We start from the raw sequence: 60,628 nt of genomic DNA, 5'->3' as shown, positions 1-60,628 counted from the left end.
TTTCCTGGTGTATCACCGTGGGGACAGAGAACTTGAACCTATCCTGAAACCGGTCACCACCCAGAGTGGGGACATCCCCAGGGCCTGGGGTCCTGTAGAAGGGCCGGCCCGGAAGGGGAGCCGGCAGGGCCTGGGGACTCAGCAGCTGTGGCGTCTGACCTGACCGGGAGCTCAGAAAACAGCATCTGTTCTGAGGGTTCCTGGGGGGCAGCCTTGGGGGCCCACAGGCACCTCACCTTTAGGGAACCCAAACCTCCCCGCCAGGCCCCTCTCACCGCAGCATCCCCTCCTGGTACCACATTGTCCCTGCCCTCCCTCTTCCCCTTGCCGGCACCCCCCCCCCCCCCCCGTCACCTCAGGCCAGGCCACCCGTCCTCAGCGGATGGCTCAAGGCGCCCCGTTTCCAAGACACACATGGCAGCTGATGAAGCCTCGTGCCCTGCAGATGCCTTTCAAGGACCACCCTTGTTCTCAGGACAAAGTCCAACCTCCCCTCTGGAGCCTGCCCCTGACTGCCGTGACCCCTACACCCCGCCCTGGCCATGTCAGCACGCTCCTGGCCATCCCAGCCCCGCACTTTCTCCCTGGGGGGGTCCCTCTGTCTAGCAGGCACCCCTCCGCCTGGCACCCTGCAGCCCCAGCTGAGTTTCTTAAGTTGGGTGCAGCCCCGGCCATGCAAGTCCTGGCCACCGCCCTCACCGCTGTCTGCGTCTGCCCCGCTCCTCCCTCCCTCCCGCCTGCCTCCAGGCCTCCGCCCCGCACACCTGTCCCCCTCCCCTCCCCTCACCTGGGCCACTCCCACTGGACACAGGTCCCAGGTCCAAAGCTGCTTCTTCCCAGAAGCCCCCTTGCCAGCTGCTGCCGTTGACACTTGGTTACCTGGTCAGCGGCTGTCCTGGCCCATGGCGGCCCTCTGGGGGTTGGGCAGCGGCCACAGCTCTCTTGTTCCCGGAGTGAGCGCTCAGCTGAGGTGGCAGCACTGCCAGGAATCAGAGCCGGCACGTGGACCCCATCTCTGCACGCTCCCAGCACCCCTCCTCCGTGCACGCGCGGAGAACCCCCTCGTGCACACGGTGCGCACACTCTGACCCCTCCCCGCCACACCGCTCACCAGGGCCCTCGCTCCCCGCACACCGGGCACACAGGTGGGCTCGCTCACGCCAGCCCGCCGAGGTCCTCCCGCAGGCCCCGCCTCTGCCTGCCGTGTGTTTGCCAAGTGGTTTCCATGGCGACACATCTTGGCTCAGATAGGAGCAGACAGTGCAGGGGAGACGGTCTCCACGGAGGGGACTTGAGGTCTCCAGGCAGGCGGGGAGTAGGGAGGTCCCTCCCCGCCCTGATCTAGGCTGGCTCCCTGAGAAGGCAGCTCTGGGCTGTTCCTCAGGCCCCAGGCTGCAGGAGCTCCCTTAGGTCACTCAGTCACTCAACAAACCTGTGCTGGCTGCAAGGCAGCTGACACATGGGCCTGGCTCACGGGGGGCTCGGGGTTGCGTCCTGAGTCCTTGCCACCCCACTGAGGGCCCATCCCAGGAGACTAGGGGCTCCCTGAGCACTCTGAGGAGGTTGGCTCTGCAGGATGGATGCTGGGCTCCCCCTCTGTGCTGGACCGCGTTCCTCGCCCTTCCTGAACCACCTGTGCCTGCTCACCGTTCCATCGGGCTCGCTTTGGCCCGTAAAGGGGAAGAGGTGACACTCTCCAGTTCTGAGCTTGGGCCTCGGGGGACACACATGCTCCCGCCGCTCAGACTCTGCAACAGGGGCCAGCAAGCCTGGGCCACCGCTCGGTTGTCCTGGCCGAGCCCTCCTAGACCAGCTAGCCCCACGCTGACTCCGGGTGCACGGAGAGCGCCCCGAACAGCAGCCTGGCCCAGACCCTTTCAAGTCACTGGAACCTCAACGGTTCCTTGTTCCACAGCTGTAGCGACGGGCGTTTCCAAGGGCCCTGGCCAGCTGCCACCCAGCCTCACGCAGGCAGCACAGGCGAGTGCCCGAGGCCCTGTGTGCTGAGGGCGCAGACCGGCGGGTACAGGGCCCTCCTCCGCCTTGGGGGAGCCTCGGTGCTCAGGTGGGAGAGGGGCCACCTGCCCGAGGCCCAGGACGAGCTGGGACGGGGGTGTGGTCAGCGTCTGGCCGCCTCACGGACACTGGTGTGGAAACATTTCACTTCCCGGGTGACCACGCATTAGGTCAGAACGTGAGTAATGTGGTCCCTGGTCCCAGGACCGTGGCTCAGGGTTGCTGCCCCTGCCTCTAAGCTGAGCCGGCCCCACCGGGCCCCTCCGGGAGGGGTTGGGACCTGAGTGCCCTTTTCCCCCATCTTGTCACATCGTGTTCCCAGACTGAGGCTTCCGGGGACGCCACCCAGCGTGTCCCACTGCTTGCGGTGAGATGCTTGGCCAGGTAATTCATCCAGCCTGCTTTCACCGGGAAACCTGCCTAGCAACCGTGCTGTTCAGCGGCTGCAATTCTGATTGGCTGGTGCCCTTTAGCCCAGCACCTGGTCAGTGAGGGGACAGTGGGGGTACCCAGCTTAAATGACACCCAAAGGGCTGTTTGTAGGGTGGGAGTGGGTCCAAATTAACCCTCCTTCTGTTCCAGACCCAGGGAGCACGGGAAGGGCTGACTTGGTGAGAACCAGTTCCTGAGATGTGGGAGCGAGTCCTTCCCAGGCACTGACTCGAGACCCCGGGGTGTGTGCCCTGCATGGGGCAGTGCGTCTGGGCCCCGGGTCCGCGCTGAGCTCCTCCCCAGGAGAGGCCCCTCGCCCTAGGCCTCCAAGAACCCCATTTTTCGGAGGCAGTGAGCAGCACACACTTAGAGGTGACCAAGAAGGACCCTGAGGAAGACACCACAAGCGGCCTGTTGGGAAGCACAGGCGACAGGGCGGGTGGTGTTCCTCCTCCGCAGCGTTCTGCCTGCTTCGCCACTGGGCGTGCCACACGCCGTCTGGACCAGGGCTGCGGAGGACGCGCGACTTCTGAGCCTTGCCCGTAAAACCCCCATTTGATTCTCCTAGTCCTTCTTCCTCTGGTGACCGGAGGTTGAACCAGCCTTGCCTGCCTGAGCTAAACCCCACTTGGTCGTGCAGAGGATTCTGTTCATACGTCACTGGATTCGTTACTTTGTTGAGGGTTTTTACATCTACGTTCATGAGAGATAAAGGTCTCGTTTTCTTAGAATGTCTGCCTGGATTTGGTGTTAGGGTGACTGATGCTGGCCTTGGCAAGCAACTCAGGGTACAGTCCCTCCCCCGGTCCCCCCCCAGAAGCAACTGTGAATGGGTATAACTGCATCCTTAAATACTTGCTAGAGTTCACCAGGGAACCCATCTGGGCCAAGTGCTTTCTCTTTGGGAAGGTTATTAATTACTAACCCCATTTCTTTAATAGCAACAGGTCTATTCAAATTATCTACTTCTTGAATGGGTTTTGGCAGATGTCTTTCGAGGAGCTGATCACTTCTTCTAGGTGGTCAAAGCTGTGGGGCGTAGCCCTGGCCGGTTTGGCTCAGCGGTTAGAGCGTTGGCCTGCGGTCCGGAGAGACCCGGGTTCGGTTCCCGCTAAGGGCACGTATCTTGGTTGCAGTTTGTCCCCGGCCCTGGTTGGGTTGTGTGGGTGGCAGCCACTCGATGTGTCCCTTTCACGTCGATGTTTCTCTCTCTCTTTCTCTCTCTCTCTCTCTCTCCCACTCTATCTGAACAAAATATCGAAAAATGTCCTCAGGTGAGGATTTAAAAAAAAGCAAAAAAAAAAAAGCTGTGGGCGTAGACCTGTCCTTAGCGTTCCCTCGTTACCCCTCCAGTGTCCACGGCGACCCCCCTTCCATTTCCGCCCCCTCTATTTCAGCGTGGCTAGAGGCTTATTAATTTATTGATCTACTGGTCAAAGAGCCAAGCTTGTGGTTCAGACGGTTCTATTGATTTCGGGTTTTGAAGTCGATTTCTGCTCTAATCTTAATTTCTTTTCTGCTGCCGACTTTGGATTTAACTCGGTCTTCACGTCCCGTTTTCTCGAGGTGGAAGCTCACCGACTTCAGGGGCTTCTTTTCGGATGTGAGCACTCGCTGCTGTCATTTCCCTCGGCCCTGCTCCTGCCCGTCCCACCGCTGGTGCCGTGTTTCCATTTAGTTCAAGTATCTTTACGTTTCTCCTGCTGTTTGTCTGCTCCGGGTGCTTCCGAACACGAGGACATGCCTGGCGCTGCGGCTCAGAGGTTAGCGCGTCGGCCCAGGGACCAGAGTCCCGAGTTCGATTCTGGCCAAGGGCACGCACCTTGGTTGCGGTTCGTCGTCAGCCCTGGTCAGCGTCATGCGGGAGGCAACCAGTCAATGTGTCCCTCTCACACCGATGTCTCTCTCTCTCTCTCTCTCTCCCTCCCCTCTTTCTGAAAATAAATGGAAAAATATCCTTGGGTGAGTATTTAAAAAAAATTTTTTTTAAATCGAGGATGTTACCTTTGGGAGGAAATGGCAAAAATCCCTGTTTGCAGACAGGAAAACAAGCTCTGAGAGAGAGTGACTCAACCCAGGGCCACCCTGCCGGGAAGGCAGGGCCAGGCTGGTGCACCTGTGTGGTCATCTGGGGACCGACCTGGATCTCAGCAGTATCACCACCAGCGACTCTACCTGCCTGGTCGAGGCAGTGAGCTTTGAATCGCTACAAACTCGGGGTGATTCTGGGGATTCAGAGGCTGGAAACCTGGCTCGGTCACTATCATGAGAGACCAGGGTCCAAAGCCAGACACTGTCCCGTCTGAGCTATTTGCTTTCTGACCCATGGTCATCCCCGAGGCAAAGTGCGGCCCAAGAGGGGACCTACCACCCAGGAGCAGGGGCCTGTCCTACAGGGGGTCCCACCAGGCCCGGCGTCTTAGAACACGACACTGACTCAGTGGCCCTGTCACAGGCCGTTTATTTCAGTAGAAAACAAGCCACTTTAATAACACATCAAAATGTGTGACTGACCTTGCTGGTCTGCCCGGCCCCGGCTCCCGAGGGTCCCTTGAGCAGCCAGGCCCGGGACCGCGAAGGGAGCAGCCCAGCGGCGGGCGGGGGCTGCCGGGCCGCCTCAGTAGCAGTCAGCCTCGTTGTCCCCCAGGACGCTCACAGTGGCCAGCACGTCCTGCAGAAGCGACCGGGGGCTCTTCTCCATGTGGTCGCTACTCTCAGCCAGTGTCCCCCGGAGGCCCTCCAGGTCCAAGGACCTCAGCACGGCCACCGCGGCCTCAGGCTCCAGGGGCCCCAGGGGCTGGCCCTGCTCACCTGCCCGCCACCTCTGCAGGGCGGCCTCCACGGAGGCCACGTCGGGGCTGCCCCCTGCCTCCTGCGAGCTGTCATAGGGAGCGGCCTTGTCCCGCAGGAAGAGGAGGAGGTCACAGGACTTCTGGGCCACGGGTCGGTCACAGTCAAACAAGGCTCGAAAGGCGAACTCGAAGAGCTGCACTCGGCAGAACGCCCGCAGGGCCTGGGCCAGCCGGCCAGGGGGGATCTCCTCCGCGGGGGCCACAGCGTAGGGGCAGTGGGAGCCGGGCTGGCCCAGGGTCTGAGCCAGGAACACCAGCGCCAGCTCGAGGCCCTGGGCCCGGACCTCCCAGTCCAGGTCCCGGCTCGCCACCTGGAGCACCCTCGCCACAAAGCGCTCCGTGTCCTCGGCCACTTCTGCATGGCCGTCCCTCAGCCACTCGGTGAAGACCTGCATGACGGCCCTCCGGGGGAAACCCTCCGAGTCCGTGGAGAGGACGTGCAGAAGGTCCAGGAGCAGGCTTTTCTGGAAGACAAGGAGGAGGGTGGGAGGGGACGGTGGGCAGAGCACCCACTGACGGCACAACAGGGAGGGCCCGGAACCCCCATGCAGGTCTCGGGCTGCGCAACGCGCCGCTCGCCCTGTATGTGCTCATCCGTCAACTGGGGGTGACTGTATCCACGTGAAGGGTGCTGGGCGGCTGAGCGGGAGACTCGGGGACATGCCCGACAGAGCCCCGGTCCCAGATCGCCCATGCTGGGCGTCAAACACTGTCAGGAGTGGACTGCACGGCCAGGACCCAGCGCCTACCTGCGGGCCTTCCGGGAGCCCAGGGCCGGCGGGGGTGGCGTGCAGCCCCCAGCTGGAGAGCTGCCCCACGGCGGTCACCGCGCTGGCTCGCACGTAACTCTCAGGGTCCCGCAGGAGCTGCTCCGTGAGCTCGGGCACCTCGGAGGCCAGCAGCGCACGTCTGAAGCCGGCCTGTCCTGGGGGCCGACCACCAGTCCGCTGTCACCAAGGCTGAGCCCACAGCTCCCTCCCGAGGGCAGCGGTCCAGGCTTCCGAAGCCAACCCGAGGTGACCAGCGTCGTCACAGCTCGCACTCACCTGCCCAGCGCCTGGCCACCTGGGCCAGGAACTCGAGGCCCGAGTCCCGCACCTCCCAGCAGGGGCTGCACAGGCGTTTCTGCAGCACAGGGAGAAGCTCTGGGGCGGGAGGGTGGTTCAGAGTGGCCCGGCCTCGCCGCCCACCTCCTCCTTCCCCGCTGCCCCACCCCGCGGCTCCTCGGTGCACCCCTGGGCAGGGCTGGGTTACCTCTGAGGAACAGCTGGGTGTGGGGGTCCAGGTCGCAGCCGCCGGGGGGCTTGGGCGAGCTCAGCAGCCACCTGAGCGTGGCCTGGAAGGCTTTCTTCAGAACCTGGGCGGGCAGAGTGCGGCTGCAGGGCGGGGAGGGAGCCGCCCTGCCCCATCCGCCCACCGCCCACCGCGCTCCTGCCCTTGCCCTGGGCACCATGGGGCGGCCGTGGGACAGGGAGCACGGGCTTCTCCGCGAGGCCGAAGCTTCAGGAAGCAGACTGGCTCCCAGACGACAGAGGAGGGCGGGAGGCAGCCGTCTGGAACTCGCTCCGGGGAAATGCCATTTCCGCCCCGAGACAGAGACTCCAGGCACCTCTGCCTCAAAGCCCCGGAACGGGAGGCCCCTGCCCACCGCTCCCCACGCTCAGGGGCGTGTGTGCATTCGCTGCGCACCCACCAGGCTGACTCGCCCGTGGGCCGGAGAGCGGGCGCGCTCACGGAACAGCTCGGCCCCAGGTCACCTCGCCCCCCGAGAAGCCTGCACCTGCCTTGCCTTCCCGGCCCAGCGTGCCCCAGCACTGAGCTTCACTGTGCCAGGGCCTGGGCAGAACCCATGCAGTCGTCCTGCCCCTGGGAAGCCACTGCAGGGGTCCCCGCCTGCGCCCCCCAGGCCTGTACCGTGGGGCTGGAGTCGGGGCTCTCCAGGTGGTCCAGGAGCACAGCAAACACCTGCGGCACCAGCTCCGGGGGGCCTGGGACAGACGTGCTGGGTGAAACCCCGCCACCCTGCCCGGGCCTCCCCGGCACAGGAGGGCACGTCCACGGGGGCAGGACCATCTCGGAGCAGCGGGCAGTGGCTGGGGGCTCGCTCGGAACCTGAGCCGAGCGAGGAGGCTCACCTGTCCCCGCAGACAGAGTCCCCAGGAAGTCCAGGGCCGCTCGCTGGACCCGGACGCAGCCGGCCAGGATCGCGCAGAGGCGGCCCCCCACGTCAGAGGCAGGGATGGCTGAGCCATTGCAGAACCGCAGGACGGTCACCGCGGCCCCCAGCAGGGGTGCCTGGGGCCAGGGCGAGGGGCGCTGGGGCTGCGGGGAGGGGGGAAAGGGCGGGTCAGTGCAGCCGAGGGCCTGCTGCCGCAGGGACGCAGGCGAGGCCACACCTACCAGCGGCTGCAGCAGCTCCAGGTGGGCCAGGGTCTGGCACAGGAGACCCACGCAGGCGGCCCGGGAGGACAGGAGCGCGTCCACCACCGCCGCGTCGCCCTCGGGCCCGGCCAGCAAGCCTGCAGCTGGGCCAGAAACAGCTCCTGGTTAGGCTGCCCTGTGGGCCGTCACACGCCTCACTGTGGACACCACCTCCGCGGCCGCTGCGTCAGACTAGGACCAGAGGTTCCAAGCAGGTGGTGTCCCCAGGTGACATTCAGCCGACCAGCGCTGGGGTCGGAGCCTGACCACAGGACTCCAGAAGTCGACCCCTGCTGCCCACAGCCCACTCCTGGGCAGCAGGCTCGTCTCTGATCCTTGACCCGTCACGTGGCAGAAGCAACAAGTCACAAACCCAGGTGTGTCTGGGCAGACAAGTGCCAGGCCCGTGCTCTGGTCTGGCTCAGGGACCAGACCCTGCCAAGGCCGGAGCAGGGCAAGAAAGGCCCGCTGCTCAGGGGCCGCCACGGGCCTGGCGATGCCCCGACTCGGGAAGGACGGAAGGCACGAGCCGCAGCAGAGCCGGCGCACTGGCCCGCGTCCTGTCTCCTGCGCGCCGAGTCGGGCGGTGAGTGCCCGCTGCCCACCAGCCTGCCCGACCCAGAGCCCCTCCAGTGCCAGCACCCTCCCGAGTGGCCTACCTGGAGACCCAGGGTCCTGAGCAGCCGCTTTCCAGACACAGGCCAGGGGCTGGAGGAGGACATCGAAGGCCTGTCCCCTCAGTGTCTGTGGACTGACGACAGAGGACACAGTGGGCCCCACTCCCTGACCCAGGCAGGCTGGCTGCCCTCCAAACAGCCCAGCAAGCCCAGGGCAGAGGGCTGGGGCCAGCACCCCGACACCCCGAGAACCAGCTTCACAGCAGGCGGGACCAGAACCCTGACCACGGGCTGGGACTACGGGGCTGCGAGGAGACGCCCCAGACAGCCTGGCCACACCCGCCCCAACGGACGGTCCTGCCCAAGTGCTTGGCCCGAGATGGGGTGCAAGGCTATGAGGGCAGAGCTCCCTCCAGGCCGGCTGCCCGCGCACCCTGCACACCCCCCCTCGGAGCACCCAGACCCTGGGCCAGAGCCGGGCTCGCAGGTCCCTCCGCCCCTCTGGGAAGCAGGTCCTGAGGCCGCCTTCACCCGGCCTGGTCTGACCCGCCAGTTCTCCTCTGCCCAGAACCCTGGACTGCCTTCCTCATCCTCCCTGCCCCTCGGACGCCATGCCCGTGCCCGGGCAGGGCGCACAGCCCGCTCCTGCCAGGAAGCTGTCCAGCCGACCCTGCCTGCTGTGTGCTCTCCACTGCCCCACGAACCCCAGTTCCCACTCAGGGGTGTGCACACGCCAGGGGCCCAGGACCCACAGGCTGAGGCCACCAGGAGGGGCAGAGGCCAGCAGAGGGAGTGGTCTTGGGTGCAAACCCAGCCTCACTCTGGGCACAGAAGCCACGAGTCTGTTGATCTCTGCAGAGCCCACAAAGTTCTGTCGGAGAAAGTGACTCTGTCTCTGAAGAGATGGCGGAGGCTGTGGCCTGCACCAATGCCTCATCAATAACCCACACACCACCCGCCACGCACTGCCTGCCACGCACCACCCGGCCACATACTGCCTGCCACACACCACCCGCCACGCACCACCCGGCCACACACTGTCTGCCACACACCACCCACCACGCACCGCCCGGCCACACACTGCCTGCCACACACCACCCGCCACACACCACCCACCACGCACTGCCTGCCACACACCACCCGGCCACACACTGCCTGCCACACACCACCCGCCACGCACCACCCGGCCACCCACTGCCTGCCACACACCACCCGCCACGCACCACCCGGCCACCCACTGCCTGCCACACACCACCCGCCACGCACCGCCCGGCCACCCACTGCCTGCCACACACCACCCGCCACACACTGCCCGGCCACACACCACCCGCCACGCACCACCCGGCCACACACTGCCTGCCACACACCACCCGCCACACACTGCCTGCCACACACCACCCGCTATGCACCGCCCGGCCACACACTGCCTGCCACACACCACCCGCTATGCACCGCCCGGCCACACACCACCCGCCACACACTGCCTGCCACACACCACCCGCCATGCACTGCCCGGCCACACACTGCCTGCCACACACCGCCTGGCCACACACTGCCTGCCACGCACTGCCCGGCCACACACCACCCGCCATGCACTGCCTGCCACACACCGCCCGGCCATGCAAACCTGGCAGGCCCCAGATGGCGGCCTCTGACTGTCTTCTAACTTGTGGAGCTCCCTGCATCTCCTGACCACGAGGGCCATGCTCAATACCTGCCAGCCCCAAAACCATGAACCCCATGCTCACCAGTCCTGCAGCTTCAGGACCCCCAGAGCCAAAGGCCCTGCTTGTGCGGGGCTCAGACGGCCCAGAGTCTGCGCCAACATCTCCCACAGGTCACAGTCGGAGCTCAGCGCAGGAGAGCTGCAGAGAAAGACCCAGAAGAGAACGTTATTCTGTCCTGCCACCAAAGCCCACACAGCGCCCCAGGGGACTGCCACACCCCACAACTGGGTGTGCCCAGCGGAGACGGAAGGGCCTCCCAGGTACGTGGGCTGTGGACCCCAGGTCTCCTCCACCCGAGGCAGCGCTCTGGGGAGCCAATGAGACGCACCCCAGGTGTAACAGCTGCCCGAAGGCTTCCCAGGTAAAGCAAGTGTCCCACGCCGGCCTCCCACCCCCCACCCCCGGCTGCACCCCAGGGGACCTGACCGGGCCACACTGAGGAGGAGATCCACCAGCGAGTGTGCGGCTGGGACGGGGTCTTTCTCCAGCAGACAGGCCACATGGGGACTCAGCTGCGCCCAGAGGACGTGTGTTCGAGGGCTGTGGCAGTACCCGAACGTGGTGGTCAGGACGTTCAGGGCCTGTGTGACCTGAGGGGTGGCAGAAGAGCGCAGGGACTCTTCAATGTGGCTCACAATCCTCTGGGCACAGGCCGGCCAGTCGCAAGCCTGTGGGCTGCGGTGCCCCTCGGCTTGGTCTCGCATAGACAGACCCAGGACGTGCCCCAGGAGCTGCCCGGCCGCCGAGGCCACGAACAGGCTGGGGTCTCCCTGCAGGGAGAAGACGGTGTCCAGGGCACCTGGGGAGGGGAGAGGAAAGGGGTTCAGCAGGGAGGGGTGCCCACAGACCGCAGACGCCACAGCACCAAGTGGCCTCCCTCAGCAGAGTCCAGAACCTCGGGGTGGGGGGGCTGACACCGCCAACTGCCGAGGGACCACCAGAGGCCAGCTGTCCTCTGCTCAGAAGCCAAAGCATCTGAGCTGGAGCTTCATGGGGTGATCAGCACCACTCTTCCTCGTTAGCTCCACAGCCGCCCAGCTGCTGGGTCTCACTGACGAGCTGAAGGATGCTCTCACTCTAAAGGGGCCTCTAGCTCCCCAGTCACCCCAAGCTAGTCTCACAACACCCCTGATACCACAGCCACTTTCAGAGAAGAGGCCAGCAAGGTGCAGAGGCCTCCCCGGGGCCACACGGCAAGGCCGCAGGGGGCGGGCACTCACCGCAGTCAGCCAGGAAGTGCAGGGCACTGGGGTGCTGTGCCAGAGAGCGCAGGCCCCGGATCCAGCCGCTGCGCACTGTAGGCGCCGTCCAGGCCGCCCCACCGAGGGGGCCCGCCTCCCCAAAGAGCCCGGGCAGCAGCTCCCCCTGCTGGAAGGGGAGAGGAAAGTGGGGACCTGGCTGGTCTCCTCAGGTGGCAGGTGGCCCCGAGTGCCGGGTTTTAAATAAAGGCTCCTCGAGCCTGTTACGTTCACTTCAGAAACCCCGCCCTCAAGGCAGCACCACCAGCTTCACCGCCAAAGGCCCACCTGTGACCATGACACTGAGCCTACTGCCCTCCTGACCCTGGCCTGTGCGGTCTGCCAGAGCACCACCCACTTCTGGGTGTCCCCACCCGATGTCCCAGCGTGCCGTCTGTGTCGGGCCTGCCCCCTGCCCCCATGCAAACTCTTCAGAAGACAAGCAACAGCTCAGAGACCGAGGGGCGGCGACAGCCACTCCCGCTTCCCGTGCCTGCAGGAGAAGAGAAGCCAGGCACCGCCCAGCGGCCAGGCCGGTGCAGGACCCGGCTCACCTGAAGGTACTGGAAGCAGTCTTCCTGCGCCGCCAGCGTGCCCGCCAGGCGGAGAGAGAAGGAGAGGACTCCGGGGCTCAGGTCCTGGGGTTTCAGCACCTGGAACAGCAGCTCCACCAGGCACGGGCTGTCCTGCAACAGCAGCAGACTGGACCCTGACACAGGCCCAGCCAGGGAGCGTGTCACAGGGACACAGCTGTGTGCCCACAGGGACTGCTCTTCTGGCAACTCCCAGACCCTTTTCTCGTGAGCCTTTAGCAGTCTAACGAGAACAGATCTGCAACAACTGCAACGATGAATTCAGGACCCAACGCAAGGAACAAACCAGAAGCCAACACCTCCACACAAGCAGAGCGCAGACAGGAAGTACGGACGGCCAGCCAACTGGAAAAGATGCTGTCTTGCTGATTATGGGACAAAAGCAAGTTGGGGCAGGAGACCATGTTCCCCTCTCAAATGGGCAGGCACTTTTTCCTTAAACCGAGAATACTTAATGCAAGAAGTACAGCCTTCTCACCCAGACCCGGCACCTGAAATCCTACACTCAGCAAACGTTCGCTGCCGTGTACCAAGCGGGGAAGGGCGACTCGGGCGAAGGCGGGAGAGTCCCGGACGAGAACTTCCGAACACTAAGCTGCAGTAAGTAGCGGACAGAGCCAGGAAGAGGGGAGCAGCAGGAAGCAGAGACCAGTGGACAGGAACAACAGGGACGGTCTTGCCGGCGGAGCCACAGCTCCAGGGTCCTTAGACTGTCTGCGCGGAGCATAGGGACTCTGGTGACTCTCCTCCGGCTTGCGCATGAGCATGACAACTAAAGAACAGGTGGGACGAGCAACTTCAAAGCAGAAGAAAGAGTTGAGTGGAAGGCAGAAAAACAAGGAAAAAGGAGCAAAGACAGATGGGAAATACAAAAGAATATGGTGAAAACAGGTTCAAATGGAAAAGGAGCCCAGCTGGTGCGGCTCAGTGGTTGGGCATCCACCAATGCACCAAGAGGTCGCTGGTTCGATTCCCGGTCAGGGCACATGCCCAGGTTGTGGGCCAAATCCCCAGTGGGGGGCATGTAGGAGGTGGCCAATGGACGTTCTCTCTCATGGATGTTTCTATCTCTCTCTCCCTCTCCCTTTCTCTCTCTTTAAAAATCAATAAAGACAAAAACAATTGAAAAAAATCAATCAACCAACCTGTTCCATGTGGAAAACACCCACTGTAATGGTACGGGAGAAAAAGCAAGACGCCAACTTGTATTACGGCGCGACCTGGTCTTTATAAGAAAAATACAGCCGTGCTGCATTAAGGGAAAAGGCCGGCAGGAAATAAAGTTGACGGTAACTTGGTTTTCCTCTGTGCTCCTTTGTGTTGCTGAAGTTTTATGTAGAGAATGTGTGTTACTTTCATAATCAGAGAGAAAGCAAAACCAACTTCTTTTTTTTTTTTTTTTTTTTTTATCCTCACCCGAGGACATTTTTCCATTTTTTTGTTCAGGTAGAGTGGGAGGGAGAGAGAGGAACAGAGAGAGAGAGAAACATCGATGTGAAAGGAACACATCGAGTGGCTGCCACCCGCACAACCGACCAGGGCCGGGGACAAACTGCAACCGAGGTACGCGCCCTTAGCGGGAACCGAACCCGGGTCTCTCAGGACCACAGGCCGACGCTCTAACCGCTGAGCCAAACCGGCCAGGGCAAAACCAACTTCTTAATAAAGAAACAAAACAAAACAAAAAATACGTTGAGAACAAAAAAATAAGTGTGCCCACGCCCTCTGCAGCCCTCCAAGCATGTGCCGAACAACCGGAGGCCTGAATCGTGGCTGCAACCAGCCAGGACTTCAACCTCCAGCTCTCCTGATTGCTCCCTCAGGCGTCCGCTTGACGTGTCCCCAAGCAGCCAGGGAGGGTCTTCAGGATGTGAAGGAGAAACACCAACCAGATGGGTACCCGTTCCCCAGGACAGGGGAGTCCTGTGCACCACCTGACCTCTGGGAAAAGTCAAGAAACTGCACCTTCACCCTTACCTGCTTCAGTGACGGTTTTAAACCAATCTAGCAGCTTCTCCAAACAGGTGTCATCCACCACCGGCCGCCTGGGGTCTGCCAGAGCAGCACAGAGAGCTGGGAGGAGCTGGGAGCACTCGGGGTCCATGACGATGCCGAGGTTCCTGCAAAGGAAATGTCAGGGCCAGACCCCACCAGCCCTAGTCACCAGCAGGCCCCAAGATGATCACCATCCTCTGATGCAGGGATGGATGCAGAGACTCAGCCTGGGGGGGGCGGGCTGGATGGACGTGGTCCACAGCACGAAGGACCCTGACTCCTGGCCACAGGGCTGGGAGGGAATCAGTCTGGTTGAAATCATAAGGACTTAGGAGCTCAAAGCTGCCACCCTTGGGCTCAGGTGGGAGGGTAAGAGCAGGATGCTCCCCAAGGCTTCGGGGGGGGGGGGTGTGCTAGAGGCCGGGGTGTGGGCGCTTCTGGGGCAGCCACCTGCACAAGCGGGGCTCAGTCGGGCTGGAAGTGTCAGTGCGGGGTCAGCGTGTCTGCACCAGACAACCCTGCGGCCAGCGGCGTGTGCGACCCGGGAGCGCTCCGTCCACACTGTCCGTCCCTCCCGGGCCAGGGCGCGAACCTGCGTGTGGGAACTGGGCGAGGCCCAGGGAGCCCTCGTGGAAACGCGTCGACGTGCACCCCAAGTGCAGTAAGTCACCTATAAACAGCCCGGGGTCAGGAAGGGCTCCGAGGCGGAGGGTTGGGGTGGCCAGTGGCCCTGTGGAGTCAGGAGTCCTGCCTGGGCCGGGTGTCCGTCTGTCCCCCGGGGGGGCGGTAGGTCCGTGCGGAAGGACCCTCCCTGCAGTTCGGGGTCAGTCCTAGGCCTGTGGACCACGCCGCGGGCGATGGGCCCGGGCCGCCCGGAAGGTCCGCAGGATCGCGGGCCGGCGGCCGCGGTGGCGCGGGGACCGGCGCAGGCCGCGCACGCCGAGCCCAGGCGGCTCTGCCGCTCTCGCCGCGGTTCCGATTCCGCCCCGCTCGCCCCGGAGACCGCGACCCCTCCACGGCGCCCGCCTCACCGCTCTGCGTCCATCCGCCGCCGCCGCCGCCGCGGCTCCGCCCCCGCCCCGCAGACCCCGCCCCGGACCGCGCCACATGCCGGGCCTGGAGGGGCGAGGACGAGGACGCGGGCGTGGGGAGCCGTGGAAGCTCCCTGGAGGCCACTCTGGGAGCCCGGAGGGCCGGGCGTGGGTGGGTATCGAGCTCAATCTGAAAGGCGTTGGGGACAAACCGGAGCCAAACGGGTCGCCCCGACCGAGAATCTCCCCCCACCACGGGGTACTCAGTGGTACGTGCCTGAGCGTCCGACCAGCTTTGCGCCCGGAAGGCGGGGCTTCCATGGAAGGGGTGTGGCTATTCCCGGAAGGGGCGTGGTCTGCTCCGCCAGAGGCTCTCCTGTCTGGGCTGGGGGAGTGGCGGGGAAGCACGTGCCAGAGGGGCGTCGTTGTCAATGAGGCACAGTCCAAGGTCCTTCGGGCGCAAAACTGGGTCCTCTGGGGCCCTTCTCTGCGAGCGGGAGGTTCTCAAGGCCAGTGGATAAAGACCTTTACAGAGAACCAGTTTTTCTGCAACATTTCTGGGGAAACACCAAGTATAAGGAAATGGAAAGCATAATTCCTACTGGTGTTAAAAACGGAGCTTTAGAAACATTCGTTTTGATGGGGGAACCACTTCGGACAACCTCACCTTCCGGGACCCTTAGAACTTCTTGCCCGTGGAGAGGTCTGAACGGCACTGTTACCCTCCCAGAACTGTGACCCCGTATTGTAAAATGGGGATGCAACTATTCGCCTGATTCAGTCGTCGTGGGGGGATCCTCTTAGATAGCACTGTGCTAAGTGCTTCACTTCATAAAAACTCGGGTGATTCTGCAGCAACTCTAGGACGGTGGGTACTACTGCCATCCCCTAGAGGAGAAACTGAGACACAGAGAGGCTCACTGTGATCTCACAGTTGGGGGGTGGGGGGTTGGCACAGCTTGAATTTGGACCCAGGCAGTCTGGCTCTAGAGTTGGATACTATATAATATAAGGTCCATAATTTCCTACCAGAAACTTTTGGGGACAAATGGTTCAGATCTCATGAATTTTACAGATTTTAGGCAAGTTATATGGTACATATAGGTTGTGTATGAGATTACAATCCCAGCAGGGTCTGATGCTGCACCCCATAATCCAAAACACTCATAGTTTTTTGGGGAAACACACTAATACACACTTCACGTGGAATAATCACTAGATAGTCTCAGCCCCGATTTTATTTATTTATTAACCCTCACCAGAGGATATTTTTTTCCATTGATCTTTGGAAAGAGTGGAAGGGAAGAAGGGAGGGAGAGGGAGAGAAACATCGATTGGTTGCCTCCCCTGTGTGCCGACCTGGCCAGACAGAGATTGCACCTGCAACCCAGGTACATGCCCTTGACCCAGAATCAAATCTGAGACCCTTCAGTGCATCGGCCGACACTGGAAACACTGAGCCTCACTGGCCAGGGCTCGGCACAGATTTTTGTCCACAAGTGAGTTGAGGTCAGGACAGGTTTTGCCAACATAGGCATTGTGAACGTTTTAAAAAGTTTTTAGAATTCAGAACGGCAGATATAAGGCCGTAGACCTGTACTGTCTCTAGAATTAAATGAAAGCAAGTAAGTGGAACAGCAAAAGCAGGAAGAGCAGGGAGCTTGCCCAGCCCCAGGAGGGGAGGGGCATGCAGCCTAGGTAGTTTAAGTAGGGAAAGCCCTCGTCTGACCCTAGAAAACACCCCGAGGAAGCAAGTGGACGTTGTTGAGCAGGTGAGTGGCCTGGTAAGATCTGCCTTGGGTAAACAACTCCGGCTGTAGCTGGGAGGAGCAGGGAGTTCCTCTTCTCTTAGGGATACATCAGAGAACATCTACATAAGGAACCAGAACTTGAGGTGCAGCTCCTTGACACCACTCAGAAAACAGCGGAGGAGGCATTCCAATAAATGAAGTGGATAATTCAGAACAAATAAAATTTACTATTTTAAATACCATTCAAGTAGTCAAAGTGTTACCTGGTAGCTTCCATTTTCTGAGGTGCTTACCATGTGCCAGGTACTGTGCTGAGTTTTCTTATAATCCAGTAATTCTCCATCTGCTAGAAGAAGGAACCTCTCCTGGGTTCCTTGAACCCGAGTTGTTTTGGCAAAAATTCTTGAAGAGGAAGGTATGCATCAGCCATGACCACAAGGGTATTGATCATGAGCTTAACTAATCAGGAGATGCCAGACGGGACAATGAGGCATTCAAGGCTAGGGTCTGGTAAATGTTAAGAAATATAAAATAAACAACTTGTGCAGTTACTAACTGCTGATATCTGCTTCTGTACACGTAGCTTGCTTGCTCTGCTAAACTCTTGAGTGACCCCTGTTCTATATAAGAAACCCTCCCCCTGAGCTTGGGGCTGCAGTTCTCCTCTGTGTAGGTTGGCTGCAGTCCCTGCGCAGGTAATAAAGCTCCTAATATTCAAAATTACTTGATGTCTGAGTGAGGATGACTCTCCTGGGTTACAACAGTTTCATTTCTGTTATCTCCTTTGACGCCAGCAAAAGCCCTGAAACTACCTCCACTTTACAGAGAGACCAGGGCAAGGCTGCAAAACCTAGGCCCCTGCCCACTAACCAGCTGTCTTGCCTGCTCCTGGGGACACCACCACGTGGCTCACCCCTTTGTTACACAGATGAGGAAACTGAGGCAGAGAGGGCCACGGACCTGTACTAGAGCCCCACTAACCTCCCAGGCCGCTCCTTCGGCCAGGCTCCCCCGCACTGCCCGGGTGTGAGGACTGCCTCCTTCCATCACCACCGCGCCATCGTCACACTCACTCTGCGGTCACTTTGGAACTGGCTACTGTTCTAGGCCCTTTACAGATCCTGACCTGTTGCATCCTCACAACCACCCTTCGGTCCCGTTTACAGCGGGGGAAACAGGCACAGAGGAGTCAGGTGACTCGCTGGACATCACATAACTCGATGGAGCTCCTGCCGTGTGCCAGACGCTGTTCCAAAGGAGGGACACACAGCAGCGAACAAGAAAGCCCCCGCCCCACAAAGCGTCCAGCCCGGGCAGGGGATGTCCTTGCGGGTAGGAAGTGTCAGGTGGCTGGAAACACAAGGCGGGCCGGGGGACGGGTGGGTGCCTTGGACACCCGTAGGAAGGGAAGGAGCACGTCCTACTCCCCAGCAGTAACTGGGGTGAGGCCCGGAGCCCCGTGCTCCTAAAGATCTTCGTAACGGGCCCTGGGCGCAGGACAGGCCATTATGATGTCACGGCCCGTGGCTGGATCGGAACCGCAGAGCCGAAGACGGGCCAAGGAGGCGATTGTCCTGAACGCCACGGCCGGGGACAAAGGCCAGACCTGTGCCTGCGGCGTCCGGCGGGTGCCCAGCACACAGGCTCCGCGCGCCACGGAGAGCGGGGCGGCCGCGCGCGCCCAGCGCCGCCGGGGTCTCCGCCCGCACCGCCGGGAACGCGGCCGGTCGGTCCGCGGGGGTGGCAGCGCACGCGCACGGTCGGCCCGGCTCGCCGGGCGCCACATCCGGGGCTCGGCGGGCCGCGCGGTCGCCATGGCAGCGGGGTCGCGGCGGGCGCGCGCACGGGCCGGGAGGCAGCGGGCGGCCAGGCGGCCGGCGGAGCCCCGGAGCCGCACAGCCGCGCCCGCAGCGCCGCCGCCATGTCGCTGGGCACCGGGGACCCGGCTTCGGAGACGGTAAGCGCGGTAGGCGGGGCTCCTGGCCGCTCCGGCCGCCGGGTCTGCCGGGCCGGGCCGGGCGCACGGCGGGCGGCCGCCAGTGACAGCTGCCATCATTGTTACCGCACAAGGGCGGGCTCCAGCCCCGCAAGCGTGCGGCCTCCAGCCAGCGCCTCTGGATCCCGCCCGCCCTGGCACAGGCCGCCGCTTCCAGGAAGCCCTCCTGGACGCAGCGCCCTCGCCTCCGCGCCTGCGACCGGGCCTCGTATAAGTGCCGCCTACCCAGTGCCTTAGGGCCGGGCAAGGGGACTGGGCCCTGCCCAGCACAGATCTGAGAAGGCTTCCCGGAGGCAGTGCCGCCCAACTTCACTCCCTCTGGTCAGGACAAGCGGCTCTCAGCCACCCCTTTGCCCAGTGCTTTTGGCCCAGGACTACCTGCTGGATGTGTGTGTGAGCGAGCCGCATGCCAGCCAGGGAGAGCAAGGCAATAAACTGAGACACATCAGAAAGCGGGACATGCAACAGGTCTGTGGCCCAGCAGGATGGGAGGGCTGCTTTAGATGGTGTCGGGAACAGGTGCTCTGAGAAGGCTGCAGGTGCCCCGTGAGCTCTGGAGCAGAGGGACCGGCCCTGGGAAAGATCTTCGGGGGGGAGCCGCAGAGCCTGAAAGAAAGCTCGCTGGGTCTGCTGTGGGAGGGGCGGGGAGGGGGCCTGACCGTGGAGAGTCTCGCTGACCGTGCAAGGAGTTGGATTTCATTCAGGGCCCAGTGGGAAGCTCCCGGAGGGTTCCAGGCAAAGGGGCCCTTGCTTCCTTGGGCAGTGCTCAGCGGCACTTTGAGCTCACCCAGAGGGGGCTGTGTCCCTGCGAACAGCAAGTGTCCTGCTTGCCACTCAAGGCACGGGGTCCTGCCCCATCGGGAAGGCCTGCCCATCTGTCTACACAGCCTCCGTTACTGCCCCTTCATCTTTGGAAAGCAACTTCTTATGTTGTAATGACGCAAAATCGTTGCTGCCCATTGGAGACCATGTGGAGAACTTATTACCCGTAACCTGCCTACCTATGGACAACCAGTTCATGTTTGGTGTATTTCCTCCCAATTTTTTTTTTCAGTGCATCTTTTTTTCCATTCCTTTTTTAAAGTTAGGTGATTTATATGGTCTTGTGAGCTTTGCCAATCTGTTGTCAGCATTTTCCCGTGTCCACGCGTCTTCAAGAACGTGGATCCCTCTGTGTGATTGATCCACTCCCCTGGTTTTGCTCTTTCGTTTTCATTGTTTGCCACGAGACGGGCTCTTTCGTGTGCGTTTGGTAAGTCCCCTGTGCATGCCAGGCCCTGAGGGCACAGAGGCAGAATTCAGCCTGTGGAAGAGGCTGTGCCCAGCTCTCAGGGCACTTAGGAGACTCAGCCCTTGGCCCAGGCTCACTGTGGCGTCTCCGCTGAGCTGGGGTGTGTTTCACCTGACAGGAACCCCAGAAGGGCAGGCTCTGTGCAGTGCCCCATGCCCCTTGGCTCAGGCTGCCTTGGCGTGCTCATGAACTTCACAGCACGCTCACCACATGCCAGGGTGCTCCCCTTGCCGTGGCGTGACAGGCCCCACGTGCAGAGCCCGGGTGAAATGGAGCCTGGGCGTGACCACCAGTGATTGAAGAGCCAACCCCTGTCAAAGGGTGTCAGTCTTTTAGCCTAATTACCTAGGGGTCACCTAGGGTCAGCAGAAGCCACTTGTGGGTCAAAGGTTGTGTTTAAGGCCCCAGACCAGCCTTTGCCAAGGCTCGGAGGCGGCTGTCCCCACTCAGGTGCTGCATTAGGGAGTACAGACCTATGTCACTCGCCCAGCCAGGGCGGGCACTGGGCCGGCCAGGCAGGGACCTTGACTGGCCACAGACGCAGGTGTTCACGAGTGTGGTTTTTGCATGACTTTGGCGCTCACCCGTCACAGGCGCTTTGATTCGAGGATGAGTACGAGAACATTTAAACAAGGTGGATCAGGAACCGGTTCTTGATAGAAAGTCCCCTGTGACTCGGGAAATGCACTGCTAGGTGGGCAGACCGGACAGCCCCAGCAGGAGGAGCTTGGTGGTGTCCCCACCTGTCCCTGCCGACGCCCGAGCCGCCTGCTGCGGGCCTCCAGGGTCCCAGGCCTCAGCAGCATGGACGGGCTGTTTCCACTTTGCAAGTGTGACTGTTGGGAGCCAAGCAGGTGCCTTGATGTTTCAGTGTCTGGTCTCTTCCTGCAGGGAGATGACAGTCTGTCTGCGATTACCTTTGACTCCGACTTTGAGACGGTGAGTATGATGGTGAGTGTGATCGGGAGGCCGCTGGGTCCCGAGGCTGGTGACTTCCCTTCCGCACGCTCCCGCCACAGCTGTGATGAGACCTGGGGTACAGATTCCAGATGCCACTCAGCATTTGAAAAGTGGCAAGTCCTCAGTGGGAGCTGAGTAACGGAGATGATAATTTTAGAGCTTTTATCCAGAATTTAGTCCTGGGCAGAGTACATTTGAGGCAGTTGACAAGTTCTATCCTGCGTCTGGTTTTGGCCCTGCCCCCCCCCCCCCCATTCCGACATGTGAGGTGAGGGAGCAGGGCTCAGGTGCGTCTTCAGAGCAGCTGTGGGAAGGACGCCCTGCGGCTCACAGCGATGCCTGGCCGAGGGGCCGACCGAAGCTTGGGCGGATCTGGGGCCAGAGGCACCCTGGGCCCCTCTCGCCCTCGGGCTTCATCTGGGAAGGGAAGCCTGCCAGCCGCCCTGGTAGGGAGGGGAGGGAGCAGTCCCAGCCGGGAGACCCCCAGCCCAACTGCAGCCCACCCACGTGAAGGCACCCAGCACCCGCAGACCTCACTCCTCCAGCTCTGTGGTCCGTTGTCTGAAGCGAGGGCCACCGCAGGGTTAAGAATTGTCCCTCAGCCCCGCTGAGGACATGGGCCAAGTCCTGGGTGAAACCCAGCCTGCCTGGGCCAGACCCCATGTCTCTGTTAGAAGCCAAGTGAGGGGGTGTCCCTGCCTGGTGGGAAGCCCACGAGGGAACAGGTGGAAGGGTGTGTCGCTCACTGGCCACGTGACCTCAAGATGGGGCAGCCCAGTGGGACAGCTCTGCCTTTGGCATCCTGCTTGTGGGGGGACAGTTCTCCAGATAGGACCCCTCCTCTGCAGGCCCTGGCCCCTTGCCCTGTTCACAGGGTCAGCCCGCCGAGCCCGCCCTTGGGGACAGCACACCCCTGTGCTCCAGGCCTGAGGACAGTGGGGGGGGGGGCAGGTTCACCATCTGTGACGTGTCTTCAGCTGAATTTAAGGTCCCGCACCCTCCTTGTCTGCTCTGTAGCCCAGTTCACCCTGGAGCACGCCTGGGCCGCATGGTCCTTGCTTGGCTCAGACCCAGCTCTGTCCCCACTGGTCAGTCTCCTCCTTCGTTGTCCTTACACCCCCAGTTCCTCAGAACACGCCGGAGCCCGGGCCGGGGCCGGGGGGGCTGCTAGAGAACCCTAACCTGCGTTCCTCGCTTCTTTCTTTCAGAAAACAAAGAAGAAAAGTTCCCACAAGCCTCCACCCCCATCACCAAGTAAGTGTGACCAGGCTGCCCGTCCCCTGCCTTTCTGCCTCCACTCGGAAAGTGGTTTGTAGCGGCTGCGCGCCCCTGGTGTCCCGGAGGGACCCGGAATGTTTGGTTCAGTGGGGATCTTTGAGACGACACTGCGGCCGCCTGTCCGCACGTGTGTTTGGATCTTGGGAGCAAACAGTCCTGGGGCCGCCACCTACCCGGTGGTCCCGGAGGGAGGACCAGCCGAGCCGGCCCTGAGCTCTCACCGGCCTCGGAGCCTCCCGCAGACCCCATGCTGCTTGGCCTGTGGTTTCGGTTTCTCCTTTGCTCACAGAGCCTGGCTCTTGGGGATGTGGCCAGAGGACTTTTTTCAACCTCAGGATTTGTGCTGTGAGACGCAAAGCGGCTTGTCTGGGCGCTGCACTGAGGTGTGGACGCCCCAAGGCTAGGTGAGAGGGAGTGGGGTTTTCCCTTTGGGGTCGCCCCGGCCTGTTCTGCCGGCGGGATTGCTCTGCTCCGCAGCCTCAGGAGGAGGGCAGCTCTCCAGACACGTCCCGTGGCCGTGGCCAGGCCGGCACTGCCTGTCAGGGAGGACGTGGCAGAGATGGTCCGACTCGGTCTGGGCTGTGGTCCCATAGACGGGAGGCTTCTGAACAACAGACTGCTTCTCACAGCCTGGAGCTGGAAGCCCGAGAGGGGGGTGCCCGCAGGCCCGGTGCAGTGAGGCCCCCTCCGGGCCACAGACCCCTTGCTGGTCCTCGTGCAGCGGGAGGGATGTGGCAGCTCTGTGGGGTCCCTTTGGAAGGGTGCTGATCCCATCCATAGGGGTCTCCTTCTGTGCAGATGGCTGCCGACCTCTGTCTGTTGTCCTAACCGCTGTAGTGCGCAGGGTTCGGGTGGGAGTTGGATGCTCCGTAACAGACTCTAAATCCTGGGTTGGCTCCCTTTTGCTACCCCAAAACCCGGGGCCTTCCCCGACTTTATCATATATGTAGTTTACACACGTATATATTTCAAACGTATGGCGTCATACACGCCCAGGGGACACAAGGGAACTTTCACATTGGCCCAGGAAAATCCTAATTGGAAAGTGTCCTGTCGCCGACGAACACAAGCATTAGGAGGGAGCCGGCCAGGGTGGGCTCTGACCCTCCCCTGCACGGGGAGCACGGGGACTGGGCACGAGGGGAGCACAGGGCTTGTGCTCAGGCCCGTCGTTTCGGAGGCTGGTCAAGCTCCTCCTGGCTCCGGGTCCCCAGGTAAACACCGGGTCACCTCTCGTTGTTCTTACTGAAAGTCAAGCATTTCAAGTGTTGAGAATAGTAGTCACCAGCTTATTTTGTCTCGATTTCTGGAAGCGTCAGACTGTGTCGCATGTCATCGGAGTGGCCACAGCCCCGGAAGCATGGGAAACCTCAGGGCGTGGCTCCCCACCATGCCCGTGTCCCTCGTCCCCCACACCAGCGTTGGTCCCGGTGACATGCCGTGTCCCCTCCCCGAGTGTTCCGAGGCCACACGCCCGCCCTCACCCTCCCAGGTGTCACCCGTCCTCCGCTCCATCGCGTCTCTCATGCCCCTCGTTCCGCAGGGGCTCTGTCTGGGCTTCGTGCTGCGGGGCGGGACCGTGTCTGTCCTGCTCACTCACTCTGAACGTTTCTCTGTAACCTCCGCGAGCCTTCGTGGCCCCGCGCGTGCTGGGGTGGGTGCTCGGCACACTGCCAGCGGCGGTGGCGTCCCTGCTGGGGTGTCCGTCGTTCCCTCTCAGCCACCCGCGCTTCCCAGTCCTGGTCCCGCCCTCCCCCTGCCAGCTCTGCCCACGCGCACGCACGTCCTCCGAGGAGCTCGCGCTGCTCGGTGAGCCACGCGCAGGGAGAGGGAGCTGTCACTGGGGCTTTTCTGTCACTGATGTGCTTTCACAAGTGAGCACTGAGCTGGACAGCGGGGGTGGGAAGGCCTTCGGAACATCCCGGGGCGTGGCCCGTGGGCCGGTGAGCGAGAGGCGTCCCCGTCCTGGTCAGCGGGGCATTCCCTTCGACCTGACAGCCGTGGAAAACGCTTGGAAATTTAGAAATTAAGTGCACTACACTCAGATCCTCAGGACCTGCTACAGATAGGAATTTCTTTGCTGTTTAATTAATATACGCAAGTTTGATAAATAACAGTTTTTGCATAGATTTGTCATGTTTTACTAAACTAAAGAGATGAGACCCCAGCCTAAAAAATATTTTTTAAATGTTTCCCTCATTTTGGTGACAGACTCAAAAATACCCTGGAAAGGTATAATTACTTTTATTTTCTCTAGACATTTTACATATTAAGTTCTAACTATTATTACTAAGTAGCAACATGAAAAAAAATACATCTTTAAGTATAAAGGATACAGAATTGCATTTGCTACGATGTGAAAACATGTATGTATCTGAAAAAATCGAACGGAAAATTAAATATTGCAGTATTGGTAGATTTACATTTTAAAATAAGTTTTCCGTTTTGTTAATTCTTTATAACAAAATTTAAACAAGTGTAAGCGTATCATCACTATATTAGTTTTTGTCATAATGTTTTCAGCGGGAGTCGCTATGACCCTGTGAACCCTTTGTCACCTCGTTCTTGTCTTCCTGGGGCACGTGGGCGGAGGGCCTGGGCACGTCTCCTCCAAAACTGTCTGCCGGCTTTCAGAGTCGCCGTACCGCTGCACGCCGAGGGCAGCGACGTCCTGGAGGTCCCTGCGGCCAGCAGCGAGCACGCGTCTGGGAAACAGAATGTCCTTGACCCCGCAGAAGCTGTGGCCGGGAAGTTCAAAGCCAGGTACATGGGTCTCCAATAGTGACCCGTCCGGCTGAGAGCAGGGCCGCAGACATGGTGGGCGGTGTTGGGAGATGGAGCTTTAATGTGACCCGTCTGGGCGCTTTCATGAGTCTCTAAGAGACGCCGGGCCTCCTTGCTTCCCTGCGGCAGCGTGGTTTCCGCGGCGTGCGCGTGGCCTGTCCACGCTGCTGGGAGTTTTGGGAGCCGGTCAGTAGCACACTGTGGCTCGGACTTGGCTGTGGTGGGAACACGCATGCCGTGGGAACGGCAGAGGCTACAAGTCGGGCTTTCCTCTTTTTTGAGAGCCAGCTGCTGAACATCTGCAGCTCACCACCGGCGCCGCTGTCCCCTGGCTGCCACGCTTTCTTCACGCCAGGAAGATAGAGGCAGGGCCGCCACTGTGTTTGCTTGCGCCTGTCCCATTAAACCGTGCACGCTCCAAGCAGGAAGTGTGACCCAGCCCCCGAAGTCAGGCCTCGCCTGGGAGCACGCCTGGACCCACCCCCCCGGCAGCACCCCCGACTCTCTGACGGAGGCGCTGAGAGTGAAGAGGTCAGCCCTCAGGCGTTCTGCCAGCAACGGTGAGCCCGCGAGGCCGACGCGCGCGACGGGGCGGACAGGAAGGGCTGAGAGTCGGGCCTCCTGTGTGAGCGCCCTGAGGACAGAGCCCCGGAGTCCACTCCGCCCCCCGGGAAGTGGTCTTCCTAAGGTGGACAGCGACAGCATCCCAGACTTCCCTTGTTCCTGCCTCCCCAAGCGGAGGGTCTCACGCACATCGATTGCATCGACGACACTAGGAATGAGTCACAGACAGTGCTAAAGGGCCCGGGGAGGGTGGGTGGGTTTTCACGGCTCTGTCCTCCCGTCTGGTCTGTCCCCACTGTCCCCTCGGCCTTCCCTGGCGGCACCTTCCTGCACCGTGGCCATCACCTGCTCACCGACCGGCATGTCGCAGGGCCCCAGTGTGTTAGTGTCAGTGAGGCCAGAGCTCACGTTCCAGTCTGGACATCGGAATGGGGTCGTCTGCTATGAGCATTGTTTGTTGTCTTTCTGTTTTGTTTGCTGTTTAAAATACACACACATCACTTCTCCGTGGACCCTGTCCTCACCCTTCACTGGCCCGGCCGCTCACACCCCTCCCCCTCCCCTCCCCCATGCGCTGCCCTTCTCACCCACCTCGGGGCAGCGTCACCATCAGACCACACACACTGAAGTACCCGTGCTCTCTTTTCAGGGTAGTTTTGTCACCTTCCAGGTTTTCTTCAGATGTAGCCAAACATTCTTTCTCCTCTTCAGATCTTTTAAGAGGCTTGTGTGTCTTCCTCCAGGTCACGTCCCGGCGACGCCTGTCTACAGAGAGAAGGAAGACATGTATGACGAGATCATGGACTTGAAGAAGGTAGTGCTGCTCCGCCCCCTGTTGGCTTTGCACTGCGGTGGGCGGGGAAGTGGGCAGTGCTGGGCGCGGCCGTGGGGGAGACTGTGGGGGAGACCGTGAGCTGGAGAGGCCGAGTCTGGATGCTGGCTGGGGCCCTGGTGACGAGAGGGCAGCACCTGCCGCACTGCGAACGCGGGGGGCGAGGCGACCCTCGGTCCCTCTGCCCCGAGACCAGCACTGCGAACGCGGGGGGCGAGGCGACCCCCGGTCCCTCTGCCCCGAGACCAGCACTGCGAACGCGGGGGGCGAGGCGACCCCCGGTCCCTCTGCCCCGAGACCAGCACTGCGAACGCGGGGGGCGAGGCGACCCCCGGTCCCTCTGCCCCGAGACCAGCACTGCGAACGCGGGGGGCGAGGCGACCCTCCGTCCCTCTGCCCCGAGACCAGCACTGCGAACGCGGGGGGCGAGGCGACCCTCCGTCCCTCTGCCCCGAGACCAGCACTGCGAACGCGGGGGGCGAGGCGACCCTCCGTCCCTCTGCCCCGAGACCAGCACTGCGAACGCGGGGGGCGAGGCGACCCTCCGTCCCTCTGCCCCGAGACCAGCACTGCGAACGCGGGGGGCGAGGCGACCCCCGGTCCCTCTGCCCCGAGACCAGCACTGCGAACGCGGGGGGCGAGGCGACCCCCGGTCCCTCTGCCCCGAGACCAGCACTGCGAACGCGGGGGGCGAGGCTACCCCCGGCCCCTCTGCCCCGAGACCAGCACTGCGAACGCGGGGGGCGAGGCGACCCCCGGTCCCTCTGCCCCGAGACCAGCACTGCGAACGCGGGGGGCGAGGCGACCCCCGGTCCCTCTGCCCCGAGACCAGCACTGCGAACGCGGGGGGCGAGGCGACCCCCGGTCCCTCTGCCCCGAGACCAGCACTGCGAACGCGGGGGGCGAGGGCGACCCCCGGTCCCTCTGCCCGAGACCAGCACTGCGAACGCGGGGGGCGAGGCGACCCTCCGTCCCTCTGCCCCGAGACCAGCACTGCGAACGCGGGGGGCGAGGCGACCCTCGGTCCCTCTGCCCCGAGACCAGCACCACACCGCCGTCGCCTGGCGTCTGCTGCCAGTACCTCCCGTGTGTGTGTTTCTTCGGTGTGAATGAGATGCGGCACTGCCCTCTCTCGGCTGATCTCTGCGGCGGCTTCGCGGCCTAGGTTACGACGGTCAGGGGTGGTGACCTGGAGACCCAGGGAGGGCAGTTCTGTCCAAGGTTAGCCAGTAGCAGGACCGGCATTTCCCTCGGGGTCACTGCTCCTTGCTGCCTCCTGCCCCGTGGAGCATGAATAGCACTGAACTTGACCTCCACCTGGTCCTCTTCACCACGCTGTTGGCACACTGGCCTTACGTGGCCGTTCGTGTTCTCGTGCCCCTGGGGAAGGACCAGGGTCGTTTGTGGAACTGCCGTCCCAGTCCAGCCGTGGGGGACGTGCTCAGTCAGGGGCCAGCACACCCAGCGCATAGTGAGGCAGCTGCAGCATCTCCCCCGGGGCGCCCGGCCCTGGCCGGTGTGCATGTCATAGCCCTTCCCTGCGGGCAGAGGACACTCCCCGCAGGGGCCGCCTGATGCGCCAGCTCGCCCCGTCCGCAGACAGTGTTAGAAAGTGTCGGGCGACTGTATCAGGGCAAATCCTTGTTTTGCTGGGAGGCTACACTAAATAAACTCTGAGAGCTCGGAGATGGAATGATCATCACAGTGACACTCTTGGACGGAACCCTCTTGGGGCTGGAAATGGGTCTCCAGGTAGAATGAGACCGACTTCATTCAAACCCCGTCCCGGGTTCCTGGGTGACGCAGCCTCAGCATCCACCCCGGAGCGGGGACGGTCAGGTCCCTCCGGACACTGCCAGCCACCCGCTCGCTCCGGGCCCTGGCGCGCCCCGTAGTTTCTCTCCGGCAAGCCGTGCCCCGGGCGCCTGCTGGAAATGGGGTCACGGTACCAGTCCTGAGGGCTGTCTGAGCTGGGGAGGAGCCCGGAGTGCCCGGCACAGTGCCTGGCAGAGCACACAGAAGACTCCTCCGAGACCGTCAGAGGCTCCCAGGGAGTGTGGGCACAGAACGGAGGTCCCCGTGCCCTTGTCCGGTCCCCCTGCGCCGTGTGCACGTGCAGTGGCCTCATGTTGTCACGGGTAGAGTCGTGTGGCCGCTGCTGCCGTCCAGACGCAGAAGTGCCCCCCCAGGGACCTTTCCAGCCGCCTGAGAGTCGCCCCTCCCCCAGCACCGGCCCTCACCCCTGCCAGCCACTGACCTCCATCTGTGATCCGGCACCTCGGGGAGGTGGTGTTGGGGAGCCGTGTGGTCGGAGCCCGTCCCGCTCCCAGACCTGCCAGCGGCCCCTCCCCATGCATGGCTGTGTCCTACAGGTGCCAGTGTTGTGACTTCTGGGTGTTACTTCCCTTGAGACTCTGAGCTGTGTTGTTTAGTTTCTAAGAATTTAAAGGTTTTCTGTTATTTTTGTTGTTGATTTCTAGTTTGATTCCACGGTGGCCACAGAGCTCACACTGTATAATTTCATCTCTCTGAGTTTGCTGGGGTTTGCCGAGGCCAGGTGTGGTCCCTGTCCGTGTTCGTGGGCGTCTGAAGAGACGGGGGTTCTGGGAGCCTCCGTCTGCCCTGCTGGTGACGGTATTAGGGACTGCTCCCGGCGGACTTCCTGTCGGGCTGTTCATTGCTCGTTGAAGGAAGGGTGTTGAAGTCTCAGCCTTTCTGTCTGCCCCCCAGTTCTGCAGTTTGGGGAGGCCTGTTGTTTGGTGTACATTTGGGTTTGCTGTCTACTCGTGGATGGGCCCGTATCCTCACGGATGACGCTGTCTGTTCTCAGAAGTCTGTTTTATCTGCTCCTGATGGAGCATCCCACCTGCTTTCTCTGTTGACCCCAGGACGTGCTTATTGATTTGAGAGAGAAGGGAGGTGGGAGAGAGTGAAAGACAGAGATGGAGAACCAGAAACGAGGCGGCCTTCCCCACGCGCCCAGCCAGGGATGGGACCAGCAGCCGTTTGGTGTCCCCGACGATGCTCCCACCGCTGCGCCACACGGCCAGGGCCATTCTACTTCTTTACATTATCGTTTCGATGGCGTCTCCTCTCTCAGCCTTTTACCTTTGACCTTCCTGTCTCGTTAGTGTAAAATGAGTTTTTTGTGGTCAGCATATGGTTGGGTCATGTTTTTCATCTACTTTGCCAGTCCCTGTCTTCTCATTGACCTGTTTAGACCATTTACATTTAGTGTAGTTGTCGGTATGTTAAGATTTAAGTCTTCTGTTTTGTGTGTGTGTGTGTGTGTGTGTGTGTGTGTGTGTGTGGCCTCATTGCCTCTGCACAGTGGAGAGTCCGGACCTTCCGGTAGGCCTCCTCTGGCCACCCTCACACCTGCTCCCAGGGGGACGCAGCAGCCACCTGCTGCAGTCTGACAGGGTGGGGGCTGGGCTCCCCACTCTGCCTTCTCTGGCAGAGGCTGGACCGCATGTTTTCTGTGGTGTTTGCTGGGGGGAGCAGTTCTTGTCTGTAAGTGTTCTACCTTGTGCGGCTGCCCCTGGCCTGTCAGAGAGAGGAGCTTGTCTTGTGTGTCCCATTGGCTCGTCCAGGTGGCTCCTCCAGCACCACCCAGGGCACACAGGAGAGGAGGGGCCTGTAGGGATCTCTGCACGCTGTTCCTGGAGTCGGAGGCCCCGCTCGTCGGCCTCTCCACAGCGCCCCACGCTGGACAGAGCGGGAGGAACGGGACAGCGGGAGGGCTCCGTGTTTCCAGAGCAGAATTCCCACCACTAGCTGTAGGACCCTTCCCGGCGACCACGCGCTGACTCACGCCTTGCTTGCTCGCTCGTCATCGGGCTGAGCCGCCCGGCCCCTCCGCGGGTGTGCGCTGGCTGGTTGGTCAGACCTGTCCCTCCTCCGGGCCCACCCACGCCTGGGGGGAGCAGGCTGCTCCCTAGATAACTGGTGGCTCAGAAGCAGGCTGGTGCTGGAGCCAGGCCCTGCAGCGCCAGCCGACTGGTGGGCATCCCCTGGAGAGGCCTGGGCGCCGTGGGGACCTCGCGCTTTTAGGAAAAGACTTTTCCAAGTGAGGCTGTTGAAACACATCCACGCGCCCTCCCGTCTCGTGTCATAAAAGCGCTGTGGGAGTCCAAAAGAGTAGGAAGGATGCAAGTCCAGCATACAGGACTCTCGTGGGAATCGAACACGCTCCTGTGAAAACTGAGCACGCAGTCGGTGTGTGCACCGCAGACCAACGTGTAGGGGCCGCCGCTCTGGCCCACTGGGCCTTAGTTGAGGATAAGAATCTAAATGTCACCCTGGCCGGTTTGGCTCGGTGGTTAGAACATCAGCCTGCGGTCCAGAGAGACCCGGGTTCGGTTCCCGCTAAGGGCACGTACCTTGGTTGCTGTGACAGTGGGGTTTCTCGCGTGGACATGGAAGACAGCGCACGACCTTGGCATCGTCCGGGAGTGCTGCTGGCAGCTCGGCTGGCGGAGCCGCCTCCCCGTGGCGGTGCCCACGGCGGGGGTGGGGAGTTCGTGGTTGTGTGGGTGGTCCTGGCCCTGGCTGACACTTATCCCAGCCCCCACGCACCGTGCCCTGAGGGGAGCCCGGCAACGTGAGCTCGGGCCGGCTGTCTGTGCGCAGTGTGCACGAGGTGCGCCCCTCTCTCCAGTCCTTGCACGTGCAGAAGAGCGACGCGGACCTGCTGAGGACGAAGCTGCGGCGCCTGGAGGAGGAGAACAGCAGGAAGGACCGGCAGATAGAGCAGCTCCTGGACCCGTCCCGAGTGAGCCGTCCTGGGGGGAGGTGCCCTGGCTGCAGGCGTGTGGGGTGGAGGGGCCTGCCCACATGTTTCCGTCTCGCTCTCTCCACAGGGCCTGGATTCTGTTTGGACTCTGGGAGAGAAGAGGCCCGACACCGGCTGGGTGAGTACCTGCTGCAGCGGACAGGTCGCCTACCGCTGAAACCTTGTCTTGGAATCAGCCTGCAGGGAGACCCCTGTCTTCCAGGGCAGGTGCAGGGAAGGCCCAGCGCTCCCTAAAACAGCCCCCGGAGCCAGGGCTGCAGGGAGACCCCTTTCTCCAGGGCAGGTGCAGGGAAGGCCCAGCGCTCCCTAAAACAGCCCCCCGGAGCCAGGGCTGCAGGGAGACCCCTTTCTCCAGGGCAGGTGCAGGGAAGGCCCAGCGCTCCCTAAAACAGCCCCCCGGAGCCAGGGCTGCAGGGAGACCCCTTTCTCCAGGGCAGGTGCAGGGAAGGCCCAGCGCTCCCTAAAACAGCCCCCCGGAGCCAGGGCTGCAGGGAGACCCCTTTCTCCAGGGCAGGTGCAGGGAAGGCCCAGCGCTCCCTAAAACAGCCCCCCGGAGCCAGGGCTGCAGGGAGACCCCTTTCTCCAGGGCAGGTGCAGGGAAGACTCAGCGCTCCCTAAAACAGCCCCCCGGAGCCAGGGCTGCAGGGAGACCCCTGTCTTCCAGGGCAGGTGCAGGGAAGGCTCAGCGCTCCCTAAAACAGCCCCCCGGAGCCAGGGCTGCAGGGAGACCCCTGTCTTCCAGGGCAGGTGCAGGGAAGGCCCAGCGCTCCCTAAAACAGCCCCCAGAGCCAGGGCTGCAGGGCCTCGAGGGGGCGGGCGGAGCTGCTTCCACAGGGGGGTCTGTGGAGAACACAGTCGCAGGGGACTTCCCACGACACCTTAACAGACACACCCTGCTGACCCAGCCACACTGAGGACAGAGCAAAGGGGGGCAGAGCACACCCTGAGGCAAGCCTGCCTCGGATCCCCTCCTACCGGCACAGCCTGGCCGGAGCGGGTGTGTGGCCGCCTGGTGCCCCAGTGCCGGCTGCCGGTGAGCGGACAGAGCGGGCCGCCCAGACAGAGCCGTCAGGAAGTCCTTGCGTCACCGAGATGCTGCCGGAAACCCGGACGGTGCGATTGTGAGATGATTGGACAGAGATGAAACGGCGCCAACGTGACTGAGAACATGGAATTTGTACGGAACACCCTCCGACGACAGCGTGGCGAGGGGAGGACGCGGACGCGCGCTGGTGTTCTCTCCAAGTTGGGAGACACAGGGCCACTGCCCGCCAGGGACGCCCCTCCGCCAGCACAGTGGGCGCACCAGGGAGGCGGGGCTTCCCTGGACGCGGTGTCCACGTGGCCGCCACTCAGCCGTGGCACCTATGCAGGCGGCGGGTCTCACCGGCTTCCAAACAGGAGCTTCAACCCCCTTCCGAACAGGAGCCTCAGCCCCCTTCCGAACAGGAGCCTCAACCCCCTTCCGAACAGGAGCCTCAACCCCCTTCCGCACAGGAGCCTCAACCCCCTTCTGCACAGGAGCCTCAACCCCCTTCCGAACAGGAGCCTCAATCCCCCTTCCGAACAGGAGCCTCAACCCCCTTCCAAACAGGAGCCTCAACCCCTTTCCAACAGGAGCCTCAACCCCCTTCCGAACAGGAGCCTCAACCCCCTTCCGAACAGGAGCCTCAACCCCCTTCCGAACAGGAGCCTCAACCCCCTTCCGAACAGGAGCCTCAACCCCCTTCCAAACAGGAGCCTCAACCCCTTTCCGAACAGGAGCCTCAACCCCCTTCCGAACAGGAGCCTCAACCCCTTTCCGAACAGGAGCCTCAACCCCCTTCCGAACAGGAGCCTCAACCCCCTTCCGAACAGGAGCCTCAACCCCCTCCGAACAGGAGCCTCAACCCCCTTCCGAACAGGAGCCTCAACCCCCTTCCGAACAGGAGCCTCAGCCCCCTTCCGAACAGGAGCCTCAGCCCCCTTCCGAACAGGAGCCTCAGCCCCCTTCCGAACAGGAGCCTCAGCCCCCTTCCGAACAGGAGCCTCAGCCCCCTTCGAACAGGAGCCTCAGCCCCCTTCGAACAGGAGCCTCAGCCCCCTTCCGAACAGGAGCCTCAGCCCCTTCCGAACAGGAGCCTCAGCCCCCTTCCGAACAGGAGCCTCAGCCCCCTTCCGACACCCCTTCCTGAACGGAGCCTCAACCCCCTTCCGAACAGGAGCCTCAACCCCCTTCGCACAGGAGCCTCAACCCCCTTCCGAACAGGAGCCTCAACCCCCTTCCGAACAGGAGCCTCAACCCCCTTCCGAACAGGAGCCTCAACCCCTTTCCGAACAGGAGCCTCAACCCATTTCCGAACAGGAGACTCAACCCCTTTCCGAACAGGAGCCTCAACCCCCTTCCGAACAGGAGCCTCAACCCCCTTCCGAACAGGAGCCTCAACCCCCTTCCGAACAGGAGCCTCAGCCCCCTTCCGAACAGGAGCCTCAACCCCCTTCCGAACAGGAGCCTCAACCCCCTTCCGAACAGGAGCCTTTTTTTTATCCTCATCCAAGGACATTTTTTTCATTTATCTTCAGACAGAGCGGGAAGGAGAGAGGGAGGAAGAAAGAGAGAGAAACATCGATGTGGGAGAGACACATCGAGTGGTTACCACCCACATAACCCCAACCAGGGCCGGGGACAAACTGCAACCGAAGTACATGCCCTTAGCAGGAACCGAACCTGGGACTCTCTGGTCCGTGGGCCAACACTCTAACTGCTGAGCCAAATCAGCCAGGGCTCAATCCCCCTTTTTAAAACCAGGAAACAGGTTGAGAGATTGGCCCAATTTGCAGTGAATGACCGGAAGACTGGGCCAGTGTCCCCCTCGGTCCCCAGCAGTGAAGTCCTGGACTGCCTCACATGGCGAAGTAGCCACAGACACCGACGGCGGAACCGGTGCCGGCAGGGCCAGAGGCACGGCGCACTCGGTGACACTGCACGGGTCGGACGGCGGGCGCCGGGCGGCCGGGACGTCGGCACCTCTTGTCCACCAGGCCCTTCCAGGACCGTCCCAAAGGCCCCAGCGCAAAGCCTCTGTCTGTGGTCCTCCGGCGGAGAAGCCTTTCAGATGGGATCCCCTGCATCACTTCTCCAGAGAGTTTTAAAGAGTACGGACGGTGGCACTGTGTCCGGACGGTGGGGGTGATCGGGGTGAGGGTGCGGAGCCCTGAGAGAGGCCTGTTTGATGGAAGTGGACTGGGAGCTGGGATTCTGGGGCACGGCCTGTGCCGTGCCGGTCAGGGCACCCGCTGTCGCCCACGCCGCCGCAGGAGGCTGCCGGCTGGACATCGCCTGCACGCACGGGCCGGCTCCCGCCGCCATGGTGGGGGAGACGCCCCGGCCGCGCGTGTCGGCCGGGGAAGGTGACGTAGGTGTGGCCGGGACCCAGGCACCAGCGGCAGCAGCTGAAATTCATGTGAGCCACGAGGTGCCCAGATCCCAGGGCGCCCAGTGTGAACACGTGTCTAACTGCAGAGCACACGTCCAGTTGAGGGTGACATTCTGGTTGAGAGAGGTAAGGCCAGAGGCTCTAGTTTCGCTTGTAACGGACTTTTACAAGAAAACGGATTCACGTGTTACTAGTAGAGTTTACAGTTGCTTTTAAACCCAGTTAAAGTTGTTTGGCTGGCTGTTCAGAAAGGAAGAAAGGGGTGCTCTTTCAGGAACGCAGGGTGCCATCCCCCAAAGCGAGAGCTTAGCAGAGAGGAGCAGGAAGGGGGCGGTGGGTGAGTGGCCGCCGTGGAGGTGCAGGCGCCCCGTCCGGCCCTGCTCAGCCGCTGGTGGCAGTGTCTTCCCGGGACATCCTGCCCTCTGCTCAGTGTGGCAGCCGGGCGTGTGCCGCAGCCCCCTCCGCCCCGCCTGGCTGGGACCGCTGCCTTCCCCTCCCCCGTGCCCGCAGCCTAGCAGAGCCCAGCGGTTAAATGGAGGGTAACTGAGGACCAGAGTGCTGTGGCGGAGGGGGTGCGGGTGCTGCCGGTCCCCTCTGGGGCGGGACAGTCAGTCTCCAGAGGAGGGGAGGCTGCGACCCCAGACCTGGAGGCCGTGGGCCTGAAGAGTGGGCTCTGTGGCAGGTGGTGAACGGGCTGAAGCAGAGGGTCCTGCGGCTGGAGCAGCAGTGCAAGGACAAGGACAGCACCATCAGGTACGGGGCAGTGTCCCTGTGCCCAAGGCCGGGGCTCGGCGGTGTCCCTGTGCCCCTGAGGCCGGGGCTCGGGGGGTGTCCCTGTGCCCCTGAGGCCGGGGCTCGGGGGGTGTCCCTGTGCCCTGAGGCCGGGGCTCGGCGGTGTCCTTGTGCCCCTGAGGCCAGGGCTCGGGGGGTGTCCCTGTCCCCTGAGGCCGGGCTCGGGGGGTGTCCCTGTGCCCCTGAGGCTGGGGCTCGGAGGGTGTCCCTGTGCCCCTGAGGCTGGGGCTCGGAGGGTGTCCCTGTCCCTGACCCCCTGAGGCCGGGGCTCGGAGGGTGTCCCTGTCCCCCTGAGGCTGGGGCTCGGCGGTGTCCCTGTGCCCCTGAGGCCGGGGCTCGGCGGTGTCCCTGTCCCTGACCCCCTGAGGCCGGGGCTCGGCGGTGTCCCTGTCCCTGACCCCCTGAGGCCGGGGCTCGGCGGTGTCCCTGTCCCTGACCCCCTGAGGCCGGGGCTCAGAGGGTGTCCCTGTCCCCCTGAGGCTGGGGCTCGGCGGTGTCCCTGTCCCTGACCCCCTGAGGCCGGGGCTCGGCGGTGTCCCTGTCCCTGACCCCCTGAGGCCGGGGCTCGGCGGTGTCCCTGTCCCTGACCCCCTGAGGCCGGGGCTCGGCGGTGTCCCTGTCCCTGTGCCCCTGAGGCCGGGGCTCGGCGGTGTCCCTGTCCCTGTCCCCCTGAGGCCGGGGCTCGGCGGTGTCCCTGTCCCTGTGCCCCTGAGGCCGGGGCTCGGCGGTGTCCCTGTCCCTGTGCCCCTGAGGCCGCGGCTCGGCGGTGTCCCTGTCCCTGTCCCCCTGAGGCCGGGGCTCGGCGGTGTCCCTGTCCCTGACCCCCTGAGGCCGGGGCTCGGCGGTGTCCCTGTCCCTGTGCCCCTGAGGCCGGGGCTCGGCGGTGTCCCTGTCTCTGTGCCCCTGAGGCCGGGGCTCGGCGGTGTCCCTGTCCCTGTCCCCCTGAGGCCGGGGCTTGGCGGTGTCCCTGTCCCTGTGCCCCTGAGGCCGGGGCTCGGCGGTGTCCCTGACCCCCTGAGGCCGGGGCTCGGCGGTGTCCCTGTCCCTGTGCCCCTGAGGCCGGGGCTCGGTGGTGTCCCTGTAGCCCCCTGAGGCCGGGGCTCGGCGGGTGTCTTACCTCATTTTATTCAGTTCAGCATTGGCCCGTGTTCTCGGACGGCAGTTTTAGTGCTCACCCCCCATCCTCTGTTCCATGTCCTGGTCCCAGCTTCATCGCTCTGCCAAAAGTAGAGGAGATATTAGCCACCTCTCCCTGGTCGGTGAGGAACAGTGTCCTTAGCCTGTGCCCGCTGCTTTCTCCCCTGAGCTCCCTGTGGCCCACTCTGACCTGCGGCAGGGACACTGGTCTCGACACAAGGGCCCGGTGCGGGGCTCCCGCCGCCCTCCGGCCCCCCACGCCGCCCGTGTCTGTCCTGTGCGAGTGCGGAGGAGCCTGCCCGGCTGCTCTCTGATCGGAGGGAACCTCGGCTCCACACCCTGCCGCCCCCTCCCCTTCGCGCGGCCCCCTGCTGTCCACTGAAGCTGCGGGCGGGTCCCCATTTCTGAGCCCTGAATGCTGACTCATCTCTGGCCGTAGCTTCGTCCAGGGTCTGCCCACGGCCGAGCAGAGTCACCCCGACGACCCGTGGAGAACACAGTGGTCTGTCCCTTGCACACCTGCGCCTGCCCCGAGCCCCCCCCCCCAGCCTCTCTGGCCAAGACGTTTCAGGGCGTCTGCCGCCCCCCCGGGGAAGGAGCCAGTCTCCCTGGAGGGGCCCAGTGCTCCTGAGCGGCTCTCTGGGGGGCCTGGAAAGGGTCTGTGTGAGGCCACCAGCCAGCCGGGGGCGCTCAGCCCTCCCTGCCCGCCCGTCCTGCCCTGAGGCCCAGGGACACGTCCCCGTCCTGGGAGGGCAGCCCGCCTGCTAACTCTGACCTTGGGTTCCCAGCAAGCTGCAGGCTGACTTGAAGACCACGAGCTTGGAGGAGATGAGGGTTGTCATGGAGACCTACTACGAGGAGGTGGGTGCCTCCCCCCAGAGCAGCCCAGAGCGGCATGGGGTCCGAGGGGGGGAGGGGTGGCTGCTGGTGGCCCGGGAACCCTGCGTCCTGGTCAACGTGAGCCGAGTCTCGGCCCTGTGCTGCCCTCTCGCCACGGGGCAGAAATCGGCACCTGAGAGAAAGACGGTCTGGGGGGAGGGGCCGGCCCGGAGCTCACTGGGACTTCATGGCCTTTCATCTGGTCCCCACAGATCCATCGTCTCCAGGCGCTGCTGGCGAGCTCAGAAACTTCTGGAAAGAAGTACGAACTCTGTTCTCCTCAGGGCTGTGCCCCGCCCCGCCCCGCCTCGCCCCGCCCCGCCGCCTCAGTGGTCTGCGGTGTTCCCATTGCCTCGGTCTCGGGGCGCCATCTGCCTGTGCCCACACTGTCCCAGCACCCCAGCCCCAGCTCAGAGTAGCAGGATCTGATTCCCCGAGGCCACGGGTACGGGAGACTCCGGGTCTTCTGGCCACAGAGTCCTGCGTCCCTCCCAGGCAGTACAGGCAGCCCGCAGACGGGGCAGTGACCCTCAGACGCATGCCTCCCCCTGGGCCTCTGTAGTGATCATGACATTCATGGGGCGTCCACCCTGTGCCTCTGGTCTCCCCTCTCCTCCCCCATGGTCCACCCTGTGCCTCTGGTCTCCCCTCTCCTCCCCCATGGTCCACCCTGTGCCTCTGGTCTCCCCTCTCCTCCCCCATGGTCCACCCTGTGCCTCTGGTCTCCCCTCTCCTCCCCCATGGTCCACCCTGTGCCTCTGGTCTCCCCTCTCCTCCCCCATGGTCCACCCTGCGCCTCTGGTCTCCCCTCTCCTCCCCCATGGTCCACCCTGTGCCTCTGGTCTCCCCTCCCCTCTCCTCCCCCATGGTCCACCCTGTGCATCTGGTCTCCCCTCCCCTCCCCCATCGTCCACCCTGTGCCTCTGGTCTCCCCTCTCCTCCCCCATGGTCCACCCTGTGCCTCTGGTCTCCCTCTGCCCCCCGGGTTTAGAGCAGGGCACACTGTTCTGTAGAGCGTACGGGCTGCCAGATCCAGTCCCTCGTGGCCGACCTGTGCCTCCTGTGAGAGCGCTGAGCGTGCTCTGGGGGCGGCCGGTGAGTTCCCATGAGCCTCTGCTCGCATGGTCCGCAGCTGCTTTGGGGTGTGTTTCCAGGTGTTTCTGTGTAAGATGCCCTCCCAGGTGGGCGGTGCTGATTCAGGAGCGTTGAACGCCCCGCCCTTGAGGCGACTCCTTTGTGGGGAACACTGGACTCGCTGACCTAAAGCCCAGACCCTGGAAAGCATGTGCTAGGTAGCCCACGGAGTGACCTGTGTGACGTGAGGCCTGAGGCCGGAGCTGAGTTCGCCTCTGCCGTCCCCGTGGTGACTGTGCATCCGCGTGCGTTGGCCAGGGTCACCAGCGCACCGTGGCGAGGGGCCAGGCTCGCAAACCAGAGCCTTTGAGCAATGCGGGTGGACTGTGCTTTAGACCCGGGGACAGGAGGCAGGACCCAAGCACCCGTCACGGGCTTTGGGAGCAGAATGGCCACAAACCTGGGACATCACCGGAACTCAGTGCAGTGTCTGGCCACTAGGTTTACCAACTGCAAGAACAGAACCCCGTTGGGGTGGCAGCTGGCTTCCCTGGGGTCCGGTTCGGGTCCCGTGTGACCAGCACTCCGGAGGCGCCCGCCCGCGCCCCCTGAGGCCTGCGGGACCCGTTCGGGGCCTGAGCGCGGTTCTGTGGTCCCCAGGCCGCCAGCGGAGAGGAAGGCGGGGCTCAGGAGGCAGAAGCGGCTGAGCAGCACCCTCCTGAGCTTGTCGCGGAGTGTGCAGGAGCTCACGGAGGAGAACCAGAGCCTGAAGGAGGACCTGGACCGCGTGCTGAGCAGCTCGCCCACCGTCTCCCGGACGAAGGGTACCTTCCCGGAGCACCCTGGGGCCCTCGGGGAGGGGCCGTCCTGGGTCTCTGAGAGCGACAGCCCGCCCTCCCCCCCGCGAGGCCGGCCAGTGCACACCCCTGGGCCACTCCAGCTCAGGGTGGCTGGACTGTGACACACACCCGCCGTGCACCCAGCGCTGTCCTGGTGCTGGAGACGGCGGTAACAGAAGGCCCAGGTGTCCTTCGCTGAGGTGAGGTCGTGGCAGGGAGGCAGGGCAGCCAGCAGGTGGGCCGCAGGTCAGGGGGGTAGGAGCTGGCAGGAGGGGGCAGGTGGCGCTGGGAAGAGCCTTCAGCAGGGCCGGCGAGAGGACGTTGGTGAGCACCGGCCCTGGGTGTCCGGATGGTGTGTTTGGGGACCAAGGGGCAGTGATGAGGATGGGAGTCAGGGAGCCGCACTGACCACAGGGGCTTGAAGGCCACTCAGGCAGCGGGAGAGCAGACGTGGAAAGTGTCTGACTTGGCCCTGGCCAGTTTTGCTCAGTGGTTAGAGCGTCGGCCTGCGGTCCAGAGAGACCTGGGTTCGGTTCCCGCTAAGGGCATGTACCTCGGGTGCAGTTTGTCCCCGGCCCTGGTTGGTTGTGCCGGTGGCGACCACTCGATGTGTCCCTTTCACATCGATGTTTCTCTCTCCCTCCCTTCCTCTCTATCCCTCCCACTCTACCTGAACAAAGAATGGAAAAATGTCCTTGGGTGAGGATAAAAAAAAAAAGAAGAAGAAAGTGTCTGACTTGTTTCCTGCGGCCCCAGAGCTGAGCAGGCGTGGATAGCGGGCCGGGAGTTCAAGCGCTGTGCCCGAGGGGCTGCCCCTGGACCCGGGGGATGGGGGCGTGTCAGGGAGCTCAGGGCCACAGCCGGCAGAACTAGAGCTGGTGGCTGGCAGGGAGCAGGTGGCCGGCGGCATCGGAGCCCTGTGCGCCCTCTGCACCCTGGGCGTGAGCAGAGGGGAAAGGGCCAGCGTTGGGCCCGGCAGCGGGGAGCTGATGGGAGGGGCAGGAGGGTGCGGAGGGGGCTTTGTGGCGGGGTTGGCACCGTGAAACCCGTGACCTTGGAGAGGCCTGTTGATGGGCAGGTGGGGCCAAAGCCTGACAAGAGTAGACTCAGGAAAGCAGGGCCCACAGAGGCCTGAGGAGACCTGGGCCTGTGACCAGGTGGGCCTGGGGGAAGCCCTCTGGGGCACGGGAGTCTGCCAGTGCCCTCGGGTGCCAGCCCGGGAGGGAGCTGCAGGCCGCCGCTCTGAAGCAGGGCGGGCGGGAAGGGGCCCGTCGGGGTGGCACGGAGTGTCTTCACAAGCCCTTGCTCCCTTCAGGGTACGCGGAGTGGAGCAGGCCCCGGCTGCTGCGGCGGATCGCGGAGCTGGAGAAGGTGAGCAGGGGCCTGCCGCGCCCACCTCCTGCTCAGGGCCTGCCCTGCTCGAGGGGAAGCCCGACGGGCGAGGGCTTTGCTCCGGGACTCGGCCTGTGGGAGGGCTTTGCTCCGGGACTCGGCCTGGGCCAGGGCTTTGCTCCGGGACTCGGCCTGGGCCAGGGCTTTGCTCCGGGACTCGGCCTGGGCCAGGGCTTTGCTCCGGGACTTGGCCTGGGAGAGGCGGCCCTGAGTGTGGCGTGACACTCTGCAGAGGGTCGGGGCCGAGCGCCGCCCCGGGCCAGCTGGGGTGCAGAGGGTCCCAGCCCCTCACCTGCACATGTGGGCCTCCTCCCCGCCCAGCGCTCCCCGAGGGCTTCCCACAGAAGACCCCCACCCGCCCGAAGCCCTCGTGCCGCCCTGTGAGTGTGCACACTGCAGTGTGTCCGCTTGTCGCGTGGTTGGGCTGACGGAGTGAACCTAGAGGGGAACCGTTTTGAAAACATGATTTCACATATTTAGCCCGGCTGCTGTGGCTTAGTGGTTGAGACCCTGCACCAGGAGGTCACCCGTTTGATTCCCAGTCAGGGCACATGCCCAGGTTGTGAGCCTGATCCCCAGTGAGGGGTGTGCAGGAGGCGGCCAGTCAGTGTTCTGTCTCATCGATGTTTCTCTCTCTCTCTCCCTTTCCCCTCCTCTCTCTCTAAAACCAATAAAGAAAAATATTATGCGCACACACACAGTTTCACGTATCTAGAAGCAGAGAATGCACTAATAATTCAGGGGCACGTTTTAAGGTAAAGCTTGTTGGGCGGAAAGGCCCCTCGCGGAGACGAGCTTTTCTAGCCTGAGCGCTGCCGCCGCGGGCTGGTTTCAGGAATGACGTCTAACAAACACCCGTGTTGCCTCCAGAAGGTGAACTCGATGGAAAGCCCAAAGCCACAGGCTTCAGAAGTGGCCAAGTCAGGCCCCCTGGCGTTCTCCGCATCCGGCTCCTGGGTGCACAGGCCCCCATCCGAGCGCCGCGAGGGCAGCAGGCACCGTGACGGCAGCGGGCACCGCGAGGGCAGCAGGCACCGTGACGGCAGCGGGCACCGCGAGGACAGCGGGCACCGCGAGGGCAGCGGGCACCGTGACGGCAGCGGGCACCGCGACGGCAGCGGGCACCACGAGGGCAGCGGGCACCGCGAGGACAGCGAGCGTCTCCGGGAGGCCGTGAGGAGCCTGGATGGCGAGCGGGAGGCCCTGCAGGCCCGGCTGCAGGAGAGAGAGTAGGTGCCCGTGTTCGGCTCTTGCGAACTGGGAGGATGCTCAGCTCACGGCAGCAGTTGCATAAATGTGTTTAGGTGATTCTAAGACTTACGTTTTGGTTGTGAAACGTGGGTAGCTTGAGTGGTGCAGGGAAGACAAGTGGCCGTGCTGCACCATGAAAGGGGTCAGTTACGTGTCTTTACACCGAATTCCAGAGGGATTTCCAGATTCTTTTTTAGATCATATGTGGAGTGACTTAAAAACCCAGTCATATGTTTAGGACACCTAGTTGATATATCAGATAGCGCAGAAATGCGTGCACTATTCAGCGTGACCCTGAGCGTCTCAAGGCAGAGCCTCTGGTGTCTGCAGCCCACCCGAAATGGGCCTGGCTCCCCCTCCGGTACGCGGGGCCTTCGCTGGCCTCCGCTCTGCCGCGAGCAATACGCCGCGTTCGTGTTCTGAGCCGGTGAGCACCCCTGAGACCCGCTGCTCCGTGCCTCCTGGGAGCCAGCGCCCCAGCCCGCCCGGGGCCGCCCCAGGTCCCTGCAGCCTGGTGTCTGCGCAGCCCTGACCACGCACGTGCTGTCACCTGAGGGCCAGGCGCTCACACCCCCCCGCCCCACCTGCAGCCCGTGCACAGTGCCACCACGCGAACTGCAGGCTCTTCGTCAATGTTAGGGTTTCAGGAAGTTACAAAAGTTAGGCGTCGTGTTGAGAGTAAAGTCACGCCTGTGATGATCTGAGCTATCACGTGGCATGACGTGCTCCCCTTTCTGAGCCCCCACTGTGTACCCTGCTCTGCCAGCCACCCAAGGTGTGTGACCTCATCCCGTGGAGAGTCACGGGACCCTGAGAAGTTCAGTCGCTGCGACCGTGAGCGGTGCCACTGAGCATCAGACAGGGCCCCTTCACAGCCACGTCGTCGGCCACGCCACCTGTGGGCCCGGAAAGCCCGTGCGGAAGCAGTTCCGCTGGAGATGCCTGGGGGCCCGGGTCAAGGCTCAGCCCAGGCAGCCCCCAGCCCGGCCCTCGAGGCTGTGCCGAGCACTCCTCAGGACACGGGTTAGAAGCCTCACGGTTGGGGTGATGCCTGTCCCCAAGAGACAGTGAGGTCACGAGAGCAGGGACCTCGGCGAGTCTGTCTGTCGCTGGTGCACGGCAGGTGCTCAGTGACTGGGGCGCGGGCCTGTGCCTGGCTCCTCCTCCCCGTCCTCCGTCTGTGTCATGAGCGCCCTGGCTGCGTGCGACGGCCACGTAGCCGTGGCCTCTGTCCCAGGAACGCTGACGGTCGGTTCTGTGTTCAGGTTGGAAGTGGCACAGCTGCTCCAGACCAAGGCCGACTTGCAGAAGGAGCTGGAAGGCACGCGAGAGGGAGAGGAGGAGAGGCGGGCGAGAGAGGAGGCTTTGAGGTAAGCGAGCGGGGGTCAGTCACACCCACCACAGCTGTCCTGCACCGCGTGGCCGCCCTCTCCCGTCAGGCCAGAGCTGGGGAGCTGGCTGCGGCACCTCCCCTCCCGCACCCCCACCCACCTCACCCCCAGGCCCCACCTCAGGACAGTGCCTCACGCCTCCAGTGTCGCTGGCCACCCCGGCCCACGTGTCCGTGCGCTGACGGCCAAGGAACCGAGGCGTGCTGGGAGGAGGGGCTGGGGACGCAGTGACACAGGTGTCGGGCAGCACAGAGAGAGGCCGGTGCTGTCTGATCCGGAGGGTCCAGCGCTGGCCAGGCGCAGAGGCAGCACGCGGACGAGGGGCCGGGGGGAGAGGGACTGGCGGTGCGGGCCGGCTACACCCCCGAACTGTGCACTTCACAGTGGTGAACCCCAGCCCGACGGTGTGGCTCGGGCCTGAGCGCCGTCCCGTGGACTGAAGTCCAGTTCCATTCCGGTCGGGACACAGGCCCGGGGTGCAGGGCTCGATCCTCAGTACCAGTGGGGGGCGTGCAGGAAGTGGCTGATCGATGTTTCTATCCTTTCTCTCTAAAAAAGTCAATAAAATATAGTATTTAAAATAAAGAAATAAAATAAAGGAGTGAATTTTATAGCAGTAAAAAATGGCCCAAAAAAGTAGATTGGAAATCTGATCAGAAATGTTCAGCACTCAATAATTAGTAAGTCAGCCCTGGCCGGTTGGCTCAGAAGTCAGAGTGTCGGCCCACGCACACCACAGGGTCTCGGGTTCGATCCCCAGTCAGGGGCATGTACCTGGGTTGCAGGTTCGATCCCTGGCCCCGGTCGGGGTCGTGCAGGAGACAATTGATGTGTGTCTCTCACATGGATGTTTCTCTCTCCCTCCCTCCCTTCCACTGTGTCTAAACATCAAAGGAAAAATATCCTCAGGTGGGAATTAACCAAAAAAAATCAGTAAGGCAGATTGTTGACATTAATACAGTTTTGTTTCAGGAGAAATGTGACTAGACGTGGTCAGAGGCTAGACTGGGTCAGAAGGGCAGGGACGCAGAACTGTTTTTACTTTGCCTTTAAGTCTGTAGCTGGGACGTGCGTCTCCTCCGTTCCCTGGCTTATTTGGAGCCCCCGTACCCACTCCTCACCCTGCACTCAGCGTTTCTCAGTTCCGCCCAGCGCCAGGGGGTGCGCGGGCCCACCGCTCCTGTGCAGACGGGGCGGCCATGGGCGCTGGGCCACCGCCCCGGGGAGGGGGGAGGGTCTCCCCTGCTCTCCAGGCCGCCGCCCCTCATACCTGGGTCCCTGCAGCGTGATGGCAGGTGAGACTCCACCTCTCCCTCTCCCACCGCAGGGAGGAGATCCAAGCGCTGACCAAGAAGTTCCAAGACCTGGCAGCAACCAGGAAGGAAGAAGACCCCCCAGAAGTGACCCCCGAGGTACGGCTCAGGCGAGCGGGGGCTCGGTTGCGACGGTTTCCGTCCCCCGAGTTTTCCCAGCCCCAGCGCTGACAGTCCTGTTTCCTTTGTTGTCACACGGATTTCTATAAATTGTGGCCTTGTGCCCCAGCGTTCCGGGCTCAGTAATTGTCAGTGTTGACTTGGGGGTGCAGTCCCCTGTGCAAGACCTGTGGGCAGTGAGCAGCCCGTGGGGGAGAGCCCCGTCCCTGCTCCGCCCTCGCCCCCCATCTGCACGCACGCGGCGGTGTGTGGCACGAGGGGTCCCGGCTGGCAGGGTGGTGTCCTCGCCCTGCTCCCAGTCGGGGGGTCTCCATGTGGCAGGGCAGTGGGCCGGCGTCTCAGCATCAGGGCCAGTGAGGAGGACTGGAGCCCGTCCTGCGTCTGCTCAGGGCTATCCAGGGACGGGGAGACCCGGACATGCGGTCTGGTGCCCGAAGGGAGCCCAGGCTAGAGAGGGTGGGCCCGTGGCAGCCTCCTCCCTCTGTTCTGCCTCCTTTCTGCTTGCTAAGTGCCCAGCAATTCCTGGGGACCCCTAGCATGGCGCCTCTACCTGTGACATTTTAGCCAAGAAGTTCTGTTGCTTCTGAAAGTGACTGTTTCGGTAGCAGTGGCCTGGCAGGGACTCTGGCCACCGAAAGGGAGGCTTGGCGGGCGTGGCGGGTGCGGGCTGGGCCCCTGCTCTGGCTCTGCACTGGCTTCCTCTCCGGGCGGCGCCTGCAGCCATGTCTTCGTGGTAAGGCCGCCGAGCACATGCTCCACGGTGCTTCCGCTGTGGTCCGAGACTGGAGGGTGGGAGCCGGGCTCGGGGGGCGCGGGGGCGGCCCTGAAGTCGGGCGGTGAGGGTGGGCGGGCGAGGCCGTGTCCTCCTCTGAGAACTCGTGGTTGGTCCACGGAGAAGACCTGTGTGTTTCCGTGGTGGTTTCCCCGTGCTTCAAGCAGGGTTCTCTGAGTCCTGCAGACCACTGTCCCTGTCCGGGAATTCAGCGTCTCTGCGTGACGGTCACTTTTCAGGAGGCCCTGTTGACCTAGTGCCTGTGCTGTCCACCCAGGGGGGGGTGGCCTGTGGTGCGCGGCGCTGTCTCCTCCGGCGCCGCGGCACTTCGGGGACACCGCTGCCCTGAGTGGGGCTCCCGACTGCAGCGCAGCCTTCCGGGGTGTCCTCGCTGCATGTCCTCGTGAGCCCTGCTGGCAGCCGCGTCATTTCTAAAGCTGTCCACCCGGTCGTGCGTCCCTCGGAGAGCGGCGTCTTCCACGCCCTGCGGGGCCGGGCCAGCGACCTGGCCTGTGGAGGTGCCCTGGCTCCAGGAGGCTCCTCCCCCCGTGGCACTCGGGGCGCCGTGGGCTCCAGGAGGCTCCTCCCCCCGTGGCACTCGGGGCGCCGTGGGCTCCAGGAGGCTCCTCCCCCCGTGGCACTCGGGGTGCCCTGGCTCCAGGAGGCTCCTCCCCCCGTGGCACTCGGGGCGCCGTGGGTTCCATGGTCAGATGTGGGCTGGGGACGGGAGAGGCTCTAGCTCTGCCTCCTCCCTGAGCGCAAGTCAGACACAGATCCAGCCCTCGTCCCTCGCGTCCCCCACCTGGCCTGGCTGCGGGCCACCTCCTGTCTGGGCACCTGCACCGCGGGGCCCACCTCTCCCGAGCTTCAGGGTCGGTGTGGTGTCAGAGTACACTCAGTTCTCACTGTGGCGCGTGTACCTCCTCGAGGATCCGCGTCCCTGCCAACAGCGGGAACGCCGGCGGGTCTTCCCCTGACCGCTCAGGGGGCCCAGGGAGGCAACGTGCTCCCGGTGGTAGCCCAGCGCAGGGACGGCCACGCTCAGCCCTGCAGAGGCGCCGCGCAGGAGCCGGCCCACACGTGGCCTGCAGCCTGGTGACCGCCCCCACAGCGCGTGGAAAGGCCCTGTGACGTGCGCGCACAGCCCTCCCGGGAGGGTCGGCCGGTCCGTCTGTGGGGCGCTGGCCGCAGTGTCTGGTCCACCGTGGTCTGACGCGCACTGCGCCGTCTCGAGCTTTTCCGGGAGCACCTGCCGGCCTTGGGACCTTCCTGCTCGAAGGCGTTCCATGTGAGGAAGAAGGGGTGACTGGGGACTTCGAGTCCCAGGCGGGGAGCTGCTGTAGAAGCGGGGGCACAGCTTGGACAAGGAAGGTGCACGTGTGTCAGTTAGGGTTCCCCTCCGTCGCCCAGAGTGGGCGGAGTACGTCCCTGCCTCTTCCAGGTCACGATTCTGCCTGTTCACTCCCACGGTGGTGCAGGTGACAGACCCTCTCTCGGGGCGAAGTCTGGAGTGTGACCGGGCGGGGAGGGGACGGCTTCGAGCCGGAGTCCTGGCGGGTGTGGCTGCGGCACCGGAGAGGCTGGCACGCTGATGGGCTGGGGCCCCGCCAGCAGGCGACACCTCGACCGTGCAGGGACTCCTGGGTCGGGGGGATGGGACGGGCACTGGTCCGGCCCCCCTCCAAGAGGGCTTCCCCAGCCACGTGTGTCCACGAGCACGCGCGTTCCGCGTGGGAAGAGCAGTCTGCTGTCTCCACTTCTATCGCGAGGTGTCCTTGTAGGTGCTGAGCGTGGCCCTGAGTGGCCCAGGGCAGTGTCACTGACCCGTCTCAGCGGCGACCCTTGTCCTCTCTCCACCTTCACGCCGGGCGGAGATGTGCCCGCAGTCCCAGGAGCCCCTCTGGTGACGGCACTAAACAGACCAGGACAGGACCCTGAAAAGTAGGGCGTTCTCGAGACACAGCAAGTTCTGGGCCGCCCGTCAGAACCCGCGTCCCGGAGAGCGGTCCAGAGAGCCCGGGGCAGCGAGGACCAGCCTCCTGTGCTCGCCGCTGGCCCGCCGCAGCTCCAGAGGGGTCCCCGTGCCGGGGCTGTGGGCGCCGCTTCTCCCCGAGGGAACAAGTCTGGTCGGATAAGCACAGCTGTGTCAGGGCCCGTGGCCCCTGCCGCCTGCCCATGTGGGGTTACCCTTTCCCCCTCGCTCCCTGCAGGCCTGGGAGGAGCCCCGGCCTTCCTGCCCTGCCACAGCCAGCAGCCCCCCTCAGCACGGGCCGGAGCCGGAGCCCGAGGCCAGCGAGGCCAGCCGGCCCCAGCCGCCCCGCAGCTGCTCCGAGGAGCAGAGGCTCACGGCCGCCAGGACCCTGCAGGCCCGGTGGAAGGCGCGCAGACGCCAGGTGAGGGCTCCACAGGCCCCGCAGGCCCCGCGCTGGCTGAGCCCACCAGGCCCGGGCTGCGTGTTTCCCAGCCGCAGAAACCACGCTGCCGTCTGTCCACCCAACCACGTCCACTGCGTCCCTCTGATGGGCGGGCTCTGTGGGCAGCGCAGGCGACAGGCAAGAGACTGTGGGGACAGCATAGTTGTGCCAAGAGCAGTGCCTGGGTGGGGCAGATGGCACCCTGGAGGCGCGGGCGGATCCACTCACCTCCCAGTGCCCTGCAGGGGGCGCCAGCTCCACCTCCTCTGCGGTCACTGTGGCAGGGTCAGGAAGGGGAATGTTAGGGGGACTCATCCTCACGGAAGTCATCGTTCTCTCTTTCAGAAAAGAAAGGCTGTGCTGGATGAGGTAAGAAGGTCTGTTCCCACAGTTTCAGAGGGGCAGCGAGGGCCGGGCTGGCCCTGGGGAGGTTGGCGTTGCAGCTCGTGGGACGGGTGTGGGGGTTCGAGGGGCAGCGAGGGCCAGGCTGGGCCCTGGGGAGGTTGGCATTGCAGCTTGTGGGACGGGTGTGCGGGTTCGAGGGGCAGCGAGGGCCGGGCTGGGCCCTGGGGAGGTTGGCGTTGCAGCTCGTGGGACGGGTGTGTGGGCTCGAGGGGCAGCGAGGGCCGGGCTGGCCCTGGGGAGGTTGGCGTTGGAGATCGTGGGACGGATGTGCGGGTTCGAGGGGCAGCGAGGGCCGGGCTGGCCCTGGGGAGGTTGGTGTTGGAGATCGTGGGACAGGTGTGTGGGCTCGAGGGGCAGCAAGGGCCGGGCTGGCCCTGGGGAGGTTGGTGTTGGAGATCGTGGGACGGATTTGCGGGCCAAGGGCGCAGCAAGGGCAAGGCTGGCCCTGGGGAGGGTGGTGTTGGAGATCGTTGGGACGGATGTGTGGGCTCGAGGGGCAGAAGGGCCGGGCGGGCCCTGGGGAGGTTGGTGTTGGAGATCGTGGGACAGATGTGCGGGCCAAGGGGCAGCAAGGGCCAGGCTGGCCCTGGGGAGGTTGGTGTTGGAGATCGTGGGACGGATGTGCGGGCCAAGGGGCAGCAAGGGCCAGGCTGGCCCTGGGGAGGTTGGTGTTGGAGATCGTGGGACAGGTGTGTGGGCTCGAGGGGCAGCAAGGGCCGGGCTGGCCCTGGGGAGGTTGGTGTTGGAGATCGTGGGACGGATGTGCGGGCCAAGGGGCAGCAAGGGCCAGGCTGGCCCTGGGGAGGTTGGCGTTGGAGATCGTGGGACGGGTGTGGGGGCCAAGGGGCAGCGAGGGCCAGGCTGGGCCCTGAGGAGGTTGTGTCTGCGGGGTCTGGAAAAGGAATTACGTGGACATTCCAAAGGTCTGTCATCTTAGATGCAAAAAGACAGTAGACAGGCCCAGTGAAGGTGCAGGGGCATCGTCCAGAACACACAGCCGGGACGCAGCTGCCCGCCAGGACTCACTTCCAGTCAGGAAGCTGTCCTTCAGGTCACCCTGCGTGGCTGCTCCAGCTCTGAGTGTAAGGCGGCCACAGCTGGTGGGGCGAGAACGTGGCCCAGTCATCACGGACCAGGGCGGAGCGCGGGTGTGGGGCCTGTGGGCCTGTGGGGCCTGTGGGGCTGGGGGGCGAGCGGAGCTCATGGGACGGGCGGTGAGAGAAGGGCCTTCCCGTCGGGAGACACGCGAGTGGAGCCCGGGCCTGCGGAGGCCGAGACTGCTGCGCCCCGTGGGCTGGGGCGTGGGGAGGGGAGCGGGCCGTGTGGGCTGGGGCGTGGGGAGGGGAGCAGGGCCCCGTGGGCTGGGGAGTGGGGCTATAGCGACAGCTGGAGATGCCCAGGCACAGAGCTGAGGGGTGAGGGACAGCACCGATTTGGGCCACCTGCCCCTGCTCCGCGTCTGCCCTCCTGCGGCCTGACACCAGGCAGCCACAGGCCATGCTTCCAGGGCTAAGGAACAGGTCACACCTGAGCAAACCCAGAGCACACCCTAAGGACCCTGCTCGGCACCCGCCCCAGCCCTTCCTGCTCACTGCCCCCCAGCTCCAGTTCCCGCCGTGTGAGACCCCACCTGACGGGTGCCGTGGGGGCAGGGCCGTCTGGGTCCCTGCCACCAGGGTGGCATCTGGCCTGTGGTCAGTGGTCAGTCTTCTGATGAGGGAGACGGCCAGCATGGCTGCCTGCCTGGCTCTGCCCTTGCTCTTCTGATCCCTCCCTAAGCCAGTGTCCTCGCGTCTGGGGTCAGGATGATGGGAAGACCTCCCCTGGGGCCGTGGTGAGGGCTCAGTGGACGGCACGGGCCCATGTGTGGTCGCTGTCTGCTCCCTAAGTAATGTCGGTGGCCTTGTCCCCCAGCCGGCACTGTGGCCTGCTGACCTCCCGGCATGGACGCCCTGGGTTTGTCCAGGTGTCCATCTGCTCCGGGGGGGTCTCTCACCATCCTGTGTCGTACTGACTGCTTAACCACACGTCCGGGCATTTCCGTCGCCTTCCTACGAGAAAACGCAGAGGCCCACCTCAGGTGACCATGGTCAGAGCACCTGGGCCGGTGTCCGTCCCCCGGCACCTTCCCAGAGCTGGGTCCTGTGCGCTCGATGCTCCCACCGGCCAGAGGGCGCCGAGCTGGGGTCCCTGCGCGGCCCAGCTCAACGCAGACGGGGCGGCCGCAGAGGGTAACCCGAGGCTGGACCCACCGGCCCTCCGAGCTCCGCGAGGCCGCTGCCTGGGGCGGGGCGTCTGTGGCTGCAGAAGTTCTGCTGAGAAGGGGTGCTCGTGAGCCTGCTGACCGCGCCGTCGGGGCGTCCCTGCTCTGCTTCCTGTGCTTTCCGGGGTCTCCCCGAAATCACCCATCTCGCTCTCTCCCTGCCAGGCGGCCACCGTGCTTCAGGCGGCTCTCAGAGGGCACCTGGCGAGGGCGAGGCTGTTGGTGCGCGGAGCACGTGGCTCAGGACCTCCCAGCGTGCCCGGCCTGCCCGGCCTCCCCAACCAGGTGACGCTCCGGGGCAGGTCCCCAAACCCCATCACCCAGGGAACGCGTGGGCACCTCCCAGTCTCGGCGCCCGGCCTCGCCCGGCCACGCCTGTGCCCCTGGCGCGGGCATGTGTGGGTGGGGCCTCGGTCCAGGGGCTGGAGGAGCCAGAATAGCAAGGTCCTCTCGCAGTCAACATGTGACACGTAAACATGGGACAGACTCTGAAACGGCAGGTGCTCACTGTAAGGATCTAAGAAGGAACCTACAATCAGGAAACTGCTTACTAAATATTAGCGAGGGGGGTCACCTGAGACGGAACCACGCCCTCACCTGGCCCCCTGAGACCAGGGCAACGCCCTGCCAGCCTGGAGGGTGGGTGCAGGCTCTCAGGCGTCCTGTCCTGTCCTTACCTGCAGGCCTCTCCCCCACCCTGCATTCCGAGCTCCGCTGTCCAGGCTAAGGGCGACCCCGGACAAGAGGCGGCCGTGGCCATCATCCAGTCCGTCCTGCGGGCACACCTGGCACGGGTCAGGCACAGGTAAGTTGACTGGCAGGCCCGCTCTGCTGTGGACCGGCTGCGGGCGCGTCTGGCGCGTGCCCCTTCTGGAGGAGCTGGGGGCTGCCGGCTGGCATTCGGGGGCCTCTTGCAGCAACCCCGTCCTGAGGAACCAGCACCACCCTGGAGGCTCTCCGGCCGCAGACCCGCAGAGCCCATCGGGGTGAACCCCGGCCGAGGGCCCACAGGGAGGCTCAGAGCGTCGAGCCGCCCACGGGCGCCACTGTCCCTGCGCCGACCTCTGCTCCTCAGCCCGCGCGGCAGACGGGCCCTCGCGGTCGAGTCCCCGGCATCTCTGCGGAGGGGCCGAGTCAGACCGCGCAGTCCGCTCGTAGGGCCGCGGCGGGGTCTTCCCTGGGCAGTCAGTGGGGCCAGGAGGTGGACACGTCGGGGACAGGGTGGTGCCCAGGCCGACCTCAGCCAGGGTGCGGGGACACTGACGGAGGACACGCGAGGCCCCTGCGGCTGCTCCTGTCCAGCCACGGCCCGGGGCCCAGCGAGCCCCCTGTGGGAGTCAGCGGGGTCTCCCTCATTTCTAGTCAGAGGACGCACATCGCAGCTGCTGCGAAGGAGAAGGAGACCCCGGCTTTGGCCGCACGCAGTGCGCCCCCATCACCAGCTCTCTCCGCAGCGCCTGCCGGTAAGTTCCCCATTGTTGTGACGGGGTCACGGGCCAGCGCACCCTCTGAGGTCTCAGCCAAAACAGCCACCACCCTGGAGAGTGGGGCGTGGAAGCAGGCGCGCAGGGGGCCTTGTCCGGCTGCAGCACCTGCAGACTGTGGTGACCGCTGGGAGACCCTCTGCCCAGCCTCCCGTCCAGACTCACCCCCCCCTCCCCAACTGCAGGAGAACCTGAGCCCCTCCCTGCTGCGCAGAGCTGCGTAGTCCGGTCCCTGACCTCGGACGTGTGTGTGTGTCCCCCCCCCCCCCCCCCCCCCCCCGCACAGCTCCAGGGCTCCCGTGTCTGGACTGTGCAGCTCCAGCCGGGGTGTGTGGCTCCCTCCCGGGGGCCAGTGTTTTCCCCGTGGCTGGTTTTTAAGTAAAACTTAGCTCGTGTTTCCTTGTCCAGTTCGTGAAGGTCTAGACTCCCCACTGGAGAAACCCGGTGTGGCCAGACACTGCGCTGGTCCTGGCAGCACTCACTCCAAGCAGCGGCCGGGCCCGTCCCCTCAGGAGCAAGGTGGCAGCTTGGGAGTTGCTCCCAGTCCCAGAGTCTCGGCTCTGCGGCTGCGCCGCGCACCTTCCCCTTGCGCTGTGGCCGAGCCACACGGGGTGTGCTGAGATCTGACTCCTCGGCTGAGACCACAGCCCTGGTCTCTTTGGGAAGGTGCCCTGCTGGGCGCTGTCCTGCGTCCTTAGGTCAGAAAGATGGAGTCAGCAGGGCCCCCCAGAACTGGGGGGAGACGTGGGGTGTGCGGCTCCCGTGAGGGCTGGCGCTGACTGCAGACGTACTTCCCTCGGCGTGTGGTTTTAGGTCAGGAAGACAGCGAAGCGAGCAGTGGGGACTCCGGGGAGGGACCAGCCCCGCAGCCCTGCCCTGGTGAGTGGGGGGCACCGGCCCAGCCAGTGGTCCGGTTGCAGGAGAAGGAGGTGCCCAGCAGTGCCTCTCCTCTGGGCCTGCTGGGGAGGCTCCGGGACGGGCCCTGCTGAGGTTCGCCCTGCGCTGCGCCCAAGGTGCCCGTGCTGGGAACCCCGTCCGTCCACCAGGGTCGCTCTTCCCAGCTCCGTCCCAGCCGGCGGGCCTTGGACTCGGGCGTTCTGACCCAGAGCCCGTTCGCAAAGCTCACGGACAAAGCCGAGCAGCTCTGGGACCTCGGGGACATGTAGATGCTCAGCGCCCAGCCCCCCACTGGGACTTCCCGGCTGCCCCCAGGCTCCGCAGACCCCTGGGGCTGCTTGGAGGGCCTGTGGTCAGGGCTGGCGTGCGTGTGTGCGTGTGCGCGTGTGCGCGTGTGGACCCGCCCAGGAGGGAGATCCCAGCCCTGGCTCCATCAGTCAACATGTTTTCAAAGAGAAATGGACACTAACCTTGAAAACTAATGTTTTTAATTTCTTTTTTTAAAATATTTTTCCCCCTGGCTGGTCTTGCTCAGTGGTTAGAGCGTTGGCCTGTGGACCAGAGAGACCTGGATGCGGTTCCCGCTAAGGGCACGTACCTGGGTTGCAGTTTGTCCCCGGCCCTGGTTGGGTCGTGTGGGTGGCAACCACTCGATGTGTCCCTTTCACGTCGATGTTTCTCTCTCTCCTCCTCTCTCTCCCTCCCGCTCTATCTGAAGATAAATGAAGAATGTCCTCGGGTGAGGATTTAAAAAAAGTTGTGTGTTTTTTTATTGATTTTAGAGAGCGAGGAAGGGAGAGGGAGAGAGAGAGAAACATGGATGAGAGAGAACATCGATTGGTCGCCTCCTGCACGCCCCCCACTGGGGATCAGGCCCTCAACCTGGGCATGTGTCCTGACCGGGAATCGAACCGGCGACTTCTTGGTGCAGGGTCGACGCTCAACCACGGAGCCACACCAGCCGGGCTATTTTTAATTCCATAGGTTTCCACTTTAGTCACGATTTCCTTGACGGTCCCAGAAAAACGCCCTGCGGTCAGTGTCTGCATCGTGAGGAGTCTGAGCCCCCTTCCTCTCAGATCCGCGCTTGGTTGTTTCTCACTCGCACCTTCACGAGCAAGGAGCAAGGCCCTGTTCTGGCTGTGGTGTGGGGCTGGCCCCTCCTCACAGCCGCCTCCCCAGGCCCCGGGCCGTGGGTCTGCAGGGGGCGGCTCAGGTGCGCCAGGAGTCACACGGCCAGAAGCTCCTGAGTGGCCGCGGGGTGGGTCCTGCCTCCTGCGCCTGGGGAGCGAGTTCTCTCCAGGAAGCTGGTGGCACAGGTGCAGAATCTCAGCCACCACTCAGCCAGCCCCGGGCCGGGCCGCTGCTGTGAGGATGCCGGAGGGCACCGCCGAGCCCCCGGGTGCTGGCACTGCCGCACCCTCACCCTCACCCTTCACAGCTGCTCTGCTTTTAGGAGACGGCCCAGGGTTCAGACCTGAGCCTGGAGACAGGTGGGTGTGACTAGGAGGTCAGGAGAGGCCGTGACGGCGTGAGGCTGGCTGTGTGGTCTGTCTGTCCGTCCCCCACTGCTCGGGGTGTGACCTTGGACGTGCATGGGGCCTGGGCCTGCGCGTGACCTCTCTGCTCCCTTTCAGCCGCGCCCCTTCCCTCGCCCTCGGCCTCGCCACCTTGGGAAGACGTCTGCTCTGACGACTCGGACGAGGTGGTCGTGGCTCCGGCTCTGCCCAGGAAGAGGACCACCGCCGCGCCCCCGGCCCCGGGTGCCGCGCCCTCCGAGGAAGGCTGGGTCCAGAGCACAGAGTGCCACTAGAGGGCAGGATTCCAAACACCGGGAGTCACCCCGTCAGCAAGAGGACAGCACCTGCTGTCCACTCTGCGCTCCCCGGGCATCTCCTGGGGCTGCTGTGGGTCCGGAACCCCGAGCTCCCTTCTCTTTCTTACCTTCGGGGTGGCCCTGGTCTCCAGCTGCGGTTCGCGGGTGGTTTTCAGTGCCGGGCACTTCGCCCAGAATTGGGGGGCCGGCGGGGAGCCCTGCCTTGACCTGGAAAGAAACTGAAGGAGGTCCAGTTTAATGTTTGTTTGGTGTGTGAGCCGCCACATCAATGTTCCTTCTTCCCTTTTCCCCGACTGGACTGATGGGTCACTTGGCTGAGTTGGTGGCTGACCCAGGCCCTTCCACGCGGGTGCCAGGCCAGAGCTAAAGTCCACACAAGCCAGGCCAGGAGCGCACCCAGCCGGGTGCCTGGGGTTCTGAGGCCTTTCTGTCATCTTCCCCTGGAGCTCTGGCCGCGGGGCTGAGGACGCCCTGCCCGGCTGGGGGACAAGGCCCTGCCCAGAGGGGCCAGGCAGCTCTCCGGGCACCCAGGCCTGTGCACCGTGACCTGCAGGGGCTTGGCCGGGGGCAGAGCTGAGAAGGGCAAGATGACCCCCGGACTCGAGTTTCCTGAGGACATGCCCCTGAGTCGTGCGCGTGGCCCCTGCGCTGCCTGTCTATCAAACGCAGTCTTGAAGCTACCTCAGTAAAGGACATACCTCAAGTGACCAGCCGATGTCCAGATGCAGCCCTTTGCGGGGACAACTGTCCGGCGCTCTGGGGCTCGGCAGACGCCCCTGCTGCACGCGGGCACCCAGGCGGCACCGGGCCGGAGCCCAGGGCCCAGCAGGGCGGGGCCTCGGGAGGTAGCAAGACAGGTCCCCGGGGAGACTGGAAGGGAAAGTGATCCAGGAGCAGGGACGGTGACCTCGAGTTGGTGCCAGAGGCCCAGGTCCTGGGCGTCTGGGTGGCGGAGGGGCAGCTCGTGTGGCTCACTGGTCCGAGTCCACCTTGAACTTGACAGCAGAGCTCACCTCTCTCAGCCCGGCACCCTCCGCCGGCAGGAGCCCCTGCGGACCTGGGCCTGGCCACCTGAGCTGGGGGGGCAGTGGCACGGGGGGCCGTCAGAGGGGGTGTCTGTCCCACAGGCTGCAGGGCACTGCCCAGGGGCCCCCGCAGGGTGCCGGGTGGCAGTGCCCCCTGCCCGTGGCTCACATCCTCCACCCAGCGGGGCCCAGACTGAGGAGGGGAGCGGAGGAGGGCAGTGCTGGCAGGAAGTGGGCCTGGGGGCGGGGGGGGGGGGCGGAGCCGTGGACGTGAGGCTGTCGCTGTGTTGGGAGTGGAGCCAGCGGCGGGTTCTGTGCAGTGTGGTCCCTGAGGGGTCGAGGCTGGGAGATGACCCACCAGGAGGAGGGCAGAGGCCCCGAGGACCCAGGCCCCCGGCGGTGGCCAGGGCTTGGTGTGTGGGTTCCCCTGAGTAGGAAGGAGTGACCCCGACGAGAGGCCAGGGGTGGGCACGGCTGTGCCGTCTGACGGATGTGCCCTGAGGAGGAGGCGGCCCTGCAGTGGGCAGAGGGAGACCACCCAGCCCAGCTCGGCTGCCTTTCTGAGAAGGAAATGCCTTTGCAGGACGCCCCCCGGCCTTCAGGCACCACGAGCCCGCGTCCCGTCCCGTCAGAGCCCCTGGCTCGGGAAGGCCGTGTGCTCTGCATGGCTCAGACCCTGGACCTGGGAGCTGACACAGCCTGCCGGGGTCCCCCTCCCCGAGCCCCCTTCCCCGAGCTCCCCTCCCCGAGCCCCCCTCGGGGCTGCCCGCCTCCCAAGTCCCCTTCCCCGAGCTCCCCTCCCCGAGCCCCCCTCGGGGCTGCCCACCTCCCAAGCCCCCTTCCCCAGCTCCCCTCCCCAAGCCCCCCTCGGGGCTGCCCGCCTCCCGAGCCCCCTTCCCCAGCTCCCCTCCCCGAGCCCCCCTCGGGGCTGCCCGCCTCCCGAGCCCCCTTCCCCGAGCTCCCCTCCCCGAGCCCCTCTCGGGGCTGCCCCCTCCCCGAGCCCCCCTCGGGGATGCCCCCCTCCCCGAGCTCCCCTCCCCGAGCCCCCCTCGGGGCTGCCCGCCTCCCGAGCCCCCTTCCCCGAGCTCCCCTCCCCGAGCCCCCCTCGGGGCTGCCCCCTCCCCGAGCCCCCCTCGGGGCTGCCCCCCTCCCCGAGCCTCCCTTGGGGCTGCGCACAGCTGGCCGCCACCTGGTGAGGTCCTTACCAGCCAGAGAAGTCACGTCTGGAGGTGGGGGTGAGCCGCCCAGGAGCCCGGAGTGGAGGGCCGCTGTCCCCGGGCCTGGTTCTCTGGGAGCGGCCAGCCTGCACTCGGAGGGCCCGATCTTCGGGGGGCTCCGCGCTGCCCCTCAGGGCTGGCCTGCGTGAACGAGAGCTGTCCCGCAGCAACCTGCCAAGCTGCCCGCAGCCCAGCCCTGACCGCCCAGCCACACAGGCAGGTCCCGAGAGCTGCAGCCGTGCGTCCTGGCAGGTGGCTGCTCCCTCCTGACCGCCACCTGTCCCTTTGACTTCTCTCTAAGTGGGGACTTGAGCATAAGAAATGGGGGCACAGGCCCCCAGGTTCTACTACAGCCCTGCTTCAGGAGCAGGGGAGGAGTGCTCTGTTCAGGGGTCACGCAGCCGCCAGCGATGGAAGGGCAGACTCCGCGGACCTGCTTCTGCTCCGCCCGGTCTCCCCTCCACAGAGGCCTTGCAGTGCCCCTTATGCGGAACGCGGGGCGGCTGGCCGGCCTTCACGCGCTGCCCGCCGGCCCTTGCACCCGGGCTCAGTCTGAAGCCTCTCCGTGACCGGACTGCCGGCCGCAGCGTGTCCGAGCACCCCGCAGCCTGAGCACCGTGCGTCCTGCTGGCCCGCGGGTCACTGGAACACTCGGCGCTCTGCGGAGGAGCTGCGGGGCCTGGTGGGCCCGAGACGGTGGGGAGCAGCCACCCCCGAGGACCCCCGGCACAGCCTGCCACGGCCCCGCCCCGAGGCTGGGGTGCAGGAGCAGAGAGGCCGCCCTGGCCCTCGGAGAACGGGCTGAGGTCCACCTGGGCCTCCACCCACGAGAGGAGAGCCAGCCTGTGAGCGTGGGCTCGCGTGTCAGATGCGCGCACAGGACCCCCGGTTCTCAGTGCTCCGGGAATCCTCTCTCAAAGCAGCGCCCGCTCGTCTGTGAGGAGCGCATGGGCCCCTGGAAGACGTGACTGACACCCCAGGTCCTTGCCGGGGACTGAAATGGGACTCCTCAGAAGTCCCCAGGGAATCTAGGAGAGAGTCAGAATCTCCCTGGGGCGCTGCTGCTGGGTCTGGCGTGGGCGTGACGGACGAGCAGCAGGCCGGGCTCCTGGCTGGGCGCCAGTCGCTCCTGGGGCCACGCCGTCCACGGCGCCCTGGGCCCGGCCCATGGGAGGAGGCCCCGGCGGATGGGGCAGTTTCCACGGCGCGGTCCTTTCCGAGGGGGGGCCCTGAGCTGTGAGGGAGCTACGCCCAGAAAGCCTGGACTTGGAGAGGGTGGGAGCCGTGCCCCCAGGTGCCAGTGGGGCAGCCACGTTCGGGGGGGGGCAGCGGGCGGGGTGCAGGTGCCCCCCAGCGCTGGCCCTGCTGAGTGCGTACACACTGGAAGTGGGGCAGCCACGTTCGGGGGGGCAGTGGGCGGGGCGCAGGTGTCCCCCAGCGCTGGCCCTGCTGAGTGCGTACACACTGGAAGTGGCACATGGAGCAGGACAGATCCGGGGGGAGCCCGTGCTTCTCCCTGCTTCTCTCCTGGCCGCCCCGATGCCAGGCCCGGCCACACTGCCACCAAGGCCCTCGGTTAACCACTGGGGCACCCCCTCCTCCCCGCGAGCCACAGACACACTGGGTTCCAGGGAGCACTCGGGGTTCCCTGCATGCCCCGCGCGGCCCGCCTTCCCCCGGGGGCCTCTGCCCTCCCCGCCAGCCACACAGCCCAGGAAACTTCCACCTGCCCAGCCGTGGGCCCTCGCGGGGCCGAGCACTCCCCCGGTGGCGAGGGACAGGCAGGAGAGGCTCAGGACATGCTGTCCCCCCTGAAAGGGAGGGGCTGGGGCTGAGCCGGTGGGGAGGTGGCTCTTCCTGGCCATCAGCCCTCACCCCACGGTGTCCAGGGGCTGGGCCCTGGCTCAGGAGGGCAGCAGAGGCCGGGTGGGGGTTGCGCAGCTGCTCGGGAGTTTGACCTCACCCTGGGGCCATGGGAACGGGGAAGCTGTTGGCTGGAGGACAGGCTTGGGTTTGCGTTTTAGGAAGTGGGAAGGCCCACTGGCAACTGGGAGGGTGCACAGGGGCCCTTATGAATGCGGTTCCCCCTCAGTGCCCAGGAGCCCAGTGAAGCCCCCCCTCCCAGAAAGGACGCCCTCAGGGCCCCAGAGGGGGGCAGGCCGGTGCTGGAGGGGACTCGGATGGGAGCATCCCCAGCCCTCGCCTCCCTGAGTGTGCGCCGCGGGCCCGAGTGGGGCGCGGAGTCCCCTCTGAGTGTGCGCCGCGGGCCCGAGTGGGGCGCGGAGGCCTCTCTGAGTGTGCGCCGCGGGCCCGAGTGGGGCGCGGAGGCCTCTCTGAGTGTGCGCCGCGGGCCCGAGTGGGGCGCGGAGGCCTCTGAGTGTGCGCCGCGGGCCCGAGTGGGGCGCGGAGGCCTCTCTGAGTGTGCGCCGCGGGCCCGAGTGGGGCGCGGAGGCCTCTCTGAGTGTGCGCCGCGGGCCCGAGTGGGGCGCGGAGGCCTCTCTGAGTGTGCGCTGCGGGCCCGAGTGGGGCGCGGAGGCGGAGTGTGCCTTGGACTTGTCCCTCATCCCTGAGCAGATGGGGGGCCGCCTGGTGGGGCCCCCCTCCCCAGTGCCCCCCAGCCATGCTGCGGAGCCAGATGAGATGTCTGGGGAGGAAAGGGTCTCTGGGCTGAGGGTCCTAGCTGGCCCATCCTGCCAGGACCTGGGCATGCCTCAGTTTCCCCACCTACGAACAAGGGAGTGACGCATCTCTGGGTGGCTGTGAGCCAGTGGCCAGAGCAGGCCTGTCCCAGCCAGGGGCTGCCCCCCAAGGGCCACCCCGTCGTCATGGCCTGGCTCCTGTCCTGCCCCACCCCCAGCATCACTGAAGAGTTGAGGTGGAGAGGACAGACGGGGGTGACTTTGGACTTGGTCCTGAGGCCCTGGGAGCCAGGGCAGGCAGCAGGGGGATAACAGGGCAGAACCCCTCACGGAGGCGGCCAGGGGCAAGCAGCTCAGGGCGCAGGGCATGGCCTGACGCTGTGCCCAGGCACCTGGCGGAGGAGGTTGGGGTGGCATTTCCAGGGCTCCCTAGGAGAGGCAGCCCACCCTGGGGAGGACGACCCTGGCTCCCTGCCTCTGTCCTCACACACGCCCCGGGGGAAGCAGGCCGCCCAGGGTGAGGGGCGAGGCTTGTCGGAGCCTGGCTCTGAGTCTGGGGACCCGGACCCCCACATGGGGAGGCAGTGGTTGGCTTCTACCCAGGCCAGGCAGAGACCCTGCCGTGGGTGAGTGACAGTTCCCAAGGGGACGTGGGTAAGCCACACGGGACCCTCCCCTTCCCTGTGAACCCCTGGCACCCACCAGGGAAGGACGCGTGGCCCCTCCTCTTGCAGACGGGGAGACCGAGGCTCGGAAAGCTACCTGCTCCAAGGGTCTCCCCTCTCAGAAGGGGACAGTGTCCCCGGGCGGCCCAAGCCCAGAGCAGCTGGCAGGGCTCAGGAGAGGAGGTGCCCAGGCTGGTCCCTCCCCACTGCTGGCCCCTCCCAAAGGTCCAAGT

General features: G+C 64.4%; 2 protein-coding genes across 2 annotated transcripts; one reads left to right on the top strand and one right to left on the bottom strand.

Moving 5' to 3' along the window:
* Nucleotides 1-4,967: 4,967 nt before the first annotated feature.
* Nucleotides 4,968-14,751, bottom strand: BRAT1 (BRCA1 associated ATM activator 1). Its single transcript, XM_036240445.1, has 14 exons — nt 14,562-14,751; nt 13,874-14,016; nt 11,858-12,012; nt 11,286-11,433; nt 10,492-10,864; nt 10,087-10,203; nt 8,381-8,472; nt 7,701-7,825; nt 7,436-7,622; nt 7,215-7,288; nt 6,555-6,657; nt 6,347-6,445; nt 6,050-6,225; nt 4,968-5,764 (listed from the first exon to the last, which is right to left on the bottom strand). The coding sequence occupies exons 2-14, from the start codon at nt 13,998-14,000 to the stop codon at nt 5,066-5,068; spliced, it is 2,475 nt and encodes an 824-aa protein (XP_036096338.1). The 5' UTR covers nt 14,001-14,016; nt 14,562-14,751; the 3' UTR covers nt 4,968-5,065.
* Nucleotides 14,752-18,594: 3,843 nt separating this feature from the next.
* IQCE (IQ motif containing E) lies at nt 18,595-54,825 on the top strand. Its single transcript, XM_036242099.1, has 24 exons — nt 18,595-18,630; nt 20,852-20,899; nt 22,129-22,174; nt 24,833-24,961; nt 25,408-25,542; nt 26,290-26,360; nt 31,039-31,152; nt 31,241-31,291; nt 35,272-35,342; nt 37,307-37,379; nt 37,610-37,659; nt 39,132-39,295; nt 40,626-40,681; nt 41,573-41,679; nt 41,839-41,931; nt 43,219-43,323; nt 44,672-44,756; nt 47,760-47,942; nt 48,309-48,332; nt 50,797-50,916; nt 51,315-51,436; nt 54,195-54,273; nt 54,469-54,505; nt 54,650-54,825. The coding sequence occupies exons 1-24, from the start codon at nt 18,595-18,597 to the stop codon at nt 54,823-54,825; spliced, it is 2,175 nt and encodes a 724-aa protein (XP_036097992.1).
* The last annotated feature ends 5,803 nt before the right edge of the window (nt 54,826-60,628 follow it).

Source organism: Molossus molossus, unplaced genomic scaffold (genome assembly GCF_014108415.1).
Source record: "Molossus molossus isolate mMolMol1 unplaced genomic scaffold, mMolMol1.p scaffold_m16_p_4, whole genome shotgun sequence".
Classification (NCBI taxonomy): domain Eukaryota; kingdom Metazoa; phylum Chordata; class Mammalia; order Chiroptera; family Molossidae; genus Molossus; species Molossus molossus.
The sequence above is the reverse complement of the archived record's forward strand: the minus strand, read 5'-3'. Positions and strand labels throughout refer to the sequence as shown.

What these genes read in the sequence shown, in the direction of transcription:
- BRAT1 (XM_036240445.1), bottom strand. Translation starts at nt 14,000, where the DNA reads ATGGACCCCGAGTGCTCCCAGCTCCTCCCAGCTCTCTGTGCTGCTCTG. An exon ending in TCAGGACCCTGGGTCTCCAG is followed by an intron (nt 7,826 to 8,380) that starts GTAGGCCACTCG and finishes TTTCTGGCCCAG; the next exon opens with CTGCAGGCTTGCTGGCCGGG. An exon ending in CACCCAGCTGTTCCTCAGAG is followed by an intron (nt 6,446 to 6,554) that starts GTAACCCAGCCC and finishes CTCCCGCCCCAG; the next exon opens with AGCTTCTCCCTGTGCTGCAG.
- IQCE (XM_036242099.1), top strand. Translation starts at nt 18,595, where the DNA reads ATGTCGCTGGGCACCGGGGACCCGGCTTCGGAGACG. An exon ending in TCAGAAACTTCTGGAAAGAA is followed by an intron (nt 37,660 to 39,131) that starts GTACGAACTCTG and finishes TGTGGTCCCCAG; the next exon opens with GCCGCCAGCGGAGAGGAAGG. An exon ending in GCGAGAGAGGAGGCTTTGAG is followed by an intron (nt 43,324 to 44,671) that starts GTAAGCGAGCGG and finishes CTCCCACCGCAG; the next exon opens with GGAGGAGATCCAAGCGCTGA.